General features: G+C 43.2%; 1 protein-coding gene and 1 long non-coding RNA gene across 2 annotated transcripts; one reads left to right on the top strand and one right to left on the bottom strand.

Moving 5' to 3' along the window:
• Positions 1 to 3046: 3046 nt before the first annotated feature.
• On the top strand, positions 3047 to 19408 carry LOC124242873 (betaine--homocysteine S-methyltransferase 1). Its single transcript, XM_046668270.1, has 8 exons — positions 3047 to 3198; positions 6883 to 7015; positions 10726 to 10844; positions 11825 to 12016; positions 12394 to 12541; positions 15244 to 15426; positions 16879 to 17107; positions 18708 to 19408. Exons 1-8 carry the CDS (start codon positions 3166 to 3168, stop codon positions 18892 to 18894), a joined length of 1224 nt encoding a protein of 407 aa, XP_046524226.1. The 5' UTR covers positions 3047 to 3165; the 3' UTR covers positions 18895 to 19408.
• A 20209-nt stretch (positions 19409 to 39617) lies between these two features.
• On the bottom strand, positions 39618 to 43951 carry LOC124242493 (uncharacterized). Its single transcript, XR_006889462.1, has 3 exons — positions 43865 to 43951; positions 41006 to 41119; positions 39618 to 39710 (listed from the first exon to the last, which is right to left on the bottom strand). It is a non-coding gene; the product is annotated as an uncharacterized LOC124242493 (long non-coding RNA).
• Between the last annotated feature and the right edge of the window lie 16997 nt (positions 43952 to 60948).

Below are 60948 nucleotides of genomic sequence, written 5' to 3'. Positions count from 1 at the left end.
AAACACATGCCACCAGTTTGCAAACACTGTACTACATGGTGTTAAAGCAAAATATTTTCAGTGGTTTAAAGGCTAAATGAAACTATTAGTCTAAAAACATCTATGAAATGCCAGTTTCGTTTTAAAGATGATCTCAATTGAATAGAAAATGAAAAGTCCTGGTATTTCCCCATCTACGTATTGATAAAGAGGATGTTTTAATTCCGTGACACAGTGTCTCTCTCTCCTTTGGAAAAAGGGAGGAGATATCCTTTACCTCCAGCAACAAGCATGGTGTTTGAAACATTGGATGAACGGTAATTAATACATGTTTGTTGACTGAATAAAGGGGATTATGAGTAGAGCAAAGCACTAGCTAGAGGCAGAATGATAACCTGTCTTTTTGGGGGTATAAAACTGAGGGGGGGGGCAGTCCCATGGCCGAGGGGTTAAGTTCGCACGCTCCGCTTCGGTGGCCCAGGGTTTTGCTGGTTCAGATCTTGGGCACGGACATGGCACCACTTGTGAGGCCATGTTGAGGCGGCATCCCACATGCCACAACTAGAAGGACCCACAACTAAAATATACAACTACGTACTGGGGGGGTTGGGGAGAAAAAGCAGGAAAAAAAAGAAGATTGGAAACAGTTGTTAGCTCAGGTGCCAATCTTTGAAAAAAAAAAACAAACTGAGGGGCTGGATCTCCAGCTCTAACCTCCTCTTCCCCTTCAGGGTTTACTTTTAACTCCAAACATCTTCGTAGGAGGCCAAGGCCTTCAGTGTTCTGACCTTCCTCACCTCACTGCTCCAGCAGAGGACAGGGAACACGGGCAGCAGCCCAAGGACAGTTATTACAGAACTCACTCTGCAGGCAGCATCCAAGTGGACTTGGTCCTTTGGGAAGGAGGCAAAGGAACTTCAATGCTCAACCAGATAACTCTCCTAACTTCTGAGTTCATGGCTCTTTTTTTTTTTTTTTTTTTGAGGAAGATTGGCATTGAGCTAACATCTGTGCCAATCTTCCTCTATTTTGTATGTGGGACACCACCACAGCATGGCTTGATGACCAGTGCTAGGCTGGCACAGAGATCTGAACTTGAGAACCCCTGGCCATCAAAGCAGAGCACGTGAATTTAACCACTACAGCAACAGGCTAGCCCTGACTTCATGGTTCTTGAGTACAAAGTGGGGGCACCTACCTCACAGAGCTGTGAAGAGTCAGTAATATCATGTATGTAGACAGCCTGGCACGTAGTAAGCATCCACTGAACTGTGGATACTATTATCTATTATGGAAATAGTTGGAGAATGAATTTTTTTGCATGGATCTAATGTTGAGGGGGATAAGACAACACACTGAGAAGCTGGGGAAAACAAAATTATTTCAACAGCTGCTTATAAAACATCTTGGAAAAGGTAGAAGCAGATAAGTGTTTAAATAACTAAAACTCCCTACATTTAAATACAAATCCTTCTCTGTACTTGTATACCCCTAGGTATTGCATCGAGCTCTTCTGGAGGAAGAGTTAACAGGTAACAGTGTTTACCTCCAGGCAGGACTTGAACTGGGAGCAGCAGCTGGGAAAGACTTTGTAAAATGTTGCCATGTCTATATTATCTTTTAGAAATACACAATTCATTTTTAAATTAAATGCCGCTAGTTTAAAATTTCTCCTAGGCTTGCTAAATTTGGAAGAACTATGAAATTGAGACTGTCTGCTTTCAGCTTTTACTGTCAGAGCCCTGGTACCGCCCCCTAGTGCCTCGTACCCACCACTGCAGCTGTTCCCTGCAGCCACAGCGGGGCTGGCTCAGGACCTGTTCAACGTGGGCCACGTTAATACTATAAGCAATGAATGCATAACCGTTGCCTCCTCAGATACCCCATTGCTTCAATGGCCACAAGGCTAGGTACTGTGAAGGATGACATTACCTCATGCCTCATTCTTGCTGGGCAGGTGAAATAATAGATTATTTCAATTACGATATATGCATCCATCATCCATTTTTTTCCCACTTTAAACTTGACCATTACCAGAAGCAAAAGGACTTTTCTACTTTCCCAGTTGTATCTGAAGTGCCCATCATTTTAGCAATTAAATTTTTATTAACTTATCATTTACGACGGTAATTTACTTCTTTGCATATTTGAAATGGAGGCTATCATCTCACATACAAAATTTCCTCCCGTACTTTGAGTGAAAGGTTCTGAACTCTGATTCAGACTTTTCAGTTGTTCTCTAGGCTATTTACCGCCATGTTGTACGTTTTTTAAAGTAATATTTTTATTATTTTAAAATCAATATGTTCTTATTATAAAGATATTTCGAGAAATTCAGTAAAACATAATGAATAAAAGCAAGCCCTAACTCCACCAACAGATAATACTGTTAACATTTTTACTTCCTTCCAGTTCTTCTGATGCCTATACGTTTTTATACAGTTTTCATGGTGAATTTCGAAGTCTGTAAAGTACATTTCCACTGTCATACATAAATGTGAAAAGTTTGTCCTTGTTAAATATTGCAAAGATATTCTTATTAGAAACGGTCGTAGTACTAGAAACTGCCAGGCATGTTTGGATATAAGGGGCGAAGGCACTTTGAACAGACCCTCCAATTCAGGGTTAGTATCCGCGGACGCCCTGTAAATGCCATATTTGCGTTCCCTTACACAACCTCTGGCCGTATATCACACAAAAGATCACTTTAGGCTGAAGTTCTTCCAGGGCACCGCCTCCTCGCTCCATAACCTTGTGTCCCTGGCCTTTGACAAATATTTGGGCATTGAATGGAATTCTTAGGGGCCTGGTCTGGCGACTTAAGTAGGTAATGGTGCATGATCCCAGGCAAGGGAGAGGTAAACCAGGGTCGGGGACCCGCGAGGGACCGTGCACAAGTAGCTTTGAAACCTGAGCGGGTGGCAACCTCTTTTTTTTTCTTTTAATTTACTTTTGCTTCTCGGTGTTTTCACTCGCTTGGGAAAACAATCTGGATCTCCTCCTCCACAGGGCAGTTTCCCAAAGCGCGGCCGGCCCCGGTTGGGCCGCGCCGAGGCCAGGAGACCCACCCCGCGCCGAGCTGCGGGTATAAGAGCGCGGCGGCGCGGGGCAGCTGCGGGCTTCGCAGGGGCGACGCTCGCCTAGCCGGTCCGCATCCGCGCCCGGGACCCGCCCGACACCACGAAGATGGCACCCGTCGGGGGCAAAAAGGCCAAGAGGGTGAGTCTTCGGGTGACCCGAGGGCGCTCTCCATCCTGGCGGGCTCTGGGCCCCGCACACAGCCCCGGGGAGTGCAGGGGGCCCTCGGAGCCCGGCTGTGACCAGAAGGTGCTCCCTGAACTTCTCCTGAAGGACCCCAGGGCGCCTCTGAGCCCCTCACTCCTGCCCCACGTCCAGAGAGCGCCTCAGATCTCTGTGACCCCCTACTCGAGGGCGCCCCCAGAACTCCGAGAGTCCCAGCGCCTTCTGAGTCCCGCACCCCGACGCCAGAGCGCTCCCCGAGAAGTGCGACTCCTGGACCCACTGGCCCCAGCGGTGAGACTGGGGGTCCCCGCGGTGCGCCCCGGCTCCTCGGTGCCTGTGACCGCGCCGCCCCCCCCTGCGCCCGCCCGGCCAGGAGGCGCGCGGCGCGGGGTCCGACCGTTTCCCGCGGGTTGTCCCTGCGCGCAGCCGCCGCGCCGCAGCCCCACGGCCGGGCGTTGGTTGGGCGATGGTAAGTCCTCACCCGCAGTTGCTTTCAGCGATCACAACAAAATGCACCACGCGGGCCTCGAAGAAAAGGGCACAGAGGCCATAAGATATGGAGGAAGGGCTGTTGATAAGGTTTAAAAACAAAAAGCCAGCGGCTTCTGCACGTGATTGACAAGCAGCAGATTACTTCCCTTGTTGGGACTAGCGTTCCGGTCCAGACTCTTGGCCTTAGTCTAGTTTGGGGGATGGATGGATGGATGGGTGGACTGACCGCGGGACTGTGGTCGGGCGGGTAGGATGGGTTCCAGGACCTCCGGCAGATACCAAAATCCGCGGTGTTCAAGTCCCCTAGTCAGCGCTCGGTATCCGCCGGTTCCGCAGCCGCGGATTCAACCGACCACGGAGAGGGTAGTACTATGTTTACGATCCTCGGATCCAGGATGCGGAGGGCCAACTGTATACACTACTTGACCCTGGGGTGCGAAAGCGCCCAGCCCCAGGTCCGGCTGGCAAGGGCCCCGGGGATTGGGAGGGAGGCAGATGGGGCCAGGCCGACTGTACCCCCTTGGCTGTAAGGACCGTGAGGGTAGTTCCACCTCCCATCTTCAGTGCCAGCCATTGCTTTAGGAATGGGCTATGGCCAGTTTCCAAAGGGATGAGCCACAAATCGAAAAGACCTCCCCACCAAGAAAAAAGCTAATTCAGTTAAATTTTTAAAATACCATGCAGCATTAATAGAGGCATGTCCATAGTGCGAGGAAGATGTGGGGATGGCAGACGATTATAGGCTGTCGCCAGTTCAATCAGGTTGAGAATTTTTGCCAATCCATAAGTCTACTAAATGAATGGTCAGCATAGACTGAAAACGATGATTCCTATAGAAATTTAAATTTGGGGGGGGTTGACCCCATTCGCATAGCCATGGATTCTAACCCACTCCCCAAACTCAAATTCAGAAATGAAACATTTTAAAGGATTATCTTTAAAGGGTGATATAAACTACAGATGGAGTAAGATGGAAAAAAAATGTTTGGTAACCTTGTTTCCATGTGTATGTGAGTGTTAAAACATGGACAATAACATGTCCATACTCTTGAGTTTAAAATTAAAACATATGTTACAAAGCTAACACATCTTCATTGTAAAAGCACTCTGAACCGCGTCTGCTACATTTTGGTGCGTATTCTGCTAGTTTGTTGTCTAGGCAAATATGTACTTTTTACAGAAATGGTCTGATATTACACTTACTGTTTTGTAATACTTTTTCACAAAACAATATCTTGAACATTTTTTTCATAGCATGTTTCACTTTTTTTTTTTTTTTTTAAAAAAAGCTATTTAGCTTAGGAACAGAAAAGTTTACAATCCAGGTAATTAAAAAATGCACTAGAATCTAAGAGACTTTTTCCAGATGCAGTTGCTCAACAAGTTTATGAACAGTGTGGTAATGGAATCACCACTGGCCACTCCACCACCAACATCAGATTCTCAGCTACACTCTGCATTTAAATGTCTGCGGTACTAGAGTCTGAACATACACACGTTCAAGGAGAGTTGCTAACTGACTGAACAAAATGTCATGAGTTATTTTACCCAAATGAAAGTTAGAAGCAAGTCATATCTCATTTATTCTACTCTTATTCGTGTTTTTGCTATAACTGCACTGACTAGCAGTGTATATATTTCTCTCGTTAATTGGGTCATAATGATCAAAGTTGTAGTTTTAAGAAGTGGCATTTAGACACATTGCAATCATGACAGATATGTGAATTTCAAAATTACATGAGATAATTCTATATTTTTGTAGTTGTTATCTCATGGACTTCCATGCTTGAAAATTTTTCTATCTGGAAGGATATTCAGGAACATATAGCAGAATCCTCCAATTTTACTGCTTTAAAGTGAAAATGTCCATTGTTTCTTCTCTCTGGGCACTAGCTGACCAAATGGCATAGGAGGGGCAGAGGAGGGGAAGAGGTTTAACACAAGCGAGGCTCTAAGCAGGTGGCGAGGACGTTAGGATGCACAGTCCTATGACCGCCTCTCACAGATGTATGTAACCTTGCTATGATATCAGCGCTTGTTGTATCAACCATTACTGGTAATCAACGGAACCCAGTAGGTAAGTAAGTTCCAAGTTATTCCTTCACACAGTCTTTTCAGGGCTGTACCACCCTGAAACCCCCATTTATAATCAAATCTAGATACCATTCGAGGGTAAAAGAGTCTGGAGGCCCTATACTGCCCACCTGGGAGACTTTGTGTAAATTACTCAGAGATCCCAGGCCTTAATTCTTTCTTTGTAAAATCAGAGAGTGACCTAAATTGAATATAGGGTACCTTTTATTTTTAAATTCTACAATTCTTTTAAATTAAAAAAAAATGGTTCCACTAGAAAATCACTTTCTAATTCAAAAAGCCCTTTAAAAATACCAAATTCAAAATGTATCTGTTGAACGTTAACACCAGGGTAATTATTGCATAGTACTGTAAATGGAAAAGGTATGGAGATTGGGCTGGAAATCAGTTACAAATACTTTATTTACCTGTCTCTTCCCTGAGTTCTTGTCGTCTCAAACTTGTAGAGTGCAAGCGTGTGTACCCATAACCCCCTGGACAGCGTAAAGTAGCTGCTGTGAGGAAGCTGAATTTTAACACCAAAGGTAGAAGACGGTTAAGTGCCTTGGCCACCTTTGTGCAAGCGTCTTCCTCCTCCTCTCTTTACCAAGCGTCTTCACCGAGTGAAGTGTCTTCAGTCTTCAAGTGCCTTAATAGCATTATATGCCGCTTCAACTTCTTTATCAATTTTAATCTCTTTAGTTTATTGATAGAATAAGAAGCAAGGCTACCCTTCGCCCATTTAAGAATGTATGCTTAAGTATTCATTTGAGGCTTTACAGTAAACATTTTCACTTAATCCGGCTGCAGATATCTCTTCAAACATAACATCTCCCACCATATTCTTCAAAACCCTTGAATGTTTTCTGAAAGACCCTACCTGTGGCACATGTATTACACATATTTTCATTATATCAGCATTCTGGTTGTTTGCCTTATAGATAGTCATAAATTTATAAAATATACATGTACTTTCTGAGAATTCTAAAGAATCATCCTTCTCAGAGAAGAACATGATAGCAAAAGTGCTACAAACAGAAAATTGCCTTGAAAACTCAAGTAACTCCTTTTCTCCCCCCTTATCTGTAATTGTAGGGCATCCTAGAACGCTTAAACTCGGGAGAGGTTGTCATTGGTGATGGAGGGTTTGTCTTTGCCCTGGAGAAGAGGGGCTATGTTAAGGCAGGTCCCTGGACCCCAGAGGCTGCCGTGGAGCACCCAGAAGCAGGTTGGTGCCTCGCTCTGTTCTAAGTGCTCGTAAAAGAGCTTGTGTTGACCCAAGTCTAGGAGCATGCCATCAAACAGCTGCATTCACGCCACGTTTTCCAAATATTTATTATTGCCTGCTGGCAACTGTGCAAGTATATAAGTGCAAATTCACGTGTTGGAAAAGCACAATGGCCCTTCTGGTTGCTGTCACCTGTATTTACCACTTGGTCCCTGCCCCTCACTCTAGATGAGTCTAAAACCTGGCTCTCTGCCTTTCTCTCTGCCCCTTCCTCCCTCACCTCTCTAGGTGACTTCAACATCCATACAGGTGATGCATCCAGCACTCTGCCTGTTAGTGCCTTGATCTCCTCCGTGTCTCCAGTTGAACTCCTCCTCCGCCTCCACCTCCGCAACCCTTCCCTGGACCTTGCCCTCCCCATGGCTGTCCACCTCCTCAATATCACAAGTACCCTGCTCTCTGATCACCACCTCCTACCTTTTCTGCTCACTCTCTCTCATACTCCCAGTCCTCAACCTCATCAAGACTCTCAGTCCTCCGTCCCTTCCATTTTAGTGTTTATTTTCCATTATCACCCATATGTCCCCCTCCCTTCCTTACCCACTTTAAGTTCATGGTACAGCATCATCACTGTCCTGCAGATAAGCCCCCCTCCATTGCATATTTGCCAACTAGTTAAATTCATTGTATTGTACTAGCCCCACCCGATTTAAATTCACCTATCTACCTATCCAGCACCTGCACCCACACACTTTATTCTCACTTTACTTTTTTGACCGCAGATCTTTCATGGCCGGGTGGGAAGGTGGGATGGAACCTGAGGGAGATAATGCTGTCTTGCAAGGCCTCTGCATCCTCCTCAAGCAAGAGGGAAGCACTCATCTTTAAGAGGGAGGAAGAGGCCACTTCTTCAGGCCCAGAGAGGTCAGCAGCCATCTGGGTTTTCAAGGTTCATGGGTGAATCCACCCATCTGTCTTCCTCCCAAATCTCAGTGTCCCATTTCTTCCTAATCAGGCCCTGACTTTGGCAATTGAAGATTTCCCTGGTTGAGAATTCAACCTCGCTGGAGCTCTGCTCCTGGTATAATTTAGTCCTGGGCCAGATCCTCAGCTTTTTCTACTCTCTAACTGCAGGAGTTGAGTCTCTCTATATGCTACCCAGGAGAGCCTCAGACTTTCCCCCTTTGCCTTAAAGAGGTGATGAATTACTCTTAGCCTTTCGTGGTCTTTCTCCAGTGCATTGGTGGTACCCAACAATAGCCATATGATTCCATACTCTTTATAATCACTACTTCCCCTGAACCTTTCAAACATCTGAGATGCTGCACCTGCTGGTGAGAGGTTTAACAGGTGTGCCCCTAGAGCATGCTAGGAGCTCTGTCACCAGTGGTGGGCTGGGTGCTCATCACCAGCAGTCCAAAAGGATCCAGCGCCAAAAGCAATGCTTTCGATTTGTTTCCTAGGACTAGTCCTGGCTCCGACTGTCGCAGGTCAGATCACTCAGTGGTAAATATCGTATAGTAAATATTTAAAGCAGTTGTACAGTGCATGCTCAACAGGCCATGTCAGGCCCTTTGGGAAAAACAGGGTCAGGCCAAGTTAATTTTAAACCAAATGCCTTCCTCATATACTCCAATATATCCTATTGCTTTTCATTTACTTATCACCAGTCGGGTTTGTTAAATATTACAGATTTCCAGGCTCCACTTACAGAGATTTGTGTTCCTTAGGTCTGTGAGGGAGTCCAGGGACCCGCACGCTTATAATTGTCCCCAGGCGATAGCCAGGTGAACCGCACTTTGACCAACATTGCAATAAAAGGCTTTAAGAAACACAAAGGAATAATTCAGATCCAACAGTGGGGATTTCAGAGTATCTCTGGTCTGTTTCTTAAGATCTGCTTGCTAGGTTAAACTCAGAATGAAATATTTCTTGGGCCAGACTGAAAAAAGCTTCAATTTTGTCACTTAAAAAAAATGTTATGCATTGAAGGAGCTCAGGAGAAAGTGCTCTGATTGATTTGATTTGCTTTGATTTTATTAATGCAGAAACAGCGCATTTTCTCTCTTGGCCATCTGTGTCTTGAGTATTTTTAGCTCATTTAGGTATGTTGAGTATCTGCTCCACTTTTTCTTCTGGGTGTTCCATGCTTTTCAAGAATTAATGAGAAAACTCCATGATACTGAGTCATTAGAGTTAATCCTTTCTGCTACCGACTGAAATCCCGTATATTTGACTCTGCCAGCGCCTAGTTGGAATTCTGTCAACTGCAGTGGACTACAGGATGCATCAGAAAAGACACATCCGTAATGCATCTTCAAGGCCCATCCTCACAGCACGGCTGATGGAGTGAGCCTTGGGGGTGTGGGGAGGGGTGAAGGGTATTTGAAACAGTCATGCTCTGAGAGAAGTGGTCAGTTTTGATGCTCTTTTATGCAAATGAATTTGTGTGTCTGCAGGTGCTTTTCTAATTAGACTGGGTGAGAGGACCTTTGGATTTTATAGGCCTCTGAAATTTCAATATAAATTTTAGGGGCTGATATAGGATTACTTTGCCCAGTTAATTCTCCTGACACAAACAAACACCATCTGGGTCTCACTATCATTTTATAAAATGAACATTTTTCCACTGTCTTTTTTTATGTGTGTGAGGAAGATTGGCCCTGAGCTAACATCCATGCCAATCTTCCTCTACTTTGTATATGGGACACCACCACAGCATGGATTGATGAGCGGTGTGTAGGTCTGCGCCTGGGATCCGAACCTGTCAACCCTGGGCCACCAAAGCAGAATGTATGAACTTAACCATGACACCAGAGGGCCAGCCCCTTTTCTGCTGTCTTAGAATGGCGATTCTCAACAAGGCGGAAAATAGGAATCAGTTGGGAAGCTTTAAAAAAAATGCCTGTGCCCTGCCCCAAACAAGTTAAATTAGAATAACTGTGGGTTTGACTTTTGCATCCATAATTTTTTAAAAGTTTGTGGGGTATCTAGTGGGCAACCAGGGTTTAGGACCACTATTTTAGAGCAAAGGATAATTCTTTAAATTGAATATGTTTGGCTTTATGGAAAAGAAATCCCACCATATTTCCTCCGGCCAGTGAAAGCTTTGCCACTTGGCATTCATCCGTGGACCTATGCTTGGGAACCTTGTTCCAATTCTTATTCCACTCTGCTGCCAGAATTAGCTTTCAAAAACATAGAGTTAATCACATCACTCCATTGCTTACAAACTTGATGTTCCCCCAGTACCTGTGGTCTGGAGCCTTGACTCCTTGGGATGACATCCTGGGCCACCGGTACTCTGTCTGCCAGTCCACCTTTCCAGCTGCATCTCCCACCACTTCTCCAACATTTCCTATTTGCTGTTCCCCAAAATGCCACACCTGTTCCTGCCTCCTGGTCTTTGCTCAGGCTGTTCCCTCTGTAGGGAATGCCCTTTCCACCTCTCTGCCGGGCAAAAATGCTGACATGATTCTTCCTCTGTGGGACCGCCCTCTTCTCTTTGCCCCCACATCTGTGGTAGAAATAATCTCTTCTTCCTGGCAAGAGACCTCGGATCCACCTCTCATTGGCCCCCAGGATGCACAAATGCCAAGCAACCAGGAATTTATGCAAGTTATTTTCATATTTTATGTGAGAGCCTTTTGAAAACACCATGGGTTAATAAACTGACAGCAACTTCTACCTTTCCTCGTTCCATCTCCCAGTTCGCCAGCTTCATCGAGAGTTCCTCAGAGCTGGATCGAATGTCATGCAGACCTTCACCTTTTATGCGAGTGAGGACAAGCTGGAGAACAGGGGAAACTATGTTGCCGAGAAAATATCCGTGAGTAAAATCGCACGTGGAACTTAGAGGAGCGTGGCGGACACCTGTCATCACCAAAGCTCTCAGAGAGCAAGATATTAAGCCTCTTCAGAATTCTGTTGTAAATAATACAGGAATGAGACGTGCATGAATAACGCTTGGTTTTTAGCTGGAGTTCCCCATAATTAACAGAAAGACATTTAATGAAGCAGATCAAAGAAGAGGTGTTGAACAATTAATGATCTTCCCAGTCTCTTGACTAAGTTGCTGAGTGGATATCATTATAAGTTCTTACATCCTTACAGTTTTTAATGTGGCACGGTGTAGGGGAAAGGCCATAGGCACAAGGACTCAGCCAGGCTGGAATCTTCCTGACTCACTACAAGCAACTGTTTGATGTTGGACAAACCACTTACCTACTCCCTCAAGGCAGCACTGTCTTCATCTCTAAAATGAAAAGGGAGTTCTAAAATTCCACGAGTCTACGTGACTTACAGTACTGGGTTTTTTTGAGGACAACTGTCAATTTTTAAGGTCTGATTTGAAAAGACCTTGTTATACATTTACCTGTTAATTGAGAAAACACATACTGACAAAAAGTCATGAATTCTATAGTCATTACAATTGAATTTTATGGCTCATCATAAAAGCAAATCATCACCATCATTGTCACCACTATTTGCCAGATATTCTTCTAAGTGCAGCTTAGGCGTTAGAAGGTACCAGATCCTTTTATGTAAAGACCTTACCCTCTCACAGATCTTTGGTGTAATATAGTACCCTAGGTACCACCGTCAGATTGGGTTTTATCATCACTGTTATTGGTGCTGATGTTACTGCAAATTGCTCAACTTGGTAAAGCACTGAACAGTTCCATCACCATCATTTTCCGGAATAAAATCCCTCTTGTGAACGTACAACTGAGATGTGGGTATTTGAATAATAATTTTGTTTCATTTTCACATGAAAATGTAGCTGTGTCATATATTCACCCATTTTAGGGGCAGAAAGTCAACGAAGCAGCTTGCGACATTGCCCGGCAAGTGGCTGATGAGGGAGACGCGTTGGTGGCAGGAGGCGTGAGCCAGACGCCTTCGTACCTTAGCTGCAAGAGTGAGACTGAAGTGAAAAAAGTCTTTGAGCAGCAGCTGGAGGTCTTTCTAAAGAAGAACGTGGACTTCCTGATTGCAGAGGTAAACAACGACGTGAGCAAAGATGAGACAAGTACCCTTAGTCCGTTTCCTCTGCCTTTTGCTTTCATGAGGACCATATGAGGTTAGGTGCCAACCGTGACTAGTAATAGTAATGTTTAGCTTTGAAATGTTTTTCTGATTAGGGCTTCTACTAAATTTGATTCTGTTAATCTGATATAGTGCTCTTCAAACCTGTTGACTGCAATTCACAGTAAGAAATCACCATTCTATTCCATCTGAAAAATCCTAATGGGTCATAACTCAGAGTTTGAAAATCACTCATCTAGTGATAATTAAATTATTAAGCAATAGAATAAGTTTTTAAATTATGTGGGGAGAAACAAGATTAAGAGTACCTTAACCTTATCTTATTTCAGTATTTTGAACACGTTGAAGAGGCTGTGTGGGCAGTTGAAGCCTTGAAAGCATCTGGGAAACCAGTGGCGGCGACCATGTGCATCGGCCCGGAGGGCGATTTGCACGGCGTGAGCCCCGGCGAGTGCGCCGTGCGCCTGGTTAAAGCAGGTGATGACGGATTTTGATTGGTTTGCAATTAGCGAGTCTTTTAAAATATCACATAAATGCATGTCCATCTGTGAATCAGGAAAACCATTAATTTATTTTCTCAGGAATATTGATGATACCATTGAGTCCCAAAGAGAAAAATGTTAAAAAAATTTTTTTTTAAAGATACACACACCAGCCTTTTGAAAGGGGCAACTAGACCTATGCTGGAGGTTTAGCACCTAGAAATGAGAAGAATTTTCCTAAATCATAAGAAGCATTAGGAAAAATTGTGTTTTATTTTAAACTTATCTCAAGTTGAGGTCTTTAAACATTAATAACTTTTAAGTCACTTGCTCTCTTTGCCAAAGTGTTTCATTCTCATTACTGGCATGCTTTGCTTTTTGTAATGGGTATAATAAATCAAAAAAACGTTTGATATGAAATACCGACCATGTAATTTATCTTTTTATATAATTTCCATTCCTATTAATGGGTTCCATTTCAATTAGGGAAAACTCACAGACTGTTTTCAAAGCTGCCGTTTTAAACCCAAGGAACAGCTCAGTGTCAGTGGAAGAGTCCGACTCACTCTGTGGAACAGAGAGATTTTGATTGGCTATTTGTTAATTTCTGATTCTTATCCAACTCTTGATATTTCATGAAAGTCACTTCCTACTGGTCATTAACAATGACAATTACTTAGATTTAGTAATGAAATTGGATAATCCTAATTTTTTATTGGAAATATATAAATGGGGGGGCGGGAAGCAAGTTAACTTGTTTTGAAAAGATCAGAGGAGGCCTCATCATCCCCATGGTTAATTGGCAAGGATTCTTGGCCTGCATCTAATCCTTCCCTCGCTGTTCTGTTCAGAGCAGGTGGCCACCGTGTTTATCACTGTAAACAGTTATAGCCTTTGTAGCACTTCCCATGTATCTCATTCATTCACCTCTTTAGTGTCTGACTCTCCCTCTAGTTTGTAGGATCCAAGAGAGCAGAAACTGTGTCCGCTTGGCTCAGCATTGAGTACCCTGTGCTCAGTGCCTAGCACATAACAGGTCCTTGATAACTATCTGTCTAATAAATCTCATCCATCTCCCAATGTTAGTTCAAATTCTACCTCCATGCACCCTTACATAATCACCCCTACCCCAAGAGATCACTCTCCTCTCAGCAGCTGTAACGCTTTCCATTACACCACTCATTTGGAATATCCTCAGTCGATGTATTCCAGTCTGTGAGAATGTTAATAGCATTCTCTAGTCAAATACTTTTAGAAAATGCTGTGTTAAACCAAGGCAAGCGGGTCTCTTTACTACAGAGTTTTTCAGACCTTTGATATGTTTGTGTGTATTGGTAGTCTCCAAGAAGAAGATATAGTAAATAGCTACTGCCTAACTTAATTGATCCTAGAACCTTATTTTCATGGAGCAAACCTTGGGAAGCCCTGTGCTAAGTTATAAATCCTTGGTGTCAGACTCTGTCCTATGTTTATATTTCTCTATGAGCCCTTAGAAGGACCCTTATACCTAACAGACATCCAATAAATAGCCAACTTATGATTAAGTCATTAGTATAATGAAGTCAAACAAGGAAAGAGAAACTTTGGCAGCAGAACATCCAAAAAAAAAAAAAAAAGGAAAAAGGTAGTCAAATGAAGATGGTAAGCTTTTGAATATACAAGTCTGGAACCCAGTGGAAAGATCAGGGTTAGAGAGAAATTTGAAAGAGTTCTGGACACAAATGGTATTGAAAACCCTGGGACTGAGAAGGAAGCATAGGTGAAGAAAAGAAGAGAGTTCAGTGAGATCCTGGGACACTACAGGATTGAAGGTTCAGCCTTCAGGAGAGGTCAGCACGTAACACCCAGGGAGGAAGGAGCAACACACAGTGTGGAACATTCTCAGAAGCCAAGGGAAGGGGAGTGTTAGTGGAGGAGGAAATAGTCCACTGGGCTGAATGCTGCTAAGACGTTGAGTGAGGTGAGAACAGAGGAGCAGTACTGACGGAGGGAGTGGCCCACCAGATTGAACACGGCTGAGACAATGAGGAAGATGAGAACGGACGAGTAACTACTGGATTTGACAAGATTGAGGTCATCAGTGCCCTTGACAAAAGCTGATTCAGAGGAATGATGGGAAATGAGCCTGACTGGAACAAGAATGAAGAGCCAACTGCAGACCCAGCCCAGTGAGAATCACTGAGATGTCTGCCACTGAATACTGGATGCCACGGCTTATGGCATCAGCTCTGCTGCTCATGGAATCTGCATTAGTGTTGTTATTAAATTAGCTTGATGAAAGGGAACATTGATTTTCTCCTCAAATGAATGGTATGGTAACCACAGGTGCAATCTAGCAGCTAGGAGTGTTGAAAAATTATTGTGCTTCCAATATAATGTCAAAGATTGAAAAATTGACTACTAAAATTTGAAGTTAAAAACAAGTCTGATTTTTCTTTTAAAAAAAAAAGATGGACAGCCAAGTGTGCATAAATGACACTTCAGTTATACCAGACTCTTAAAGCACTTTCACAGAAAGCATTTGCTGCCTATTTGTAATCATTCTTGCCCAAAGATAAGACAGGTTTCCAGGGAGCAAGGACCAAACACTGTACTTCAAATTCACCATTGCAAATAAAAGCTCCCTGGTTGAGAGAGGAGTTGGGCCTACGAGTATTATGTGAATACCTAAAGCTAAAATATTCTTCCCACTTGCAGGGGCGTCCATCGTTGGCGTGAACTGCCATTTTGACCCCACAATTAGTTTACAAACAGTGAAGCTCATGAAAGAAGGCTTGGAGGCTGCCCGACTGAAAGCCCACCTGATGAGTCAGCCTTTGGCCTACCACACTCCCGACTGCAACAAACAGGGGTTTATCGATCTGCCAGAATTCCCCTTCGGTAAGACAGACATTTTATAAATCATCTCAATGACAATTTCCAAATCAATGGTCATAGAGCTTTATCATAGTAAGTAAATGGCTGCCTATCTCCTCTTCTCTCCCCCCCCCAGCTTCTCCCCTGCACCCCCAAACTCTTTGATATTAGACAGTAGTAGAAGGAAAAGATGGGACCAGCAAGCAAAAAAGACCTCTGAACTTACATGTAAAATCAAAGGTGACCCAACACCTAGAGAGACGACCAATTAGTCATCTTGTATGTTGGTGAAAAGGATGCCCTTCTGGGTGGGATCCGTGAAGGCTTGGCTCCTGGTTCCAGCTCTGTCGCTGAGTTGTGTGACCTCAGCAGACTGCCTTAGTGCTTCCACATCTCAATTTTCTCATCAGAAAAATATGCAGTTTAGACCAGGTTACCTCCAAGATACTTTTCTCCTGTTGTGAAGGTTGCTCAGATACTCTAGCGTTGGGGGGCAGGGGAAGATACTGGGTTACTGTACAACAAATCTGGATGAAGAGACCAAGCAGATGAAGTGAGGGAATCCGTACAGTCTAGGAAGAGGGATGGAGCATGTTTGGGAAGCGGGGGCGAGTCCACCTTGAAAATCAAGCCAGAGAGGTCAGCACAGCCAGAGCATGGCCAGCCACCTATTCCATTCTAAGGTCCTTATACCATATCCTATGTTCTATAGGGACCCTCAGAGAAGTAAGACATTATAAAACAATCAGCCTAGAAGAACCATGGAAGAAGAGTGGAAAGGAATTTGTGTAATTTATTGCTGTAGAACAAATTATTGCAAAACTTAGTGTTTTTAAACAACAAACATTATATCTCATAGTTGCTGTGGGTCATGAATTCAGGAGCAACTTAGCTAGGTAATTTTTGCTCAGGACCTCTTAAGAGGTTGCAGTCCAGACATTGGCCAGGCTACAGTCATCTGAAGGCCTGATGGGAGCTGGGAAGTCTGCTTGCAAGCTCTTATGGGCTGTCGGGAGTAGTGTCAGCTTCTTGCTGTCTGTTGACTGGAGGCCTCAGTTCCTTGGCTCATAGGTCTTTCCATCGTGATGTTTGAGTGTTCTCATAACATGGCTGCTGGCCACCCCCAGGGTGAGTGTTCTGAAAGAGACTGTCATTTATCAACTAGGCTCAGAAGTCAGAGACCATTCCTTCTGCTACATTCTATTGGTCTTGCAGGCTGACCTGATATAGTGTGGGAGGGAGCTACATGAGGGTGAGACTTCAGGCCAGGGATGTTCGGGAGCCATCTTGAAGGCTGGCTACGACAGCATTTAAAGCTGGATATACAAACACAAAGTAGCTAATAGTTTTTAGAAGTTAAGAATTGAATATCGACAACTTACTTAATTTGTTTATTGACAATTACATATTTTTCATAGCTGTTTATTTTGAATATTTTTTTTAAAAAGAGATGGGGCATAATGCCATTTGTTACAGGACTGGAGCCCAGAGTCACAACAAGATGGGATATTCAAAAATATGCCAGAGAGGCCTACAACCTGGGGGTCAGGTACATTGGCGGGTGCTGTGGATTTGAACCCTACCACATCAGGGCGATTGCAGAGGAGCTGGCCCCAGAAAGGGGCTTTTTGCCACCAGCTTCAGAAAAGCATGGCAGCTGGGGAAGCGGTTTGGACATGCACACCAAACCGTGGATTCGAGCCAGGTAAGAACCTTATAGCATATTTGCCAAACCAAACTCATTTAGATTATGAATATGTCCAAGCGAGATCATTACAAAGAGTGCAGCTAATTTGCTGTGTGATGATAAAGAATCAGTTATCCTCAAATTCTCTCACAGAGATGTTTATAAAATAGCCTTATGGAGTGATTTCTGGAGAAGGCTTTCAGAACATAGAATACAAATAATGTAAGTTGCAATGAAATGTGATTTCACGCTCTAGGAAAGCACCATCCACGTGGGGGACACTAACATTTAATCGGTTAAGATTTAAGTGTAACAAACACTAATTAGGTGCCTGTGCCGAGCACGATTCTTGGAGCCAGGAATTCAGTGGTGAATAAGACAGGACAGGTCTTTGCCCTTAGAGCTTACGTGCCAGGGGGATGAACAGTAAACAGATTCTGCATCGGGCAACGTGCAGGGCACCAGGACTCTAGAAATGCAAAGCTGTGGTCCTGGCTGAGAGACAGTCTACTGGGGGAAATGGCAGAGAAAGCCACCGTGTTACACTGTGGTAACGGCTTTACTAGAGGCACGGATAAAAAAGTAACAACGAAGAGAAAAGAATGAGTATCTGCCTAACAGAAAGGTGTTTTAGGAGAAGGGGTTTTTTGGCTGGATTTTGAGGGGCTGAGTAGGCTTCCACGAGCTAGAGCAGAGGGTGGAGGGAGCACTTCCTCCAGTAACTGAGCACAGCTGTGTCACACACTGTTTGGACACTGAGGTAGCCAGCTGGAGTGAGCAGTCTAGTCGGCAGAGAGAGAAACAGGGAAGTCCCAAGTGGTAGAGAAGTTCAAGGCTGAAGATTGCACAGGTGCTGTGGGGCCTGAGCTGACAGCCCAGGGGCTGAAGGCAGAGGGAGCTAATGAAGGATTCCTAAGAGAGCTGGTGCCCCAGCTGAATCTTGAAGGATGAACTACATTACCAGACAAGGGAACAGCCTCCAGGAAAGCTCTGAGAGGAGGGAAGAGAACAGGGTATTGGGAAACCAGAAGTCTGAGAATACAGAGGCAGCATTTGATAGAAGACACGCTGGGAACAGGAGGCGGCCTTTGATTTGTGCTCCTGAGCTATGTCTGACCTCATCCCAAAGGCAACGCGGAGCCCCAAGGACCTCAAGCAAGTTAGCGAGATTTAATAGCCTTGAGACAGGGAAACATGCGAGGCACTTCTATAGAACAGAGGCCAGACATGATACGGCCTGAACTAGGAGACAATGGAAACAGAAAGGAGAAGGATCCAGGATCCGCAGAGAGAGAGGTGCAAAAGTAACGCGGGGTTTGGGGAACAGCAGAAAATGTGGGCTCCGCTGGCTGTTGAGGAAGAGTGCCCGAATGTGTAGATGGGGAAGTGGGAGAGATTGGATAGAAAACATCCCTATTGTAAATCCTTAGCTTTTCGTGTCCATGCATGTATTAAAAGAAGACATTCAAAGTAATTTTAGATCTACAGATTCAGATTAATAAATGTGTGTCAATGGACACACTCTCAGGAGTCCGAAGACGGCTCCATGGAGGTGTTCTAGCTCAATGACAAAGACCGACACTCGGGGAGGAGCCTAACGTGTGTTCTGTTCACCCAGGGCCAGGAAGGAATACTGGGAAAATCTCCGGATAGCCTCCGGCAGGCCATACAACCCTTCACTGTCAAAGCCTGACGCCTGGGGAGTGACCAAGGGAACATCCGAGCTGATGCAGCAGAAAGAAGCCACAACTGAGCAGCAGCTCAGAGAGCTTTTCGAAAAACAGAAATTCAAATCTGCACAGTAGCCTCCGTGGAAGCTGTTTTGGGTGACTTCCTTTACGGTTGGGCCACAGCTCCTAGAAATACAGAAAAAGATAGTTAAAAAGCAATGCTTGTGCTAACGCCAGCCTACACATAAAGCTGGTACGAGCTAAACAAAATAGAATTACAAATAGCGCTTGACAATTTTAAAAGTATGTTTTAGAAGTTTACTTAGAAGCAAAATAAGTAAGGAGCGAACCTTAAGTAGGTTTACTGATTACTCACCGTGTGTAAGGTATTAAGGGAATCTCTGAGGCCAAGGAAAAGTAATTGGACATTAATCCGCCTTCAGGAAGTTTGCCTGGTAGTAAGGAGGAGGAGGAGGCGTGAGCTGTCATAAGTGGCTCAGGGCCAGACAGGGACAGATAGAGTGCTACAGGGAAGTGACTTCCAAGCTCTCTTGAACACGACCCTCAGCAAGAAACACAATTTATATAATGACCCAGTAAAACATATAATATACAACCACTGAAATAAAATGTGTGATCGATTCTGGTATTTTCTATTCCATTCCTTTCCGTCCTGTTTCATTAACAAAACATGCTGGCTGAGACCCTTGGAACTGACCTTATGACCCATCGATGAGTTTTGACCCATAGTTTGAAAAACACTGCTATGGGACACTTCGGATATAGGCACTTTGGTATTTCTTCAAGTTTATTCTTAGAAGATCAGTCATATGGAACATAAAGTCCAGAGTCCTGCTCTCAGAGTTCCAGAGGTGTTCTCTCTCCTCGCTGACCCTTTCCTACTGCTAAGAAACACACAGACTCATCTAGGTGTCCTGCTCAAAACTGGATCCACCCAAAGGCCTCCAAAGGGTAAGGCTGAGGAGCAGTGAGCCTGTGTTACTTTGGTAGCTTAAAAATAGTATAATAAAGGAAAAATAGAGTTCTCCAAACTCTATGCAGGTTTCTTAGATTGAGAGCTATGATATTTTCACGTAATGTCTACTCTCCTATGAGAGCTCAAGGCTGAAGATGCAAGACCATTAGAATAAACATGGCTAGCCACTCTTACTGTACTAGAAAAGGGTTCATGCTGCTTTCTAAACATCCTTGGATGGGTTTAGCTGTTTTGAAACTAATTTTTTTCAGCTATTAAAAGAGAGGAGCTATTGGTTGTATTTGATTCTTAATTTTGTTCCATAATTAAAGTCCTATGTGAAATCTCTATACTTCAGTTTATTCATCTATTTAAAAAATACTACTACCTTCCTACTTCACGAATATGCTGGAGTTTTAAAAGAGGAAGTAGTAGTATTTAAACGGAAAAGAAATTTCCAGAATCTTCATACTAAAAATTAGTAATCCACCCCTCATCCTCCAACACATAGAAATAGATGAAGCAGCACATCTCTCAGAGGCTGCAGATGGCTGAGGTGAAATAGGAGAGTGAGCTCCACATTGTTTTTTTTTTTTTTACAAAGTTGCTATGTACCAGTTTCTCACTCTCAAATCAGGTTCAATATTTAATTCTCGTTCATAGCGATAGAAACTTCCATTCCACTTACTGTCCTATTACTGTGTAAGATGCATGCCCCTTTAATATTCTCTTCAGAACTTTATTGCCACACAAGACATTGTAACCTCTAATCATTCTTCTATCCTTTGATGTAAATATTTCCCTCAAAAGAACATCATTGAAGATAGGCTTGAATGAAACTATGTGTCAACACTGCCGCCTAGTGGCATGTTGCATATTTTGAAAATGTTTTTGGAAATTTCAGCGCCTCCTCCAAGCACATTTATTTTATTTCCAGAAATCTTGTTCATTAAAAAGAAGGCTCGTTTGATACCTAAGAGCTTTTTTCATGTTAAATAGACATTTCTCACTGGTAAACATATTTTTATGGAATTAGAACCAGAGGGCCTTAGAGATCAAGAGTCTAAACTCTCCCTTTTAAGGTTAAGATTCTTAAGGCAGGGTGCCAAGTCAGCAAGGACCTCTCGCTAGTCCAAAGCTGCCAAGAAAGACGACTGTGGCTTGGATTCTTGGTAGAAGGAGAGTGGAACCAGAACAGATGCTTCGCAAAACTGAGGAATTCATTCTCTGGCCAGGAAATAAAGATCCTTGCGTTGCTCAGAGTCAATGTAAACTCACTGAATCAACTATTTGCAGTTTATGGCCTGACCCTTCTTTACACTGTAGCAAAGCACCTTTGGATAAGGGAGCCATGCCAATGCAGACCCACGATAGAGACCCAACTGGACGGGAAGGGATCAAAAGCGTCAGTTCCCAACTTCTCCAGAGGGGGGCAGCAGGTCACCAGCAGGGAATGCCAAAGAAGCTTACTTTGCTTTGAACTTAACCTCTTTCAGCAGAATAAACCAACACTGAATGGCAGAAATATCTGCAGCCATCTTTTTAGTTTTGGTCAGTTTTTATCTAAGGTACATGGGTCTTTGAATTACATCCAGGACGACTCACTCAGCACAGTAATCCTTACATGTCTCCAACTGGATCCCCATTCTCCCCGCAGATCCTCATTTTTCCCCGCTTCAAGCACACTGGTTGACTGAAAGCTTTACACAGACTGTTTTCCCAAATAGCCTCCCTGTTAGTCAATAATATCCCGTTGGCCAGTCTGGAACTTTCCATGTGTTACCTGCCAGGTAGACAACCCTGATTAAATAAAGGAGGAAGAAGTCCATTTGAAGAGAGAAAAATAGAGGAGCCCTAGGAATGGCTTCAAGATTGTGTCTGACAGCGTGTTGAACAACAGAGATAACAAGGTCCAATATTTCTAAACATCTTCAGGAACAAACGAGAGGTTAGTGTTTGAACAGAAGATGATGGAAAGGCAGCCAAATACAGAGACTTCTCACGGATGGTGACAGGAAGGGCGGGGTCATTTGGCGAGAATTAGTGGGAGCGTGGTGAGGAAAAGGAATCGCCAGAAAATGCTTCCAGTTTCCAAGCCGCTGGAGGCATTCTGCGGGCCTGGGGCGATGAAAAATTAAGAGAACGGAGAGTGAGAGAGACAGACGACATCGCTGGTGCTGCTGTGAGCTGCAGAAATAAAGCCAGACCGCTTGAGCACCGCAAAACAAACAGGTTAATTTATATGCCACTCAGTCAAACCCACGATACTTTTAGCACATGGTTTGACTGACATATTTGTGAAAGTTCCCTATGCAAATTTTTACATGAAGTGAGTTTTCAAAAGAAACATTTAGCTTCCTTTGAAGTAAAATTTATTTCCCCAAATGCCTAAAATATTTTTAGCAGTCATCACTTATATGCAAACTGTTAATGTACCGTTTATAAATTATTCCTATTTGTTCCCTCCAGCAGGTTCAGTGAGCCTCTACGTGGCCCCATTTTGTGGTTATTTGTTCCAATTTACTACATGGCCTTGAGAGGAAAAAGCTGAATATCTTTGAAAATAGTTCAAACTCTTCCCCCAATTCAGCCTGGCCATTCTTCCAATTATTTTGACTTAATGAGATGTTACTGTTCTTTGGAACATTCAATGTCTCAACATATGAACTGGCTCAGTGGAATCCAGCCATTTCCCAAAAACGCTAGTGCAATGCACTAGAAAAAGCAATGAATGCATTTCGACTCAGGAACTTGGGGTGCCAGTCCTCGCTTGGCGCCTACCTCCCTGGGCAACGCTGGATGAACCACCTCGTTTCTCTGACCTTCAATTTTCTCATCTGTAGGAGGAAAAGTCTCTAACACCTTGCTGGAAAAGCCCCACACTTTCATGTTTCTGTTTTGATGGTATAGAGACACAACGGCCTCATCATTGTCAACAAACGTCCTGAGTGCCACTCAGTGGTGTGTTTCCAGCAGACTAATTGTTAATTAATTATTCCCCCGGCTAAACAGATGGCAGACTAAAACAACACTGTTATGAGGGCAGGGAAAATGTCATCAGCCTCGACTCGCCCGGTACTGGGAAATGAGACGTCTTTCCTCCCCACGGGTACTGCTTCCTCGGGAGATTTGGGTCTGGGGTTCTTCATATGATGAACTGTTTCTATTTTCAGCACTCAGAGTTCTTTGTAGGTTTGCATAAGGTATGGAAGTTCTAGAAACCTTCAAGTGGGTAATTCTTGTTTAGACTTCTTCTTCTCCCTAGGAAGGGAGGGGAGGGTCCTCTCACATTTTATAGTGAGCTGGCGGAGTTTGGGAGCTAGAAGCCTCAGACCTTTTTCCTTCCATAAAGCCATTCTCAGAAGCTTGATGACTCCCAGATTTTTATCTCCAGCCTGGACCGCTCCCAAGAACATGCTCTAGACATCAGCCAGTCCCTGCCCTTGGCCTCAGGCCCTGCGCCCTGTCCCCTGGTTGTCCAGGCAGATGCCCACATCTGGACCTGGTCCTGCATGGCTTCTGGTCACCAGAGGTGCCTTCCTCAAGATTTTCTAAGTCCCTCTCTAGTGGCTAGGACTAGTCAGAGCCGGTTGTGCCTTCTGGGAGGGGAGCCCAGCGCATGGACAGGTCACAGTTGACCAAGTGCCCAAGGAGCCCTAGGACTCTTGTTGGCCCCGGTTCCAGGAGGGGCAGCTGGTGACAGGATGGCTCCCAGTGACAGGTGTAGCGTTTCTGTCCTGGAATCACATGAGATTGGGCTGCCCCAGCGTAGTGCTGACCCTCTGATTCCGTATGGCTCATGTCAGACACAGGACAAGTTGAGGACTCTGGGCCACCGAAGGTCCCCTGCCAGTCCTTGCCTTGAGCCGTCTATGGGCAACCCACATTGGCCCTCACCCATGGGGGTTCTGATCTCAGTGTTGCCCGCAGTCCACAGCACTCGAGGGCAGCAGGGGTGGCAACAGGTGTCCTCGCCTTGTGTGTCCCTCCCCAGACATCACCACTCCCTACAGCCCATCCCTCCGCAGGCTCTGCCATAGGTGTCAGGCCTCTCTGGGGTAGCCACACCTCGTCCTCTGAGGGTTTTTCAGACATTGCTCCACAATGTCAACAGGCTATTCTCATTAGTGTCCTCCGGCCTCTTATGGATACAGTGCTGTGCTGGTCTCAGGCTGGTTTGAAGTCATGCCAGTTGAGAGATGGACATTCCTTAAGGGAAGAGAACTTCTCTTCTAGCATTTCCTGCTGATGGCATGTGTGGAAGGCAGGAGCACAGTGAGCATTCAAAGAAATCACCTTCTACGAAGGCATCGTTTATGGCCGAGCGACGTGGTTGGACATCCTGTACACTTACACTATGAAATCCCCACAGTAAATTTATCAGAAAATGAATGATCATTCACATGTTCCCACATACTCTGGATAAGACGTGCACTTGTGGTCATCACCCACAGAACACAGGAGTCTCCTCTGAGAGTCACGGAAGCCAGTGTCTCAGACCGCACATGGACAACGTAGCATCAGGAGTAGCGGGCTAACCAGCATTAAATAAATGGTATTAGAGAGCTGTGGGAACAAGATCTATATCATTTCAATACAAACAGTTTCCAAAGAACCATGGCATGGAGAGTAATAATAGCATTGCTATCTTTTTCTCTCAGTGGAAGATACGAAAGCAGCACATTTGACAATAAGGAGCGAGAAGAGATGCTTCCTGTTCCTCAACAGGGAGAGACGGTAATCTCCACGTGCCGAAGAGCAATTGGCCAAGAAGCAAATGTACAAGGCCCTCTTTCCAACCCTCTGTTCTAAATCACACGGCAGATCACCACACCTCACATGGGCCCATGAATTTTTAAACACATTTTTAATCAAATATGTCTTTTAAAACAAATTGCTTATATAGACATATGTCCCAGAAAAATATTTCCCAGAGCCCTCTACACTCTAGGGACAGCCCAACTTGACTCTGAAGACAAAGTCCTGATCTTCCCTTGCCCACCTAAATTTGCCCTTCCCACAGTAGCTTCCATTTAGAATATGGCGGCTCCAATCTTCCAGTTGCTCAAGCCAAAACCTTGGAATCCTCACTGATTCCTCTCTTTCTCTCACACCCACTTTCAATCCATCAACAAAGCCTGTCAGATCTACCTTCAAAATATACCCAAGGGGGCTGGCTCTGTGGCCAAGTGGTTAAGTTTGCGTGCTCCACTGTGGCGGCCTAGGGTTCGGATCCTGGGTGCGGACATGGCACCGCTCGTCAGGCCACGTTGAGGCAGCGTCCCACATCCCACAACTAGAAGGACCTGTAACTAAGATATATAACTATGTACGGGGGGGGGGGGGGGGGGGAGGCAAAGCAGGAAAAAAAAAAGATTGGCAACCGTTGTTAACCCAGGTGCCAGTCTTTAAAAATATATATATATATACCCAAAATTTGACCACTTCTCACTTCCTTCCTACCATTATCTCCATGGACCAAACCACCGTCATCTCTTACCTAGATGATCACACGGTAAGTTAGTCTACCAGCCTCCCTGCTTCCTCTGATCTCCCTCAGATCTTTTCTCCATAGAGTATCCCGCATGATTCTTTTAAAAACTAAGTATGGGCCAGCCTGCTGGTGTAGTGGTTAAGTTCACACACTCTGCTTCAGTGGCCCGGGGTTCACAAATTGGGATCCTGGATGTGGGCATAGCACCATTCATCAAGCCATGCTGTGGTGGCATCCCACATAAAATAGAGGGAGATTGGCATAGATGTTAGCTCAACGACAATCTTCCTCAAGCAAAAAGAGGAAGATTGAGAACAGACGTTGGCTCAGGGCCAATCTTCCTCACCCAAAAAATAAAAATAAAAAAATAAAAACTAAGTAGACCATGTCACTCCTCAATTCAAAACCTTCTACTTGCTTCCTGTCACAGGCATTGAGTTATGCCACCCAGATGCCCCTTCACAGGACAGCCTGCCCAGCTGTGGATTATGTTACCACAGCATCCAGCTCCTTCAAGGTCAAAGCTGCAGAGGACCTCTTTGTTCAAGGTCACACCTTTCCTCGGGCAGCTGCACCTGAGGCCTGAGCAAAGCAAGAGTAGAGAAGCCTGGCATTCTGGCCTGACAAAGGACGACTTTAACAGGCAGTGTTCTCTCCAGAATTCACCACCCGGTTGGCCAAGACATTTCAACCTCTGCGCAGCCCCATCTCCTCCTCCTCTCCTTTCTCAGCCATCAGACCTGCCCTGCGGTCTGAAGGCTCCCCTGCCTCTCTGGCTCCCTCTCCACTTTTACTTCCACAAGGATTTCTGCCCGCCTCAGCCCCCAATCTCATGTTTCTATGTCCTTCTTGGCATCTGACTCCCAGAGGACCCAGAAATGACTGTTTCCCCTCTCCACCCCACGTGAAACAGCCCTGCGGCTCCTTGGCACTCTCTAACCCCATTCCTCTGCTTATTTTTCTCCACAGCAATTGGCACCATTTGCCAGGCATTTTTTGTCATAGAATATTTGTTTTCTCATCATCTCCCCACGAACCAGAACCTCAGCTGCTCCGGAGCAGGGACTTGGCCCTAATCTCTCCATATCCACATGTCTCGAGCAAAGCCCTGGATGTGGTAAGAACTCAGCAAATACTTGATGAATGAAAAGCGAATGCACGTTTGGGAGACCCCCGAGAAAGAAGCAAACTTGAGCAGCCACAAAAATACTTCCTTGTCTTCCCTCAGACACATAAAGAAAATCTTAGGAGCCAAATATTTTTGTGGTTTGCTTGTTACTTCCAGATTTAAAGTCTAGAACCCAGCGTTCAGATTCCCCTCTTCTTTTTTCCCACATGCACACATTTATGTTTCATAGTTTGATTGAGCATCTCCTATGAGCCAGACACTGGGCTAAGGGCTGGGAGATACAAAGATGAAAATTACCCTGCCCTGCCTTTGGTCCGCCCCTGGACCGGTGAGGGACACAGACAAGTCCTCACGAAAGGACTTAAGTGCTATAATAGATGTCACAGATGGTGCTGTGGAGGCACAGAGAAAAGTGGCTTAACCCAGCTGTAGGAGGGCTAAGGTGTCCTAAGGAAGCCCTGAGGAACATCTCCCTCCTGCTCACCTCTTTCTCTTCTTCAAACTGCCCCTAAGCTCATTCCTGCCTCAGGACCTTTGCACTGGCCGTTCCCTCTGCCTGGAATGTGGTACCCTCCAGATTTTCACATGGTGGTACCTTCTTGTCATTTGTGTCTCAGATCAAAGGTCACCCTTTCAGGGAGGCCCTTGTGAATACTAAAGTGCTCCACGCACCCCTATCCTCCCATCCCTTACACCTGGACTAGACACGCTGTCAAATGGCCTTGCTTCAGTCCTCAGAGCACTTCATGTGACCTGTTTATTTACTGTGTACCATTTGTCTCTCACCCTGGGCTCTAAGTCCTCTGAGGACAGGGACCTTGTGTGCTTTGCTCTCTGCTCTAACTCCAGTGCCTATGAGGGGGCCTAGCACACAGAAGGGGCTCAACAAATAGGTAATGAATGATTATGTGGTAAAGTGTATAAAAAGATGATGCTTCTGTAGAGACACAAACAACAACGAGCAAGTGAGGGTGGGGTGAGCGTGGAGCCCGCCACACCAGGGGAAGAGCTTGTGCCAAGAAACGGATTGTACTGCTCTTTGTGTCTCCCCAGGGGTCTCAACATCAGAAATCTGGGTGAGGAGATATGGGGATTCATTATAGCACTCTCTTTGCTTTTGTATACTGGAATTTTTCATAATAAAACAAAATTAAGGAAACAAAAGTCTTGGGGCCAAGTAGGTAATATAAATGTATGAAGCAACTTCATTTTAAGCCCAAAGGTGGGACCTGGGGTAAACTGGGAACAGCAGGCTCTGCAGAAAGACATTCAAGTTCAATTTCCCCTCAAATTATGCTGCGATCTAAACAAAACAAGCCTGAATTCAGCCAGTTTGCGACTCCTGCGCGGCATAGGCTAAGTCATGGATCCAGAACAATCTATTCATTCAATTCTAAAAAATTTTACACAGAAATCCTCAGCCATCTGGAGACCAAACCTCCACAATATTGAAGAATCAGGCTCTTTTCCAGGACCTCACTTCTGCCACAGCTGTGTTATGGCAACTGCTCATTTCCCTACCATGAGGTAAGAGAAAATTTATGTTGGTCTCTGCTCCCGGTTCCTGGCACAGAGCTCCTGAGATCCTTGTAAATTCCTAAGTGATAAGAGCACTAGGAGCATCGTGTGTTCTGCTGAGGTGACTCTGCGTGGGCTCCTGGGTAGGGGCTGCTCACCAGAAAGAACAAGTCATGAAGGGAAGCTTGGGATTTTCAGCCCCCCCACCCCCCATTCTCCAGAGAGGGGCGAAGGGCTGGAAATGGACTTAGTAACTGATCGTGCCTATGTGAGGAAGCCTCCATAAAACCTCAACAGCACGGGTTCCAGGAGCTTCCAGCTTGGTGAACACATCACCCTGGGAAGGTGGTGCTACCCAACTCCACCAGGACAGAGGCTCCTATACTTTGGACCCTTCCAGACCTCACGCCTCTGTATCTGTTCATCTGGCTGTTCATCTGTATCCCTTACCATATCCTTTAATAAACTGGGAAAACTAAGGAAGTGTTTCCCTGAGTTCTGTTGAGCTGCTCTAGCAAATTTATTGAACCTGTGGAGGGGGTCATGGGAACCTCCAATTTATAGGTGATTGATCAGAGGCACAGGTGACAACCCGGACTTGCGATTGGCATCGGAGGCATCTGAAGCTGGGAGGACAGCCTTGTAGGACTGAGCTCTTAATCTCAACCTGTGGGATCTGACACTCTCTCCAAGTAGATCGTGTTAGGACTGAGTTAAATTGTAGGACACCCAGCTGGTGGCGTAGAGAATTGCTTGGTGTGGGGAACCACTACCCCACCGCCCTGGACACCCGGTGACCAGAGTAAAGGGTTTTGTGTGAGTAGTAAAGCAGACACAGGAAAGAAAGACTCACAGGTGGAAACCTGAGTTTTCCTGTACAGCTACCTTCTCCAAAGCTCCCTGCAGGCGAAGGGGCAGTTCCAGCTCATGTCATCTAAACACGCTCCTTCTTCCTGTCCTCGTTCTTTCAATCTTCTACCCCAGGGCCCTCCACCAACGTCAGCAAGGACTTCAGCACCTCCTTATAAGCTTTCTTTGCAACCTCAGCCTCCAGTCGGTATCCCGGAAAGTGACAACCATCCACAAAGGTGAGCCAGCCTGAAGTCTCGTCTAACCAACGACTTCACCTCCCACACAGTCCACTTCAGCAGAAGCCACCCTGAAACTCGTTACCACCTTCTCTCCTGCCATCCTGCTCTCTTGGCAGCCTCCCTTCTGAACGCAGCCCTATCACGTCTGGGATCTCCAGCATCTTGACCTTTCAATCCCTTTTCAATCTATCAGCGCCTATCTAATTTCACGTCCTTCCCTTACGTACAACAATGTTTTGCAACCTTAGCTAAATATTAGAATCATCTGGGGAGCCTTTGAGGCTCAGGATGACTAAACTGCCTTAATCAGTGACATCAGAAGCTCTGGGGGATGGACTCAACCATCAATATTTTGAAAGGCTCCCCAGCCAATTCCAATGATCAGCCAAGGTGGAGAGCCACTCGGGGCTCCATAACCTGAGCCTCACAGTTTGTCACTTTAACCACCTTCCCACCAGCACCTCACTTCCTCATTCTCTTCTTCTCTGCCACGTGCTCCCTGAAAAGCCCAGCCTTGGAGCAACCCTACTGCACACTTTCTCCATTCCTACACGGAAGCTGCTGAGCTCTGCTGGAGGAAAATCACCAAACTGTCAGCCGTCTCTGGAGGGCAAGTCCCACTAACGCAGCAGAACTTGAAAAATACCAGGAAGAGTCATTCCTTTGGGACACACTGACTTCTTTAAGCAATAATCTTACCAAATCCATGTCATTGGGAAAAGTTATAAATATATGAATAAGAATTGGTTTGATGGCATAATAGCTAGGACTCGGTCTGCAAGCATCAGAGACTCTTTGACCTACAGTAGCCAGGTGGTGTGGGTTTCTGATTGAGAGCTAGTCCTGCCCCTCATGTTAGCGGAATAATGCACAGATCACAGCAGTGTTAGTGCTGTATTGAAAGAACTTAAGAAATTCTCGGAGCTGGAAAAGGAGGGACCAGCTGCTAACCAGAAACTCCTGTCCTTCCAGGGGCTGGAGAGCCTAGACTGGTTTGCCAGGTTCTGTCATGAGAAGGTCTAAGAGGAGGACTGTTCCTTTGGCGGGGAAAGACAAGGTTTGATAAGAGACTCTGGTCTCTGGACTGGCCTCCTCTCCAAAGCTGAGGGAGGGGAACTCAACAGAACCACTCCAAGCCGGTAGGCGTCTGGGGGGAAGAGAAGCCATACATCTCAGTCCTTGGTTGCATGACTGGTGAGCACGGTCTTGCTGATCCATCTCAAGCTACCACCGGGGGAATGAGCATTGAGGCCAAAGGTGTGGTGGTGCGATCAGAAGGAGAGGGGCCAGTGAACACCCCTCAAACTCCCACTTCCTCAGAGGCAAAGAGCACAACGCTGCTCACCTCCTCCTACACCCCAGAGTTGGGACCATGGAAGGTGTGCAAGATTGAAGACTGCAGGTTTATCAAGGACGATTGCAGCATGAGGCAAAGAGGCACTGGCCACAGAGGAATATGGCGGGAGGCTTCAGGTTTGGAGTCATCGGATCCCTCAAAAGTTTCCCCCAGGTATTGTTTGGCTTGACTCCCTTAAGAGCCTCACCCATGTCTCCCAGAGTGCAGAAGAGTGCATTGGGAGTGCAGACTACAACTTTGCCTCAGGAGACATCTTTCCCTTTTCCTTCCTTCCTCTTCCCATGCTGGAGGGGTACATCATGGAGGAAGGTGGGCTCTTGTGAGAGAACACTGCATACCCCTCCATCACTCACATGCACAAATACACAAAATCACACACAAGTCTTTGGGGCCATGGGCCACGGGCCACGTGTGTGCTGAGAGGAGAAGGGGAGCTTTAGATCAAACTTGAACTTGAAGTTTTAAAACGAATCAGGATTTGTGGAGAACAAATCTGATTGGCAGTTTGGATTAGATGTTCTCTCCAGGTCCAATCAACTATGGCTGGGGGTGAGTCATCTCATATAATAATGACTAACAGGTAGCCACCCTGTGACTGACGGAGTCAGGTTTAAAAGACAGGCAGAGACAGGGCAAGCACAGCACACACCCCAAAGGTCGTCCTCCATGGGCTGCTTCTCTTCCTGATTAGAAACTGGGAGACATGAAAATACCGAGCTGAGAAGCTGAGGGATGCTGCTGGTAGGGAGGAAGGGATGCTAAAAGACACACTCCCCTATCTAAACATAGCCAGTCCGAAACCCAGCCTTTGGCCAGCTTATTCCTGCTTGGTTAAAATTTTCTTCCTGGAACTTCCATATTTTTAACTGCAGGTTTCACAGTTCATTATTTACCTTATTTATATGGCCCCATAGAAATCATCTTTGACTAATATACTATCAGAACAACATATTACTATGTTACAAACTAGAAGAGGAAACAAAACCCACAGGAGCAATAAAATTTCTAGAGGAACATCGAGAAGTTTAGAAAAACTAAAAATGATTGCTAAGACACACATAAAAAGAAACATGGAAAAAAAGTACAAATATCTAAGGACACAGGACAAGAAACTGGAATTCTGTCACATCTCATGCCTGGAAAATGAGGGTGATACATACCACCATCATGAAACATGTGTATTATTACAGAAAAGTGTCTCCAGGTGACCGCCTGGAGGTGTTCACCTGTTGGAAGCAGATGACAGTCAAGATGAATCAGGGCTGTGTAAATTAACAGTGGGTACACTGTAGGCAGAAACAGGTTTTAGAGAGAAAGACTGTAGCCCTGGATTTGTAGGTAGGAGTAGGCGTGTGGGGAATGAAAAACAGAGCTAGGAAAGAGAACAAAACAAATTCCTAATTCTTCTCTTCAAGTGCTTGTACAATCAGTAGCTGGGCTTCTATTTTCCAACAGGACAAGAGATGGGGAGTACCAAAATCAGCTAAAGAACTAACCTCACCTAAAGACCAGTTTAAAAATTTTTTTGCGTGTGAAAGGAAGTATAATTAGAAAAAATGATATTTATTTTAAAGAAGACTTTAAAATATATTTCCTCAAGCACAAACAGGACTGGATTAATGGAACCAGATAGAGTGCTTAATTAGCATACTCTCCAGTTCCTAGGCTTTATTTAAGTTTCCAATTTTTAATAACCCAATACCCTATTTAATGATTAAGAGAAAGTAATAGGATCCAGGTGAATGTAAAGAATGTCAAAACAACCAAAGCTTAAGCAATACGAGTACACAGGATGTGGGGCTCCAGCAATGCTGTTTTACGCTAAGGCACACGTTCCCAGACGCCATGTCTTCTCTTACTTCCAACATTCCCACCAAGGCACTGGAGGTGTCGTCCCTGGAGGAATTAATCAGAGCAGGGAAAGTAGAGGCAGGGAGAAGGGAGCAAACAGAAGAGGATGCTAGGAAAGACCCTGGAGGCCTGGAACGTGTACTATTCACCCCACAGCAGGGAGAATTGCCCCAGTATCAAGCTGGCACAAGAAAAATGCTCTACAATAATATAACCTCAACGGTCCTTTAAACTCTCTTCTCAACAAGACACTACGGCATTGGTTTCCCACTTCCACCTGTGAATTCTCAAAGATGTGACATGTTTTTCCCACTAGATCCATGTATTTCTAGGAAACTTTTGGGTTTCCTGGAACTATATTGTATAATTTTTAAAACCCTACAATAGTTCTCATCCCATAGACTCTGCTAAAAAAAAATTGATGGAAAAATGTTTGAATATACAGAAAGCTGTCTAAAAGTGAGATCTATGACTTCACTGAATAGTAGAAAGGAGAAAGAAATATTTTAAAAGATATTTAGCTTTAGAATGGACTAAATACTGTAAATAAAACTGGACTTTTGAGAATAACCTGTTCTGCCTACAATGTAATTCCTTTGTGATGGAGTAGTGTATTAAAACCTTTATTTTTCCAATTATTTGTTGACAATAGCATTTATCAAGTGTCTACCCCTATGCGCAGACACCATGCCAGCTGCTGGAGTAGAAAGAGGCATAAAAATAATGATAGTAACTACCATTTCCTGAGTGTTTATTACATGGCTATCTCCTTGAGCCCCACAACACTATGAGCTACATACTATTATTTCCATTTTCCAGAAGAGGAAACTGAGCTTGCCTAAAGCCACCTAACCAAAAGGATGGAGCAGGGGTTAAGCCAGAGGTGCCCCAGCGTCTGCTGCTCTTAATCACCACGTGCCTGCCTTCCTGCAGTAGGCTAATTAGTTTAGGATTAATTTCAAAATCTCTAGCAGCCAGTGTATTGTCGGCACATGGTGGACTCAATAAATATTTGCTAAATTGAGACTGAATCACTGAATTTGTATTTTAATTTTAGCTTATTTTGATAAAAGAGCGTGTTACCTACTTTTTCTGCTTGGTGGATGTGACTGTAAATAGTCGTAACCTTGCAATTGCTGGTAGACATCGTGTTGGTCACCCTTGGTCCTCTTACTGCAGTTGTTCCATGTGAAGCTCCTAAATAAAGAGATCTCAAGAACAAACTGCAGATTGCAGAAGTTCACGTGGTGTCATTCCAGAGCCAAAGGCTCCTTTCCCTCTACAGATTACTCACGAGTTGATCTTGACTGAAGTTGCTGGAGCTTTACGAGCTAATTTAAATTGAGTGTTTTATTTGTTTATTTTTAAAGAAAAACACCAATTGCTGTAAGAGGGGAGCAGTGGGGAAGGTGTGTGGCGGGGGCACGCCTGGCACCATCCCAGGTCTGCTATGGGCTAGCGGTGTGACCATTACAAAGTACACCTCGGAACCTGATTCTGAAATAGGTTCCGAATGGATGGCCTTCCAACTGGGATGTGGCTCCTAGACTTTCCTCTTCGCACACAGAGGTCCTTTAAAGGAAGTCAATTTCAGACCCTCAACTTGATTTGGCAGGACTGTTTCCTACAACTAATCTGCCTGAAGCTCACCTACGTCCAGCTGTCTGTGGGTTCTCCTTCCCACCTCTCCTTTAACAATCACACCCCACCATCGAAATTTTTAAAAAGCACACTTTTCACTCATCCCAAATCTTTCTACACTGCATCGTGAAACATGAGATTGTCCTGAGATGTAAGAACCTCTGAGGCCCAAACGCGGGGAGATTCCTAATCAAGGGTGTTGAGAAAGTGACTGACTTTAATGATTGATTAATCCACTTGCAAGGCAGGAAGTTCTTAGTTCTTTGCTATCAATATAATTGAGGCAAGACACGTCAGCTAACAGTGCATTAACAGGAATTCCCGATGATACACCATTATACAATTTCTCATATAAAACTTGGAAGGAGTTCAGATAGCTGAGAGGTACTGCTGTAACAAAACAGTCTGCTGAGGGGATGGACTATAATTAGTTTCATGGGTGGTGAACATGATGTAATCTACACAGAATTCAAAGTATATTATGATGTACATCTGAAAGCTATATAATGCTACAATCCAATGTTACTGCAACTAAAAAAATAATAATAAATAAAATTGAAAAAAGAATTATAATAAAGCTACAATAATCAAAAACAAAAACCCAGAAAATAGTCTTCTTTCCCATCTGCTTATTTATGTGAGTAAAGTTTCTCGGAGCTTTGATCTATAAAACAAAAGATAGACATAGAATTGATGCTAAACTCTGTCTCATTCTAGCAATAAATAAGATGCAAACGTAGATACATAACCTAATTGAAAAAATAGTTCCACTCATCTAATTGAGAAATGCATTTCTAATAAAATTTCACTTTTCATAATTACAGATCAAAATCTGTCAAACATTTATGTTCTTGATGATCTGTATATTAATAATAATTATATTAACTCAATCCAGAAGAAATTTTTAATACTTTGAGCCTGTGATCACAAAAAAGTTTTAAAATTTAAATTTAAATGTATATACATATTTTGTTGTAGAAAAGTTTGAGCGGTCTATCCACAGAAGACTTTCAGGCATAAAAATAAATGACATTGAGAGGAGAAGAAGTGGAATGAGAATACAGATTTAAGGGAGAAAAATAAACACTATAATATTTTCCACTGTTAAAGAAGAGCTCGTTGATTTTCTTTTTCAATTTTTTTGTGCTTGTGTGAGGAAGATTGGCCCTGAACTAACATTGGTTGCGAATCTTCCTCTTTTTGCTTGAGGAAGATGTCACTGATGTAACGTTTGTGCCAGTTTTCCTCTATTTTATGTGGATGCTGCCACAGTGTGGCTTGACAGCAGTGTGTAGGTCTGCGCCTGGGATCCGAGCTTGTGAACCCTGTGCCATCTAAGCAGAGTGTGAGAACTTTACCACTAGGCCACGGGGCCGGCCCCTCATTAATGTACTTTTAAAAGGGATGAAGAGGGGCCGGCCCCGTGGCCTAGTGGCTAAGTTTGCAAGCTCTGCTTCGCAGCCCAGGGTTCAGATCCTGGGCACGGACATGGCACTGCTCATCAGGCCATGTTGAGGTGGTGTCCCACATGCCACAACTAGAAGGACCCACAACAACAACAACAAAATACAACTATGTACTGGGGGGATTTGGGGAGAAAAAAAAGCAGGGGGAAAAAAAAAGATTGGGAACAGTTGTTAGCTCAGGTGCCAATCTTTAGAAAAAATAAATAAATAAATAAAAGCAATGAAGGCAGGAATCAAATTGATTTGGTATTTTGCTTCCAATTAATACAGTTTACACCAAGTTAGAAATTACATCCTTTGCAAATATTTAAATTTATGATTTAAAAAAATTAATAACTTGAAAATGTATGAGGGTGCCAATTGTTTCATTTTATTTTATTTTAAAATTAGTTTGGGAGCTAATGGAGCATGAAAGTTTGAAAGCTGCTGTGTCAAAGATCTGAGGTCCATACAAACTCTAAAGACTGTGGTGTTACTGTTTCAAAACTTCTAGTCAAAGAAATAAACACATTGTGATATCAGGTAAAAACTGCCACTTTAGAAGATTATCCTATTAGCACAATTAGTGCTCCTAACACTGAATGTGAAAATTTAATTTAAATGGCTCTTATGAAAAATCGACATTCATAAGTTCCAGGAACAAATTCTAGAGACTGACATTAAATCCGATTTAGCATTCATTCATCAAATTATTGAGCCCCACTCCTCGGCCAGGCCTGTAAGAGGCTCTGGGGACACAGCCTGCACAAAACAGTCTGGGGCCCTCATCCTTGCTGGTTCACACTGCAGTGGGGGAAGGCAGGCTGCAAAGAGGAAAGGGCTTGATTAAGACGCTGTCAGATTATGTTCAGTGCCGAGGAAAATAGAAACCAAGTGAAGTGATAACGAGTAACTGGGGAGTGGAGACAGGGGGGCAATGACTGTGAGGCTAATGAGACTTCAGCTTCAGAGCTCTTCAGGCTCCGTCCGAGACCCCTGAGGGACGGGAGCATGCTGGTGTGGAGGCCCACATGCACACACACGCGCACACACTGGCACACCACACACCCCATAAAAAAAACAAAACACTTGAAATGCCCTAAAGTCTTAGAGCTCATATATTTAAAAAAACCTAATAGAAATTTCTCAAATTTTGACAACAATCCTAAAAATTTACTTGACATTACCCATAATGAGTAGTGAAACTTTTCAAAGAAACTTTTGTAAACTGCCAATCATAAAAAGACATATCAATCAATGATACTATCGTGAAGACTGCATTATCTTTTTATTCACTGTATAAAAAATATCACACTATCATTGTCACAGGAAGAGGTGATCAAAGAGTATGTAGCCAAAATTGTAGGGTAAAAAATTATTATCTCAGGCAGTTGATTGATAAAAACATATGTTCTTTTTCTAATGGTTGGGGCATGTGTCAGCTTTTTAATTTTGTCCTTTGTTGTCATTTCTTATTTTAAATAAGTGTTTACTTTTGTATGAATTTTTATATTCATAATTTTGTATTCTTTTCCTCAAATTATATAAGCTTCAGGCCTCATAAAACCTGTCTGGTCCCCCATACTTCAGATGGAAGTTTCTGGAAAGCCCTTCCTGAGTTGCTGACATTGGAGCAGAGACCTGAATGAAGACAGCATTCCTGGAAGAGGTAAAAAGTGACCAGGCTTTGAGGGAAGATGATCCTGGCTTGAGAAGACCAGCGTGGTTGGAGCAGAAAGATGGGCAGCAGCCAGCTCCTTCTGGACCTTGGAGGCTGGGGAAGAAGCTTGATTTCATTCTAAGTACAACCCAGTGACCATCTGATTCATATTAAACATAGCAGCATCAATGTAAAAATGTGTAGAATAATTAAAATCGCCTAAACTCCTAACATGGATGTATTGAAATATTTTCGCACTCATAAAAGATAGAAATTATTACCTTCTGTTTGAAGAGCCACTGCCCCTCAAGGGTAAAACAAGAAATATTCAGAATAACATGATTTCTAGGCTAAATTAACACAAAAACACATTGGCAGTGATAAATTTTTTTCACTAAACTATAAACCCAAATCCCCAATTTTTATGAAGTATAAATTCTAAGGCCATGGAGTTAACAATATAATTTTCAAATAAATCTGAGAATACCAAGCCTACAAACTAACCACTGACAAAGAACACACATAGGGATAGCCTACAAAGAGCTTTAACGTCTGTTTTTACTCCCTTTCTTCCTTCTCTCCTCTCTCCCTTACCTGCTACCTTCCCTACTTCCTCCTTCCAACCTTCATTCCTTCCATCCTGCTCTCCTTCCTTCCACAAGTGTTTACGAGTGCCTGCTCTGAGCTAGGCATGTGTGGAGAGGTAACCAAGACAGACATTGGCTTGTGGCTTAGCGAGGAAAACAGACATCAGGCCAATAACTTATTAATTGCAATTGTAAGGGTTTGCCACAGACAAAGAAGTTTGGGGTGCCATGGGAGCATCTATCAGGGGGCTACACAAGTCTGAGGAGGTAGCAAAGGTCACTCTGATGAAGTGGCCTCAAGCCGATGCCTCAAGGACCACTAGGAGTTAGGCAGGTGAGGATGAAGGGAAAGTATTCTGGGCAGAGGAACAGCATCTGCAAAGACCTCAAAATGGAATAGAAAATGGTGTTTGAGGAACTGAAAGGAGACCAAGCAGAGAGGAAGGGAGAGGGGCTGAGGATGAGGCAGGGGGGGGAGAGTGGGGTTCCTGTCGTGAAGCACCTTGCTGGCCATAGGAAGGATTTTGGACTTTTAATTCTAAAAGCAACGGCAAAATGGTAAGGGGTTAAACAAGAAGGTCAATAGGACTTTCTTTGATGCCAGTGACAGAAACCATAGTTCTCTGTGACCTATGGACCCAGTTCTCTGAACCGGAGGCAGCCAATATTACTAGGGTTTTATAAGTCCATTCAGAGATAGCTATGCATATACATGCAAACATGTCATTTGTCTTATCATCACTTAAATAACACATGGTAGCATTCTGTACACACTGTCTTTTTTTTTAAAAAAAAGATTGGCACCTGAGCTAACAACTGTGGCCAATCTTTTTTTTTTTTTCTGCTTTATCTCCCCAAATCCCTCCTGGTACATAGTTGTATATCTTAGTTGCAGGTCCTTCTAGTTGTGGCATGTGGGACACCACCTCAGTGTGGCCTGACGAGCGGTGCCATGTCCATGCCCAGGATCCAAACCAGGGACCCCCTGGGCCGCCGCAATGGAGCACGCAAACTTAACCACTCAGCCACGGGGCCGGCCCCTACACACCATTTTGAATGTTGTTTTTTTAACATTATCCCATATCAGTAGATACAGAGCTATCTTATTCTTTTTTCCCCCTGGACTAGACCGTCTACAGAATGCATATGTCATTATTTATTTAACTAGTCCCCCACTGGTGGACGTTTAGGTCAGTGCCAGGCTTTTGCTACTGGGAACAGCACCACAGTACTGTTCTTACATGTATCATTGTCACCTGTGGGAGAATATCTATCAGACAAATTTCTAGATGTGGAATTCCTGGGTCACAGAGTATGTTCATTTGGAATTTTGGTACATGTTGCCAAAATGCCTTCCCTAGAAGTAACACTAGTGTATACCACTAACAAAATGTTGACACTGTGTGCACAATGTATACAAGGACACGACTGAGGAAAAAGTGGCATCTCAGTAGAGTTTTAATTCATATTTATTTTATTAAAAGTGAGCTGGAGCATCTTTTGATCTGATTAAGAGCTAGTGCTTGTTATGAATTTAAAAGTATCTAATTAGGCTGAGAGCCAAACAAAAGCCTGATACTGGCCCTGATATCTGTTGCCCTACATTAAACTTAGCACATATGGGGTTAAAACCAAAGCACTCATCCCCTTTCCCTGCTTACTCCTCCGCTTCCTGGCACCAGAATCCGCCGTCCGCCAGGGAGGCAGACAACCAAGGACAGCCACCTGCAGATTCCCTTATCCCACCATCCTCCTCTCTGCAAACAGCCTCACAAGGCCAAACGAAGCACCAGCCAGCAAGCCCACAGGCTCCTCCTCCCTACAAGCAGCCACATTCCTCACAACCTTCAAAACCCCTGGCCTCCCATCTTTTGGGGAAACAAGACGAATTTGAGGGCTCACACTCATCTCCCAGCTGATGTCACCTGAAATAAAAACCTTTCCTTGTCATAAGCCTAGCGTTCCAGTTTTTATGTGGCCCCTCTTGTGTGGCAGGTAAAGAACCTATGATTGCAACAAGCCTACAGCTAAAAATGATGTCTATTCATTCAACAAATAGTTTTTGAAAAACAACTCTGCACTAGGCACACTCATACCATAGTGATGTGATGACGAATCCAAGCTGGGTGAGACTCGGTTCTGCCCCAGATGAGCTCAAGTCCAATGAGGGAGATGGATGTGGAAACATGTAAATACGAAATGCTATTAAAAGAAAAAACAAGAAGGAGCACAGAAATAGGAGAGCGCAGAGAAGAGCAACGAATGCTCATATGCCAGCCACTCACATATCTTTTCTTAGAATACTAAATTTTTAAAAGGCGGGCACTTGGGCTAAGCAGGTAATTAATTCCTTTTAATTTTTTTAAGGTCTACTTGGGTTTCTTTTAAAACTTGGCTCTGTGCATCAGCAAAAATATCCATAATTGTTTTGATAGAACTGGGATTTTTAAAAAGTGTCTGAAGTAAAAATATATCTGAAATGATGCTAAGATCCCCTTCATGGAAGGGCAGTATGGATAGCACAAAGGGGGCAGGTACCCCTGCACACCATGACTTAATTTTAAATTCTGAGGCCACGATTGGTTTTACATAGAGGCCCCCAGTTCAACCCAACGTCCCCACCCACTGTGCCCCCAGGTTCAATCCAGATGTGTTCTCATGGATGGCTTTTGTCTTCTAGGAACTCTTGGATGAAAACCAACATCCTGTCATTGGTTTTATCCTTAGAAAAAGCACTTTGGCACTTAAATACTCTTAAATGTTTTAAAATCTGTTTCTCCCTCTAGTCTTTGCTTAATAGGTAGTAAATTAGGTACTCAGTGACACAGTGCAAAATAGGGCTGGAGACAAAACAGACCCTTGGCTTCCAAAAGGCACTGAAGAATAGCAAAGGATAAAGACTGCAGGCAGAAAGAGGGGTCACACATGTTTACTCCACCCGACGCTTCTCTAAGTTGCAGATGCAGGAGCTGAGGAGTTGAAGGCACCAGAGCAAGGCGGCACCTGTCAGGAGCCAACACTCCAGTGCTCAGGTGACGATTGGCCCTTCAGGGTGCTGGGCTGGGGTCTCGGGTTCACACGGGAAAGGGAAGGCACAGATGGGCGCTGTACACGGCTCTGGCCATCTTGGACCAACACCTGATCTAGCTGTGGGGTCAGGGCCTCCCTGAGTGTGTTCTTCTCTTGCTTAGGGGCTTTGTGGATCCATCCCTAGCGGACGCAGTATGAGGCCTTCCTGCCAGGATCAACCAAACCTCTAAAAAGCCAGGCATGCTCACCTAAGGACTTCTCCCTCTTTTTTTGTGAACTCTATCTCAACCCTACTTCCATCAGGACACCTTCTTCCCAAGTCATCCTGAAAATTCTAGAAATGTGAAGGTTTCTTATAGACAAGTTTCAGGTAAAACTGATACTGAGATCAGGATGCATCCTTGTCTGTGGAAGAAGCCCTTTCCCCATACTTTAGGAATGATGGGTTTTGTTTATACTATACTTACAACTTCCCAAGAGATTTCATTCCATGAACTCAATCTTCCCCACAAATGGAGTGAGGTTGGTACTGTCATCCCCATTTTACAGATATGAAACCATTTTTCTTTTCCAGTGAGCCACTGTGTATGGAAAAATAGAAATGTGGAATTGGAGAATCTCCTGTATCTGCTACTCCATTCATTCATTCATTCAACAAAAATTTACTGACTGCAACTATGTGTCAGGAACTACTCTAGATTCTGAAGCTATAGAAGTGACATTCCTGATCTCAGCTTCCCTTTAAGAGGTTGCTATCTAGGAAGAGGAGATGAATATTAAATCAGTGCAATAAAATGTCAGTCTTGCCAGGGTACAATGGAACCCACAGGAGGGAGGAGTCAATGCTCTGTATGGAGTAGGGAGGGAAAGTTTCGTAGAGGAAAGGATTCCAACTGTTTTGAAAAATGAATAGTGAATGGGGCCGTCCCCACGACGTAGTGGTTAAGTCCAACACACTCCACTTCAGTGGGCTGGGTTCGCAAGTTTGGATCCTGGGCATGGACCTACACAACTTGTCAAGCCGCTGTGGCGTCCCACATAGAAAATAGAGGAAGATTGGCACAGATGTTAGCTCAGGGCTAATCTTCATCAAGCAAAAAAAGAGGAAGATTGGCAACAAATGTTAGCTCAGAGCAAATCTTCCTCACCAAAAAAAACCCCCAAAACAAAAACAAACAAACAAAACTGAATAGTGAAGATAGAATGGGAGAGGGCATTTCAGAAAAAGAAAACATAGAAGTAAGATAATAAAAACAAATAAGTAAAGTCATAAAAATAAAATATACAAAGCACCTCTGCTATACAAGACTTTGTAAAGGTAAAATAATGATTCATCTATTCATCAGCAAATATTCATCCTGCCCTTAATGTATGCCAGACCCTATACAGGTGCTGAGAATAGAAAGGCAGACAAGGCAAAATTTTCTTCCCTCAAACTTGAAAGAATTAGAAAGACATAAAGGCTATAATTTCATACATCTGATGAAGAGCAAAAACCAGAATACGGAGGTGAGTAGTGGTGGTATATCTGAAGAGGTGGCACAAAAACAGAGACCTGCAGGAAGACATGAGGAGAGCTGAGGAAAGAGCATTCCCAGCAGTAGAAGCAGCAAGTGCAAAGGCCCTGAGGCAGAAATTAACTTGGTGAGTCTGAGGAACAGCTAGAGGGCCAATGTGGCTGGCAGGGTAAATGAGGACATAAAGATAAGCAGGTGCAGGTAGAGGCTCATGTACCTAGGTAAGGAGTTTAGCTTTTATTCTAGGTACAATGGAAAGCCACTGGGAGGTTTTAAGCAGGGAATGATATGATCTATTTGGCTTTTTAAAAAATTACTCTGACCAGTTTTGTGAAAAATGGACTAGAGGGAGAAAGCATGAAGGCCATTATAGCACAATAGGAACCTCATATCAAACTATGAAACAGATTGAAAATGGAATTATCTTCCTTTTCTACCTTAATCTTCTGCACTGCCCAACTCTTAACCATTACCTCTCTCAGCCAGGGTCCGTCAGAAAAATAGAACCTATGCTAGGGAGTTCAACTGAAGGAATTTAACCTGCGGAAGTGGTTAAAAAGATGTCAGAGAAGCTGAGGGAGAAAACAGAGGAAGGTGAGGCCTCCCAGAGATTAGCAATGGCAGGAAGCCATTCTCACCCCCGGGGCTGAAGCAACACAGAAGAGATGGTGTTACGGTGCCCAAGAGCCAAGGCCATCAGGTGGGAGCTGGAACCCTGGACCACAGCAGGAGCTCGATGTACAAAGGAGACGCAGCTGCTGCTGCTTTTGCCACAGGAACAGGGAGAGACGGGAGAAACATCTTGGCTTCTCTCTGTCTCCCCCCTCCCACGTGGCTGTGCCCAACAAGACGCCAGTAGGCGAGGGAGCTGGGAACTATAGTTTGCAAGGATCAGCTCTCTGCGATACAGAGCAAGGAAAGGGCAGGGTCTGGGAGAAAATCTGAGCACTAAATGACTGGACGCAACCACCCAGTTGACCATCCCAGAGTTCTGGAAACAACCATTCAGTCAACATGACTTGTCAATTCATCCTCGTAACATCTCTCTTCTCTATACCAAAACCACTGCCTCAGTTTAAGCCCTTATCCTGTCTCACCAGGACAACAGGAATGGGTGTATAACTTGTTTCCCTGCCTCCACTGTCTCCCACCCCAAAACTCCCTCCACATGGTGTAGACTTCGGCAATCCCTTTTTTTGGGGGGTGGGGGGGGGGGAAGATTAGCCCTGAGCTAACTACTGCCAATCCTCCTCTTTTTTTCTGCAGAAGGCTGGCCCTGAGCTAACATCCACGCCCATCTTCCTTCACTTTATATGTGGGATGCCTACCACAGCGTGGGTTGCCAAGCGGTGCCATGTCCGCACCCGGGATGCAAACCAAGGCTGCTGAAAAGTGGAATGTGCGCACTTAACCGCTGTGCCACTGGGCCGGCCCCTCCATTTTTAAACAGAGTTGACTGTGTCCCCATCTTTGCCCACAGCTAAAATCCAGTTCCCAGAGGGTAGCCTCAGGGCCTTGCATGGTCTGGCTCCAGCGCGGCTTTCCCCATCTTCTCACAAATACACTGTATTTTAGCCACAAAAGGAGAACTCGAGACTTCGCAAACGTGACATGTTCTCTCATGCTCACATCCCTTGCTCACACTAGTTGGAATTCTCCTTTTGAAATCCTTTTTCCCTCCTGGAATCCTTTAAATCCTAAAAGTCACCTCCTAAATGAAAACTTGTTCAGCAGCCCCAAGTAAAATGAATTATTCCCTGCGCTCCCTTCCAGTAGAAAGCTGTTCACACGCTGATAGAGTTCGCTTACCACATTGACACTGTTGCTGAAGAGTACTCTTTACGGTGTATTCTAATTTGTTTCGGAAGTATCCGTGATCTCCTTGATCAGGGGTCCACCACCTGTTTTGTAAAAAAGGTTTATTGGTACATGGCCATGCCCAATTGTTTACTTACTGTCTATGGCTGTTTTCAAACTACGAAGGCAGAGTTGAGTAGTGTGACAGAGACGGTATAGCACCCCCAACCTAAGATATTTACTGTCTGGTCCTTTAAAGAAAAAGTTTGCCACCTCCTGTCCTTGATGGTTCCTTAAAGGGATTCCTAGAATTTAGCCCAATGCCCCTGGCACACAGTAGGTACTCTGTAAATGTTAATTGAATTGTCTAGAAAGATACAAGTATATAGTTCAAGAACAAAGAAAAAGCCAGAAATAAAAAGAAAGGCATCAGGGCCGGCCTGGTGGCATAGAGGTTAAGTTCGCACACTCCAGTTTGGCTGGTTTGCATCCCAGGCACAGGCCTACACACTGCCCATCAAGCCATGCTGTAGCAGCATCCCACATACAAAGTAGAGGAAGATTAGCACAGATGTTAGCTCAGGGACAATCTTCCTCACCGAAAAATTTTAAAAAAGAAAGGCATAATTAAGAATGATGACACAAAAGCCAGAGGCAAAGGGAACCTGTCTTCATGTTTGTAAAGGATTTACATTTTTTCCAGCTTTCTTGAGATATAATTGACATATATCATTGTGTAAGTTTAAGGTGTACAATGTGATGATTTCATACACATATATATTGTGAAACGTTTACCACAATAAGTGAGTTAACTCACCCTTCACTTCACATAATTACCATTTTTGTTGTTGTCGTTATGGTGAGAACATTTAAGATCTACTCTCTTAGCAACTTTCAAGAGAAATGCTCATGGATGTTTCTGAAATAAAAAAACACAAAGAAGTGACTTTCTAACTGCAGGTAAAGAAGTTTGATTTGACCCAAGGAAGAATGTATGGAAAGAGAAAAAACTTGGGAGCCTTTCTGCCTCACTAGAGTAGCGTATCTGGAATTCTGAGGGATTAGGGCGAGCATCGTTTGTTGGAGGCAATTTAAACCAGGTCAGGCCTGTGGCTGAGCTAAAGCACCTTGAGAGTCCCTCTAGCTCACAAGGCTATGATTAAATGAGTTCATTGCTGCGGTACAGCCCTGGGAGTGCCTAGGTACAGGGGCAAGGAGGGGTCAGGTGAGCCAGCACTGACAACGTTAAAGGTCTCATTGTCTTTCTTTTGAATGTTTAGATAAGTAATCTTAAATTTACATTAACAAAATATTTTGCATGAACCTAAAGAGAACTCGGCAGAGGACACTCCAAGTCTTTGTGGTGGTTTTACCCACTGAAGTTAATTATGCCTACATGCAAAATTGACTGGTGAAAGACTTTACTGTTGAGTAACAAACACAGCAAAATGTTAACATGTTCTATGCGATCTCGTTGAGTGCAGCATATGAACTTGTTAAAATTTAGAAAATAATTCTTGATTACTATTACAATCAAGAATTCAAAGCATCCAACATCAAAAATAGAGTCTTGGAGGAAGTCAACTACAGGCAGATCCTTCACAGTGAAGTAAAACTCTATCCACTGAAAAAGAGTTTTAGAACACAATCAATAAGCTGACATTAAAAAAAAACAAAACACCTCTGCTCCATGTATGAGAAACAAGAGGTTCTTCTTCACAGACAAGTAGCGTATGCATAGATTTTTTAAAAACTGTTGTTGCTGTGAATAAATTTTTAAAAATGCTGTCAACGAGTCTCATCCATTGTTGGTGGGAATACAAAATGGTACAGCCACTCTGGAAGACAGTTGGGCAGTTTCTTACAAAACTAAGTATTCTCTTACGATATGATCCGGCGATCCCACTCCTTGGTCTTTACCCACATTGGTTGAAACTTACGTCCACACAAAACCTGCACATGAATGTTTACAACAGGTTTATTCGTAATTGCCAAAACTGGAAACAACCAAGATACTCTTCGACAGGAGAATAAATCGGCAAACCATGGTGCATCCAGGCAATGGAATAGTATTGAGCCATGAAAAGAAAGGAGCTACCAAGCCATGAAAAGACATGGGGAATCTTAAACGCATATCACTAAGTCAAAGAAGCCAGTCTGAAAACTCCACATGCTGCATGACTCCAACTATGTGATGTCATAGAAAGGACAAAATACAGAGACAATAAAAAGATCAGTGGTTGCCAGGGGTTATGGGAGAGGGAAGATGAATAGGTGGACACACAGGATTTTTAAGAGCAGTGAAACTGTTCTGCAAGATACCGTAATACTGGATACATGTCATTATACATTTGTCAAAACCGTAGAACGTATAACACCACAAGTGAAGCCACTATACGCTTTAGTTAATAATAATGTATCAATATTGGCTCATCAGTTGTAACAAACATACCACACTAAGGCAAGATGCTAATAGTAGGGGAAACTGAGAGGAGAGTGGATGAAGGTGATATATGGGAAATCTCTGTATTTTTCGCTCAGTTTTTCTTGTAAACATAAAACTGCACTAAAAAAATAAAGTCTATTAATTTTTTGCGTACTATAAAATAGAAAAATAGGTAAAAGTTAAGAATTAAATTATTCAAATAAAAGTGTAAGTGGCTGATAAACATCAAAAATCTTGGATGTTATTAGCAATATAAATGATGCAAAAAAGATGACAATGAAACATTATTTTTCCTATTAACTTTCAAAAGGAATTTTAAAGTGCTTTGAGTACAATGAGACCTGTACTTTCGGACACTGTTGGTAGAAATGAAAAATCTTGGCAGCCTCTCTGGAAAGTAATTTGGCAAGAACCTCAAACATTTTTATTTCCCTTGACTCAATCGGTCTATTATAGCAATCTATACTTTAAAAGCGTGTGTGTGTGTGTGTGTGTGTGTGTGTGTGTGCGCGAGATTATATAATCATGAAAAACTGGAACAACAAAGGGAGGATTAAATAAACTGTTGTACACTCACATGATGACACATTATGTAGCCAATAAAAATTGTTTTTGAAGAATGTTTAATATGGGAAAATGTCTAACCCGTAATTTTTAAATGGAAATATCATTATTCATTTTTCTAATATGTTGTTTAAAAATTAAAATAATGCCAATAAATGGATATGCTTCAATAATGTTTTGTAACTTGCCTTTCTCACCTAATAATATATGATAGGATTCCTTCTGTGAACGCATACATACAGATTATCTACTTCTCCCTTTCATCTTTTTAAAACAGTTTTGTAGTGTTCATTGTGTGGAAATACTTTGTACTTCGCAAATCAATCAATATTCTTATTTACAGTCCTCCCCTGAGCGGCTATGACGACAGAAGAGAATAGAATAGTACCATAGAAAACGCTATTTTCAGGGAGCTGTTGGTTGATTTTGTGCATGTCAGTCTGTCCATCTGTATGCATACAAGATTTTCCAGAAGCTTATACACCAAAATGTTAATAATAATAGTGCGTAATTTAAATTTTATTTCTTATACTCTTTTGTATTTTCCCAAATATTCTACAAAAGGAAAAATTTCAATGAGTTTTCTCTACCTGGTTGACTGAAAAAGCTCCAGACATTAAATGCCAGCTTCAGCACCAAGATCGTTCAGGAAGGGGCTCTGCTGGGGTAGCTCCAGCTGGCAGCCGGGCTCCTGTTTTTCCTGGGCTTTACTAAGCTTGGCATCCTCTCAGACTGTCCTTCCACTTGGGGTGTCCCCTCCCCATCCCCATTCTGCTTCTCTAAACCCCCTCCCTCCTTCGAAGCCCACTCAATTCCTACCTCCTCCAGGCAGCCCTCTGGGATTACTCTTGCCTACAAAGCACTTACGTGTATCCTAATTGTTTCCTGGTTTCTTGTCTCTTCATTCCAACCAAACCATAAGCACCCTGAGGAAGAAAACATTAATCTTACCTATTTCTATTCTTCATAGTGCCTAGTACTATAGTGAACATGTAAGAGACACCTAATAAATACCTCTTTGTTCTTAAATGAGATAATAAAGGTGAAAACATCCAGCACAATGCCTAGCACATTTGTGGATAATAAATCTTCGTTGTATCTGAAAGGATAATTTCTTGACTCAAAACTAACAAATCAAGGAAGGACTATTCAATTACTTACTGACAGATAAGGCCCCAGCGAGTACCCTAGGATACAGGGACCCAGGCTGGGGAGTCAGGAAGAGCCACAGCCCTCCTCCTTGTGATGGCCGGGAAAGCTTACATTCTGAAGGAATGCGAACACCTGGACACACGAGGAAACCAACACTTTCAACTCTCTAGAAGCCAGTAGAGAAGTTTTAGATTAATTCAGTCTTCACAGAAAAAACATCTTCAAGCTGCTTTAGATGGAAAGCACATCTTTGATCATTTAATCAGTTTATTGGCCAGCACAGTACTGCATTTAATCTGCTCTATAGGCCTCGGCTTTTCACCTGCCCTTCTCTCCGCAGGCACCATCTGCCTCCCAAGCAGACAGCTAAAAGGGGATTTTTCCTAAAGATGTGAAAAATATCTTTCATGTATTTTTGGCCAACTTTTGAACAAGCTCAGAAGGGTCCGCCTATGTGGCATCACTTTAGGGACATTTCTACCAAATTCATAAGTTTGTCCACCTGCTCTAAAACCTGTTCAAGGTCTTCCTTGATCAGGAATCAGAGCAATTTATTCTGTACTTGCACAAGGCTTAAAAGGCTCATGCCCAGAAAAGAGCAAAGCATTTATTTAAATGCACTCCAAAATATTCTTTTCCCAGCTGCTCTCACCTCTACTCGATTTCTTCATTACTATCATACAGAAATGACTCACCAATTTCTATCTCCAGCCCAAACTAACGTCTCCTAGGGCTTCAAACTTGATAATACAACTGGCAACTCACCTTGTCCTCTTGAGGTTCTCTAAGGTGCCCAAACTTAGTGAATTCACCACTCCCCACACTCACCAATCCTGCTAACCTGGTTTCCTTCCATGGACCTCTATCTCAGTGAACTGGTCATCCAGTTGAACAAGCCTGAAACCCGGAAGTCATCCATGACACCTACCTCTCCCTCACCTCCATGCTGAAACCATCCCCCAATCCTGTCAGAGTTGTGTTTCCCTCCGTCTTCTCCACCTTCTTTAGCCAAGCTTTGTCTCTTTTAACAACGTCCTAATCAGTCTACCCCTCTCCCTTCTAACTCCAGTCAAACGTATTCACTCATTACAGCAAGAGCAGAAATTTTAATCCATATTGTACTCCATGACGCTCCACTATCACAAAGCTTTTGCATATACTGTTTTCTTGACTCAACTCACTTTTCCTTCCCTGATAACTCCAATTCCATCACATTTCTGCTCAAGCATCATTTTACAGGAAAGCTTTCCTCGGCTCTTACGAATCCCCGTCTCCTAGCACTTTGTACACCTCCTTCACAGTGCCTTTCAAGTTCTTATCTCACATTTGCTCATGTCATTATATTGTGTCCCTCACTAATCTAACACATAAAGGCATGAATTTGTCTAATTTTTTCTCCCTATTGTAACAAAGCACCTAGCATAATGTCTGGTACACAGTGGCTGCTCAAAAAATATTTACTGGGTAAATAAATGCATAAACTAAAATATAAATAACCAACATCAAATCCTTTCCAAGAATAAATTTTTAGGATAGATATTACCCAGAAGGAGAATAAAGCATTTCCTTGAATGAAAGAACATGCGAAAAATATGTCTGGCACATAGTAGATGCACAATTTTGTAAAAATTCACCTGCTTAAAACTTTCACAGAGCCAGTACCTGCAATCTGTTCCTCTACGTATTTATGGAGAACAGAACCAAAGCAATGCAATTTGCTTCCAGGATGCTAATAATGAAGTGTTTTTGTCAGTCTATTCTGCTTCCTGAATCTTCTTTGCTTTGTATAAATTCGCTGTGACTACACAAGACATCTCAGCCCAAATGAAAGAAAGAGTTGCAAGGATTTCCACTGTGTAAGTTGGGCAGGATGCCTGCAGGGGACAAAATTTAGGTCTTCCCATTAAATGAATACTCAGCTGTCTAGTCTTAAGGCTCAGATAAAGAATATCTAATAGAAAGGGAATCATCTTTAAATACGAGCCAGAGAATTCAGGATTTCAAATTTAGATTCCTCAGTGTGTGAGTGAGACACTCAAAGGGATGGAAGATGAAGGGTTTAATCTCCGGGAGTTCAGTTAAGGACACATCCCAATAAGGAAAAGCTGTGGGGCCGATGATTGTTTTAGAAAACAGTGTGAAGAGAATTGTTTGGCAGTCGTTTGCACATGACAGACTCTCAAAGATTCATTTCTTTAAATACGAAGCCCCAAATCACCCCATCTAAAATTATGTTTCCTACCAACAGCGCTTAGTAACCACACACAGGAATGAGCACTGGCTGGAGGCCTCGCCCGCAGACCTGAGAAAATGACATCTGCAAGAATCCTGCTCCAGACCCTCGGGTTCTTGTCCCATGTCTCTGGCATTCATTAGCTCTGTGGCTCTCACGTGGTCTCAGTTCTTCACGAGTAAAATGGGAAGTTGGGAGTTTTCGAGTCTTCAAAGTCTCTTGAAGTTCCAAATCCTTTGATTTGTGCCTGAATCACGGATTAAGTGTCTGACATGGTGGTGGAGTCGCAGCAGAATTTGGCGCAAAAAGTCTGTTCACAGGAGGAATTTATACCCTAGCAAAGTGAGCAGAGGAGAAACCTGTCCTTTCCTGCCAGGGGCATGAGCAGCCTCCAAGTAGGGGCTGACAGGAGGGAGGGTGGGTGGGAGAAAGGGGTCAGCAGGGCGAGGCCGCCAAAGTGGTGAAGAGGCATTTTGCCCCCACACGGCACTGGGCATACTTCCCTTGACCGCTGCTGCCATCTCAGCAGGCAGGCCACTGACCTTACAGGCCTCATCTTCTGCGGCTATAACTCTCAGGACTCAGAAGAATATCAAGACTTCCCTGCCATCCATACTTGTCATGTTTACAGAGCAGCCCTCCCTGCGTTTTAAAAAATTGTATTCCCTAAAGTAACCCTCTGACAGGGTTCTCTCACAACAGAAGGGGTTAGAGGCAGAGAAAGACCAGTACAAGGAGGACTTTTTCAATAGGAGGCGGAAATTCAGGCTGCCTCAATCACTCTGTGCTTCCTTCCCCAGCAGAGAGAAGAGACAGTCCCTTTTTCCTTTCCAAATTTGGCACCTTGTCCCTACTCAAGGCTTCACCCTGGACAGGACCAACGGCAACTTCTAGCCCTAGACGAAAGTTTCGTTTGTTCAACTAACCTACCAGAAGAAGATTCTAAATGCAATCTCCTTGCCTTGTTTTGTAGATAAATATTACTGCCTTGTTCATGATACTTTTTTCAAAATGTTACACAAAATAGAATATGTCAAAGTAATTTTCAAATTTCATATTTAACTATACAGTCTCTAAAATGCAGCAAGATGTCGTCAAAGTATTATTTGCTTAAGAGTAATATTGTAAGCTGAGATTGGTACTTGTCTATAAGATACAATTATTATTTCTTGGACAAACTTTTTTTGGCAACTCCCTTCTGTTTTATTTGAATCAAAAAATGACTTTCATCTTAAATAGACGTGATTAAAAGAATTTTTTTGTTTTGAAAAGTCCACAATATGAACTCATTCTTTTACTATCCAGTACTACAACTTTACCTTGAGTATTTTTAGCCTAAGCCAATCTTTCAATATTTGCTTTATGTATGTAAATAACACATGTTCGTTTTAGAAATGCTACTTACATTCCAAAAAAGCAGTGACCCTGATTGCCCACTGCTGCCATTTGAATCTTAAGGGTTCTAATTCAAGTTCCTGGGTGACTGGGGACACCGCCCTCATCCTATTGGATTCATTATGAATAACACAAGGATAATGACACTCGTAATTCCTGCCAGACAGCTTGCCACCTTCTTTGAAGTTCCCAAAAGCAAGATGCCCCAAATGTATGCTCGTAATTGTTTATTGGTTGGTCAGATTAGAAAGCAAACCTTAGCTTACGCAAAATAAATTGGCGTTTAAAAATTTTTTTTAATTCGAGTTACAGTGTTTCTAAGTTAAATACAAAGTATGAATATTCTTATGGATAAATACATGAGTTGTTTGCATGAAAGTACCATGATAATAGAAGCCAACCTGTAACAACTTTTGTTTTAGGAGAATTATTACTAATGTTGAAAATAGCCGAATCCCACTAAATAAAAAGATATTATTTTCCGGGTCCGGCCCGGTGGCGCAGCGGTTAAGTGCGCACATTCTGCTTTCATGGCCTGGGGTTTGCCGGCTCGGATCCCGGGTGTGGACATGGCACCACGTGCCAAGCCATGCTGTGGTAGCCATCCCACATATAAAGTAGAGGAAGATGGGCACAGATGTTAGCTCAGGGCCAGTCTTCCTCAGCAAAAAGAGGAGGATTGGCACATGTTAGCTCAGGGCTAATCTTCCTTGGGAAAAAAAAAGATATTATTTTCCTTATAAGGTAAATTGTGTGTTTCAGTGATGCTGATTCAAAAATGATCATTTCAAATCATTTATCTAAGATTTTGGGGAATCTAATGTGTAAAGTCCTATCTGCTCTCTGGCTTTCTCATTCCCCTTTACATTATTGATTAAATCTCCTAATACTGTTTTGAAAGCCTTTGTCCACCTTCCTTCTGACTCCACATTCAATTTTTATATTAGCACATTTGCTGACAATTTGATCCCCAAAACTCTATGCCTATTCTCATCTATCTCCATAGTAACTACACATTCAGCACAACATAAAACATTAGATCAAAGACAAAGACATATAGCCAAGAAGGAATTGTTTTCCAAGTACTGACTCTCCGAGCCAGTCCAGTATACTTGCTATGGACTCCCATCATCAACCTCTTGGTAACAGAATTAACTGTGCTTTTTAAATTACCCTTGTTGGAGACAGGACATGAAGTTGGGATACGAAATTTTGCATTGTCCTGAAGGATTGCTTAAGACGTAATGGTAAAGACAGAAAAATTGCCTAGGCTGAAATCCAAAGGGAAAATAAATCATGAGGTCAGGTGTGGCTTCCCCACGACTTGAGCAAAACTACTATGTTCATCCAGGGAACAATTCGCCTTCCCAGCAGGAAACTCATTGGAACTCCCCTGAGTCACTTACAGACTGTGCTGTTATAGGCGTGACATCAATTCACATCCACAATCATATCTCATAATTCTTCAGTGTAAACACTTAAAGCCCCATATGATGATTTCATGGGCCTGCATGTTGTCTTGATTGTTAAAGGTGTCAGACTCCAAACAATATTCAACCAAGTGACGGTAACCCTGTAGATGCCTGCCCAGGAGGGCTGATCACCTTAGCACAGTGACCTACACGCTTGTATGTCGGTTTCCCCAGCACCCATCATTACAATGTTCAGGTGTTGTAACACATCAAACATTACAACACAAGAGACTGCCAAAGGCTTGCACAAACTACAAAGGCACGCTCTCCTTGGCGAATGATTCAGATAATTACAAGGAAAACAACATCAACAAGGTTCATCAACTGAAACTAATATTAAAGAAAACAAATGAAGCTTTACTGTATGGAAAAAGAACATAAGACTCTGCCTAGAAGCATAGAATCCTATAGTTGGACAGTGCCTTAGAGGTCATCTAGTCCAGCCACTCACCTGATGTAGAAATTTTGTCTACGACATTCTTAACAAGTGGCCATTCAGCCTCTCCTTGTTCACGTCCAGTGCCCAAGGGTGCACTACTGCTATTGAGTCCAAACTTGCCTTGCTGAAACTTCCACTCATTGACCCTGTTTTAGAGTTTTAAAATCAATTCTGCCACTCTCTATACTAGTTCAGTTGTTTTTGTTTAAACACATAATAATAACAATAATAGCAAGCATTTATTGAGTATTTACTATATGCTAGGCATTCAGACTATCTTATTTATTTAGTGATTATGAACATAAACTCTGGAGCCAGACTGTCTGAGTTAGAATTCTGGCTCTGCCATTTACTAGCTATCTGACCTTAGACAAGTCATTTAACCTCTCTATGCCTCAGTTCCTCAACTATAAAGTAAGAATAAAAATAATAATGCCTATATGATAGGGTTATGAAGATTGAATGCTAGTGTATGAAAGATGTTTAGAACAGTGTCTAGCACATGATAAGGACTGTAAAAATGTTGTTGTGCTACTCATTGTGATTATTTCTACGATAACCTCATTTAACAGATGAGGAGCCTGAGGTTTAGTAAAGAGGTTAGGCAACATAGGTATGGGATTTTCAATTATCATTGTAAAGTCACATCTGGAATCAGCTGACTATCCAATGTATTTGGTATTGCTTGTATATTTGCTATTCCATTTAGTCTTCTACATTAGTCTATTTTTAAATAGCTTCAACTCTGGGAACTCTTTTCAGTGTTTGATTTTTTCTAAGAATTTGGAACCAAGAGCATGCCTTCTCCAAAAGAAGCACTCCTAACATTATATTCTCCCAGGAAACAGAATCATCCAACGTTAACCCAGAGATGGTAAAAGTGTGCTTGGAAAACAATATAACAAAATGTATCAAGAATTCTAAAATTTTTCAAGGCTTTTGATTCAATAATCCTTCTCCTGGAAAGTTATCCTAGGGAAGCAATTCAACAAAACTCGTAAGCTACATACCCCCAAATCTTCCTTACAGCCTCACCAGCTCCATCCCTCAAAATATACAAAGGGTAGAGTTAGGTAAATTATGATAAAGAAACATGAAGGAAAATTACAGAGTTGATTAAATAATCGTTATACACGTGAAAACATGGAAAGAAGTTCATGACATAATATGAGATGGGGAAAAAAACCCAAAATTGAGTTATAATGGAATTATCACTATTTAAATATGTATGCATGAGGACAAAATTGGGAGAAAACACCCCAAAAATGGAAATGCTTCTGTTAAAATGGTACAATCACTGGCTCACTTCAAAATAAATTTTTTAAAAAATATTTAGACAATAGAATACTATATGGTAGTGAAAATGAACTAAAACTACATGTATCAATATGAATAAATCTTTGCAAAAAAAGTTTCAGAAAGATACTTACGACATAATTCCATTTTGCGAAATTTTTAAAACTTATAAATGCTATACCATGTATGCTTGGGGTTACAAACACACATACATTTAAACGTTTGGATGGGAACAATAAACACCAGATTTAGGCTAGTGATTACCTCTGGGGCCAGGGAGGGAAATGTTACCGGGGAGAGATTACTGCTTAAGCTGGCTGGAGAGTAAACCTGTTATTTAAAAATACTGTCTTCTACCAGTGGTTCTCAACCCATCTCAGGAGCTTATTAAAAACACAGACGCCTGGGCCCCATCACTGTAGAGTCAGATTCAGTTGGTTCGGTCATTTGAAAAGCTCCCCAGGCGATTCCAATGCGCATCCTTCTAATGAGCATCTCATCACCCACTCAATGAGAGTTGAGAACTATGTATTTTTTGTATGGCTAAAATATCTAATAATGATTAAAACTCAGCAAAAAGAGGAGGATTGGCAGCAGATGTTAGCTCAGGGCTAATCTTCCTCAAAAACAAAATAATGATTAAAACTGACTTTTAATGTTGATATATTGTGGTGGCAATAAAAATCCAAGATTTTAGAAATATATATCTTAGACTCTGCTTGACTTATAAAATTAGAGAACCCTGCAGCTCTCCAAGCCCAGGTAGCCGTGGGCTCTCTGCTATCCACAGGACAAAGAACCCAGCATGTGCATTATGCAAGAGTGGAAACCAAGCCCAAACAGATCAGGGAAACAGTACTGTTTAAATTGTCGTGCCAGCAACAGCACAACTGAAAATGACACCCCCACAGTATTGTTTTCCCTGCAGAGTGAATTTCACAAGAGCTCCCTTGTGGAGGGCGATTTCTATAACCATGGCTTCCTCCTCCTCTGGGCCTCTCTCTGACTGTGATAAAGGAAAGAAGAGAAAGAAGCCAATCTGTTATGTCTCTGCAAGGCGGGCTTGTCAGATTTCCATGATGCCAGGCCAGCGGGTACAGTGGCAGAATCACCCCTCGGGCCAACAAGGAAGATAACCAACCACCTTCTAAGGCAGTCTGCTGCAAGGATGGTCTTGAAGTCATGAGTGGAGGCAAAGGAAGCTGCAGTGGTCAAGTCCTGGCCCCAGGAGGAAGGAGTCAGATGAGGAAGAAGGAGCCCAGAAGTGTTGATGACAGGTCCACCCCACTCACTCACCAGTTCTTGGACCTCCTCAGCTTCTCTCTTCTCTGTTCCTTTCCTGCAAACTCTGCCATGGACTTCTGTCTCATTCTTCTCCAATTTCCTTTAGAAACCAGAATGGGGAGTGTGAAGAAGAGGATCTCAGGCCGAGATGAAGCAGTAATTTTTGTGGCAGGAAAGAACAATTAAATAAATGAAATGTAGGAATATTGGGGAAAGAGCCAAATTAATAGAATAATCTTTATGGGCTGAATTGTGGTTCCTTAGCAATTTAAAATTAGGTGATCTTTGGGGCCAGCATGGTGGTACAGTGGTTGGGTTTGCATGTTCCACTTCGGCAGCCAGGGGTTCACCAGTTTGGATCCAGGGTATGGACCTACGCACTGCTTGTCAAGCCATGCTGTGGCAGACGTCCCACCTATAAAGTAGAGGAAGATGCACATGGATGTTAGCTCAGGGCCAGTCTTCCTCAGCAAAAAGAAGAGGATTGGCAGCAGATCTTAGTTCAGAGCTAATCTTCCTCAAAAAAAAAAAAAAAAAATAGGTGCTCTTAAGGAGAAAAGATTTGCTTCCTTTTGGCAGAAAAGCCAGTAACTTACTACAGCACTATTTATTGCACAATCTGTCATCAGTGGAACTGAAGTTCTGACAAGACATTCAATGCTCGAGGTCCTGTTAGTCTGGGATCCTGGCGTACCTCACCATGGGAATGTTTTTACCAAGGGACTTGAAAATCCCGCTGGATCACAAAAGGTACCATGGGATTAAAAAGAAAGAAGACACACATGGAATGAAAGCAGCATTGCTGAAATTCATTTTTATTAAAGAACCCAAGCTTTTGTTTTGTTTTGGTTTTTTCGCTGAGGAAGAATTGCCCTGAGCTAATATCTGTGCCAATCTTCCTCTATTTTGTGTGTGGGTCACCACCACAGCATGGCTGACAAGTGGTGTAGGTCTGTGCCTGGGAACTGAACCTGGGCCGCCAAAGCAGAGTGTGCTGATCTTAACCACTACGCCACCAGGCAGGCCCCAGAACCCAAGATTTTTAAATGGGGATATTTCAATAAAATATTAGGGCTAACAGAGGCTAAGGAGTCTCAAGTTAAAAACAGTGACTTCATTTTCTTAGAAAAGGAAATTTGTGTCAGTGAATGGTTCTTGTGATCCATTTGTAAGAAGTTCATTGGTAAAGATTCAGAAAAGAGGCCTCTCAGTTTTCTCTAGGCGGGAGGAACAGTGATTAATTCAGAGACATTACAGACAGATGTGCATGTAAACAAATGTGGGCAGAAGCAGGAAAATTAAGGAATGCTGTCACTGCTATTGTGCCTAACATACAATTTTTTTAAATTTATTTCTCCAGAGTTAATCATCCTAGCATCAGAAATGAAAGCCAAGGGATTAAACTCTGTTCCAAGAGCAGTTTTGATAATATTAATTATGTTGGTAAACAAACTCACAAACCATAGAAATAAATCAAGCCCATATTTCAAATTCAATGAAAAAAGGCAGTGTTTGGCAAAAAGGCCCCATTATGGGGAAAGATTATTTCCAAGCTTCCAAGAGAAGTGAAGCCATGAAGACTAAAGAAGAAAAACTAAAATCTCTAGAAAGGAAAGAGAAAAAAAGCAATTTGCTATTTTAATAAATATTGTGGTCATTTCAAAAGAAAAAAAAATGCTTTAATGACCAATGTGTCCCAGTGATTCCCCGGAACTATGAAGTCACCTGACGAGAATTCGCCCCACACTTAGTTAGTCATGTGCAGTCGTCAAGCGAGGAATGCCAAGACCTTCATATAACCTGGTGCCGTCAGAAGCAAAGACCAGTCAGACAAGTTTCCAGACAGAAATAAAAATAAAAGCAAAAAGAGTAGAGACATGGACTACCTGGAGAAGATAGAGTTTGTCAACAAAGAGAAGACCTCCAATTCTTGATCCCATGTGAATTAAAAACTCATAGTCCAATAAAAACTCAAATTAATTTAAAACTCTACAAATTAATCAAATAAATTAAAAACTCAACACAAACTCTCCATTATCATTTAGGTATCTAAATATACTACTTAATCAGATCATTCTGGAGTATAAACACGACAATAATAGCTTATACATACTAGTGTCTTTCACATCGAGCTGTAAAATGGTTATCTCATTAATCTCACGCCACTGTGAGGAAAATTGAAAAAGTGGTGAGAATCTCATCAGTAAGTATATATCCTCTAGAACATTGTATTCTAAACCGTGGGCCGCAAGTCACAGGTCAAAGGCCCTGTTCAAGTTGTTTGTCTTCCCGCAAGGGCAAGGAATGCATCAGTTTTATAACCATTGTAATGCATACTTCTCCAGCCTGGGGGTGTTGACAGGTAGAGATAATATATCAATACCCAGTTTATATCGGATTAGTCCATCTCAGGTCCCATTCTGAGATTTCTTCCTGTCCTCCTGGTATTGCTTGGAGGTTGTATCCTTGTAGTGGTGTCTACTGAAAGAGCTCTAGCTCTGCTACTCTCTTCATTCATTCCTTCATTCATTCATTCCTTTTTGCATTCATTGGTGATTTCAAGGGCTAGGATGAGGGGACATTAGTCACACCCCTTTAACCACCATCATTTCCTATAGCAAATGCAATTTCAATTCAAGCTCCCTAATCGCCAATCACCCAGATAATCACCTCTAAACCACATCTATAGTAAAATTCTGGAGATACCACTGTATTCCTCTTTCACAAACTTTTTTTTTTTTCCAGGCACTAGGCTCAGCACTGGGATATGGCTAAGATCAAGCTCTGCCAGGGTCTGTATCCTCAGCATTCTAGAGTTAGGGGAATGTCTGCTTGGGCTGAAGTGGGAACAGGATGGACTTAGGAAGAGAATTCTGGTTTCTCAAGACTTTTAAACTGGGAAAGACCTAAAAAGGATGCAGGATGCAGACATCCCTTAATATTCTCCATTTAGCAAAGCCAGAGCCTATAACTGCACTGGATACTCATAGTGTGCCTTTCGGAAATAATAGTTAACAGTTATTGAACACGTAAATATATAAATGATTCCTGATTCACATGCATCCGATACTAATTCTGTCCCTAACACAGAGTGGAACACTCTACAAACCAGTTGAAACACTTGCAATCAGGTTAACTGTGACTTCACAGAGAGGTGGAATAATTTGCCCAAGACCACACTGCTAGTAAGTGGGGAAGACAGGATTCCAGCCCTGGCCCCAGGCCCAGTTCCTTTAGTCCCCATTCTGCATGAGCTGTTGATGCTACTAGTTTCACTTGTCCTCACATTCTGGAACCCTTTAAGATGTCATAACAATAAGTACTCTGGAGGAGGAGTCTTCTGTGATGTAAGAAAAATAATTTTTGACTGAGAATTCTGCCCATGACCCAGCTCTGCTAATGAGCCCTGTGAACAAGGATAAGTGTCTTCACCTCACCACCTCTCAGTCCCTCATCTCAAAAACGATGACATGGAACTGAATGGTCTCACAAGTCCCTTTCATTTCTAAAATTCAAGCTTTAAGAAAATTGTATTCTAAATTAAGGAGTACATATTTTAAATTAAGGAGTATGCCATAATTTAAATTATAAGTTTTAGTCAATAATGACACATGTGAAAGTGAGTATACCTTAAGGAAAACCCCATGGGATTTTTGTTTGTTTCATAGAGAGCTTTAAAACACTGGCTTTTGATAAAAATCTCAACTTACAAATGATCTCATTTCACTCACCATTTTCAAGAGGATGAGTCCAGCTCTGGCAATGCCTTGGACTCATGAAGCTCCTCTCTGGAGGCTGAGCAGAGATAGGCACTTTCTGCAATGGCATCTGGATACCTCCCTTGACATTGTGACATGTAGGTAGTGGTGTTGGCCAGTGTTGACGGAAAATGGAGAGTAGTGAATGCAGGAAGGTAGGAGTAAGACAGGTGGTAGCAGAGGAGAGGGTGGGACCCACCTGGCAGAGCGACACTTCCGGCTGCCCAAGCTCATTAACAGTGTTGTCTTGGCATAAGAGAAACAAGCTTCATGTGTATTAATCTAAGTGGTTCCCGATCTATACACAACTTGTACTAACCCACTCATCCGGCCTTTACATCCCTCTTTCTCCTCCTTCTCTTGCTCCAACTCTTGCCTCCATCTGCTTGAATCCTTGCCTGGACAATAGCTTAGAGTTGGGGTACAAACTCAGGCCACCTGGTTCCAGTGTCAATGTTCCCCACTGCGGCCCTGTGCTGCCTTGTTGTAGAAATCATTCCCTGGTTTGGCTTTCTTCCAGAATCCATCTTCCAGATAAGGAGACCAGGGCCAGCAATGTTCACAGGCTTGCCCACGTCTACATAGCTAGTCAGAGGAATAGCCAAGAAAATCCCAACTCCTAACCTCTGTCTTTTACTGACTCTGATGGGGTTGGGAGCTGGGGACATGAGGGATGTGTCTCGAATTTCCTGTTCTTGCCCCATAGAGAAGCTGTTCCACGTCCTTGGCAGTTTCATTGTCCTTCTCTGGGAGGTTCTGGCTTTCCTGAGATGTGGCACACAAAACATACTCTGGCTGACGATCTGCATCAGCAGGGCCCAGGCAAAGGCCCACTGTCCTTCCTAAGACAGTTTGCCTACTTTTTAAAAGAACCAAGAAACCATTTGTCCTCGAGGATAAGACCAGCTGCCACTGTGAGCAGAACTTGCCCCAACTCTGACAAGATTTTCTTTTTTCGAAATATTTCACACACACTCACACACACACAAACACACACACACACACACATCCCCCACAGAGTGCAGGCCCTTGAACCAGACTGAGAATGACCTAGTCT

Source organism: Equus quagga, chromosome 7, assembly GCF_021613505.1.
Source record: "Equus quagga isolate Etosha38 chromosome 7, UCLA_HA_Equagga_1.0, whole genome shotgun sequence".
Lineage (NCBI taxonomy): Eukaryota > Metazoa > Chordata > Mammalia > Perissodactyla > Equidae > Equus > Equus quagga.
Note: the sequence above shows the minus strand (reverse complement) of the source record. Positions and strands in the feature narration are given on the sequence as shown.

Bases quoted from the DNA above. Each gene is read 5' to 3' on its own strand.
- LOC124242873 (XM_046668270.1), top strand. From the start codon at position 3,166: ATGGCACCCGTCGGGGGCAAAAAGGCCAAGAGG. The intron at 12,542-15,243 runs GTGATGACGGAT...TCCCACTTGCAG, and splicing joins CGTGCGCCTGGTTAAAGCAG to GGGCGTCCATCGTTGGCGTG. The intron at 15,427-16,878 runs GTAAGACAGACA...CATTTGTTACAG, and splicing joins TCTGCCAGAATTCCCCTTCG to GACTGGAGCCCAGAGTCACA.